Raw genomic sequence first — 72,089 nt, 5'->3', positions numbered from 1 at the left:
ATATGTTGCTGATGTTGCGCCAATGGGAGAAATTAGTCATCAAGAAGGGGCTATTATATCATAAGGCAGTGTCACGGACAACGTCTGATATAACTTGGCAGGTGGTCGTGCCCGGAGCCTACCTAGGCAAACTGGCGCATGAAGCCCACGAAAAAGGGGCTCACTTTGGTGTGCAAAAGACTTTGCAATGGTTGCAACAGATAGTTTACCACCTGCACTTACACGCCGCTGTGGAGGAAGTTTGCCAAACCTGCCGCCCATGCGAGCTTGCTAAACCACCCGCACAACGAGCCCCGTTGCAAACAATCGTAACATCAGCTCCCTTTGAGCTCCTCACGATGGACTATCTGACCATAGGCCCCGCATACCAGGGGTATGAACATTGTCTCCTTATGGTGGATCATTTCACCAAATTCGCCGTGGTCACCCCCACCCGAGACCAAACTGCAGAACGGCCACCTATGCGATTTGCAAAAACTTCATCCAAGTGTACGGCTGCCCGCAATCAATACATTCGGATCAGGGAGCGTGCTTCCTAGGAAGAGACATGGAAGAATTGCATCATCTCTACGGTATCGATAAGTCTCGGACTACACCATATCACCCGCAGGGGAACGGAGCCTGCGAACGATTTAATCGGACACTAATTCAAATGCTGCGTACCCTGGAAAGCGACCGAAAGGCCCGCTGGCCTGAGTATGTCCCTGAACTGGTGTGGGTTTACAACAACCGAGTGCACCGGGTGACCGGATATATCCCCTATTCGCTGCTGTTTGGACGAGAAGGCAAAGGGATCACAGAAGTGGAGTTAAACCCGGAAGAACCTCAACCCTGGACTGGAGTATCCTCTTGGGACCGGAGCCACCGGCACCGACTACAAACCCTCCACCGAATCGTCCATACAAAGCTCCAGGACCTAGAACACCAGGGGTGAGCGCTACCGCCACCTATTGACTTTCAAACTGGGGATCAGGTACTCGTGCTAGATCAATGCCCCCAAAACTAGTTAGACCCACGGGGAGAGGAAAACCCATACCAAGTGTTGCACCGAATAAGCCCCGATGGGCCTGTGTATGAAATACAATCCGAAGGAAGCGGCGCGCTTGTCACTCATGTTGTACACCGTAACATGCTACGTCCATGTGTGTCCACTGATCCCCTGCGATCAGAGCCGTTACCTCAGGTCCAAGACCCCCCCATCAGCGGTCTGGGACCTGGATGATGAGGACTCCCCAGCCGCACCCATGGGCCATCCAAGTAGTGATATCACAGTGGACCCAGCCACCCCACCAGAATCAACCAACCTACCACCATCCACCACCCCAGAGAACTCCACCACAACCGAACTTAGACGCTCCGAGCGGTCAACAGCTGGCAAACCCCCTGAACGCTACGGACAGGACCAGTTCGTATGGCGCCAAGAACTGTCGTCTCAAAAGACTAACTTGAGTCTACTAAAGCCCTCGCCCGAGGACTGGCGAGCATACAGGGTGGGGGAGTGTGGGAGAGAGGGTCCCAACGAGTGTCCGGGTCGGAACCAAAGGGACCGTCACCTAGGTTCTGGGGGAAACTGTTCCTGGGGGACAGAGTTCAGGGATGGACCAGTAAGACTGACAGATGGGCTGGGGGAGAAGCCGGTATAAAAGGGGCGGGGAATGAGTCACAGTGAGTCAGCAGAATGGGACAGAAGCAGCAGGAGACCGTGGGAGCGACTCAGAGCCAGAGCGACTCATCGGAGCCAGGAAGGAGGCCTGAGACAGGAGAGATACTCCCCCTGGACATCAGTGGGATGGCGCCGAGACGACCATCCGAGAACCGCTGCCCCGCGTCGACCAGCGGCCGCTGCTGCCTTACTCCAGCCCACGGCTGTGGCCTGCCCGCGGTCACCAGCAGCCGCTGCCACCTTCCTCCAGGCCGCTGCTGCGGCCTGCCCATGGTCACTCGTGGCCGTTGCTGCCTCACCCCTGCCCGCAGCTGCCCCGCTTCTACCCGTGGCCGCGGCTAGTTCTGTGCCGTCGGCGGCCACCACTGTCCCGCTCCAGTCCGCGGCAAGGGCCGGGCCGTTGCTTGCCGTGGGTCCTCCGTTGCAGTCGCTGGCTGCGCAGGTGGCCTGCCAGCCGCCACCCCGCATCGCTGCTGCTTGCCCCTATCCGGGGGCTGCGGCCCATCTGTCCAAGGACTCCTCCAGGGCCTGTTGTGCCCCTGCTTCACCAGAGCGTTGGGACGCTCGAAGACTACGACAGATCTTCAGCGGCTGGGCCCAGCGGCTGCTATGCCGAAGAACCATCGTCCGGGATGCCGAGGGACGTCGAGCCGGTTAAGTGACACTATATAGTTAAGGACCCGTAGTCGACCATACCGCGGCCCTATAGTGACCGGCTTTGCCGGACTTAGTCGTGTTCTTAGATTTCCGTGTTGGCTTCTATTGTGTCCCTGCGAGGACAATTCCTGTTATTTTGGTCGGTTGCTTAGACTATCCCTGCGGATAGTTACCGATAAACCTATAAAAGTTGTTACCAAAAACACAAAACCATCTCGCGTCTCGACACTGCATCCTGCGTACCTGCTTTTACAACACATTCGCCAGGTTCTGCTAAGGTGAAGAACTAACCATCTCTTTGCCAAATATGAATTATGCATCTTCGAACAGTCCTCTCTTCAGTTTCTTGGATACATCGTTTCTGAGACCGGTCTGAAGATGGATCCTAAGAAGGTATCCACCGTCCTGAAGAGTCCTCATCCAGACGGTCTTAAGGCTATCCAGCGGTTACTCAGATTTGTGAATTATCACTAATTTCTTCAGCATTTTTCATCCCAGACTGCTCTTATTTCTGTCCTGACTTGCAAAGGGGCTAACCCTAAGGAATGGATTCCAGAAGCAGAAGACGCCTTTGTATCCCTCAAGCAGGCATTATCCTGTGCTGTGTTAACAGGTTGCGGATGAAGTGATAGACAGAAGGCAGAGCAAAGGCTAACAAATTTACCAATTTAATTAAACAAGGTATTAACTCCTCGCAGGGAGATAAATGGTTAAAGAGCAAATAGTGAGAACAAGTGTAAAACAATAGCAGTCCCGTTATTAAACTTAGCGTGTCCTTTAGACTCCTCCAGCGCAGATGATCCCGCAGGGGTTGCAACACCGGCAACGGCCGGGAAGATGTCCACAGAGGGGGTCCTTTGAATGACAATCCATCTTCTGGCGGCAGCGGTCGGTCTCCGGTACCTTCAGCTGAGCCCCTAGACCATAAACTGATGCGGCCGAAGCAAGCAAGGCCGCAGCACTGTCAAGGTCCAACGTGGACTGGCGAGTAAAAACTGGCAAGGAAGGCCGCAAGTGTCAGCCCGGTACTCAGCTTTCTCTATTCGGCAGGTGCGCTGTACTCACGGTCATGGAGCGTACGGCACCTCGCTCTCTGGCAGTCGCTCTATCAAGGTCCCGCTGGTGACAGCGGGAATGGGCAGACACAGCCCTTCGTGGTGTTGGTGCTCAAGGGATGGAGCACACTGCTGAGCCTGCTGAGCGCTGCTTGTCTGCGCCAAAAACTTCCTGCTGCCGCGCACACTTTTTCTTTTCCACGCCCCCTGCTTCCAGGTCAACTGGTTCTGTCCAGTTCACTATTCTTTCCCCCAAACAACCTGGGACGCGGCCTCGACAGTTCCGGACCCGGCGCAGTACAGGTCCTCCTCCTTACAGCTGCATCGCCCAAACCATAAAAAGCAATTCCTCCTGGAGGTGGATGCATCTTCCACAGGGCCTGGAGCCGACCTAACTCAGTAGACTTCATCCGGTCACATGGTGTACTGCTGAGCTCTTCTCTGCACCAGAACGCAATTACTTAATTGGCCATAGAGAACTACTCTTGATCAAGCTGGCTTTGGAGGAATGGCGATACTTGCTGGAAGGAGCGTTGCACCCTGTGGTAATACACACTGACCACAAAAATCTTGCTTATCTGCAGTACGCACAGCAGCTTAACCCTCGTGAAGCCAGGTTGTCTTTGTTCTTCACTCGCTTCAACTTCACTCTCCATTTTCGTCCGACTGATAAAGAGGTTAAGGCGGATGCGCTCTCCAGGTTTTTCCAGGCCTTTGACCAAGAGGAAGAGCTTAAACAAAATCATCAAGCCCTCCAAAATAATCATGATTGCTCCGATGGACTTATCTCGTCTTCCCTCCAGTAAGACTTACGTGGCTGAACTTGACAGGAAGCGGGTTCTTCTCTGGGGTCATTCATCTAAGGGGCAGGCCATGCCAATGTAAGGGGGTGAAGTGCAAGAAGAGCCATGAGAGGGCTGCCCTCTCTGCTCCAAGCCTCAAACAGTTAAACAGGACAGCAGGTTCCCCGAGAAGAGAGCAGAGAGAGACAGAGGAGGGGCTGAGCACAGGGGGCCAGGAGAGGAGAGCAGAGAGAGACAGAGGAGGGGCTGAGCACAGGGGGCCAGGAGAGGAGAGCAGAGAGAGACAGAGGAGGGGCTGAGCACAGGGGGCCAGGAGAGGAGAGCAGAGAGAGACAGAGGAGGGGCTGAGCACAGGGGGCCAGGAGAGGAGAGCAGAGAGAGACAGAGGAGGGGCTGAGCACAGGGGGCCAGGAGAGGAGAGCAGAGAGAGACAGAGGAGGGGCTGAGCACAGGGGGCCAGGAGAGGAGAGCAGAGAGAGACAGAGGAGGGGCTGAGCACAGGGGGCCAGGAGAGGAGAGCAGAGAGAGACAGAGGAGGGGCTGAGCACAGGGGGCCAGGAGAGGAGAGCAGAGAGAGACAGAGGAGGGGCTGAGCACAGGGGGCCAGGAGAGGAGAGCAGAGAGAGACAGAGGAGGGGCTGAGCACAGGGGGCCAGGAGAGGAGAGCAGAGAGAGACAGACGAGGGGCTGAGCACAGGGGGCCAGGAGAGGAGAGCAGAGAGAGACAGAGGAGGGGCTGAGCACAGGGGGCCAGGAGAGGAGAGCAGAGAGAGACAGAGGAGGGGCTGAGCACAGGGGGCCAGGAGAGGAGAGCAGAGAGAGACAGAGGAGGGGCTGAGCACAGGGGGCCAGGAGAGGAGAGCAGAGAGAGACAGAGGAGGGGCTGAGCACAGGGGGCCAGGAGAGGAGAGCAGAGAGAGACAGAGGAGGGGCTGAGCACAGGGGGCCAGGAGAGGAGAGCAGAGAGAGACAGAGGAGGGGCTGAGCACAGGGAGCCAGGAGAGGAGAGCAGAGAGAGACAGAGGAGGGGCTGAGCACAGGGGGCCAGGAGAGGAGAGCAGAGAGAGACAGAGGAGGGGCTGAGCACAGGGGGCCAGGAGAGGAGAGCAGAGAGAGACAGACGAGGGGCTGAGCACAGGGGGCCAGGAGAGGAGAGCAGAGAGAGACAGAGGAGGGGCTGAGCACAGGGGGCCAGGAGAGGAGAGCAGAGAGAGACAGAGGAGGGGCTGAGCACAGGGGGCCAGGAGAGGAGAGCAGAGAGAGACAGAGGAGGGGCTGAGCACAGGGGGCCAGGAGAGGAGAGCAGAGAGAGACAGAGGAGGGGCTGAGCACAGGGGGCCAGGAGAGGAGAGCAGAGAGAGACAGAGGAGGGGCTGAGCACAGGGGGCCAGGAGAGGAGAGCAGAGAGAGACAGACGAGGGGCTGAGCACAGGGGGCCAGGAGAGGAGAGCAGAGAGAGACAGAGGAGGGGCTGAGCACAGGGGGCCAGGAGAGGAGAGCAGAGAGAGACAGAGGAGGGGCTGAGCACAGGGGGCCAGGAGAGGAGAGCAGAGAGAGACAGAGGAGGGGCTGAGCACAGGGGGCCAGGAGAGGAGAGCAGAGAGAGACAGAGGAGGGGCTGAGCACAGGGGGCCAGGAGAGGAGAGCAGAGAGAGACAGAGGAGGGGCTGAGCACAGGGGGCCAGGAGAGGAGAGCAGAGAGAGACAGAGGAGGGGCTGAGCACAGGGGGCCAGGAGAGGAGAGCAGAGAGAGACAGAGGAGGGGCTGAGCACAGGGGGCCAGGAGAGGAGAGCAGAGAGAGACAGAGGAGGGGCTGAGCACAGGGGGCCAGGAGAGGAGAGCAGAGAGAGACAGAGGAGGGGCTGAGCACAGGGGGCCAGGAGAGGAGAGCAGAGAGAGACAGAGGAGGGGCTGAGCACAGGGGGCCAGGAGAGGAGAGCAGAGAGCGGGAATCTTCCCTGGCTTTTCAGTCAGTGAAGCCTGGGGAGCTGAAGGGAAAGGAAGCTGATAGAGACTGCAGAGGAGACAGAGCACCTGTCACAGAGAGAGTCCGGGGTATCGTTGCAAAGGGACAGCAGAACGTTAGTATATGAGCCTTCTTACTGTGAGACAGTGGAGCTGTGTCCTGACCCCGTGGACAGACTGAGACCTGTAGAGAAGCAGAGACCGTATCCTGTGACTACTAACAGTTGGAGTCTGCAGTGACAGATAAGTTGTGTCCTGATCCCCCTGTGAAGTCTGTGTGTGCAGAGCAAGGGCTGTATGCTGTGAATCTTCTCAGAGAGACTGTGAGAGTGGCAAGACGCTTCCTTGCAGACAGGCTGTATTCAGTGGCTGAGACGCTTCCCTGTGACCAAGGAACAGACTGTACTGTGACACGGACCTGCCAAGAGAGAGACTGGCACAGGCAGATCCCTTGACCCTGGTAAGAGAACGCCGCTGCCGCGGCAGAGGGAGAGATATTGCATACAGGGGGATACCGCCATCATCATACCCCTTGAGCCTCCATGTTAACCCCCCATACGCCAGTTGGACTATACCTAGGATCCCAGAGACGGATGACATCAAGCGCCCCTTGTGCCTGGGTGCCTACATGGGAGAAGAGTGATTTCTACTATCAAGTTCTCCAGGAACTGTTAAGTTGCCACCCCATAAGAGAATAACTGTCTATTGTTGTGCACTTCTGTTATCTCTTATGTCTCTGATAATATCTGTTACAGCATTTTCACTGTTATGTCATATGTTTTATCTGTTTTACTCCCTGTAAATAAACCTCCCTTTTAATGTGGGTCTGTCTGTTCCGAGGTGACATATACTCCTCCTGCACGTTATTACACGGACAGAAGACAATTCTGATTATCTGTCGAGACTATGAGTGGCCGACTCTGCGCAAAGATATTGCAAATTTGATCTCTGCTTGTCCCTTGTGTGCCCAAAATAAGACTCGCAAACAGCTTCTGACCGGTCGGTTGCTTCCCTTGCCTATGCCATCTGCCAGCATATCTCCATGGATTTCATCACTGATCGTTTCTCCAAGATGGCTCACTTCAATCCACTATCTGGCTTTCCAACTGCCAGTACTGGCAAAATAATTTATTCTTCAGATTTTTCACCTTCATGGTATTCCTCTTCACACAGTCTCTGATAGAGGTGTTCAGTTTACCTCTCGCTTCTGGAAGGCCACCTGTAAGCTGCTGGATGGTACTTTGGATTTCTCATCTTCTTACCATCCTCAGTCCAATGGCCAAGTGGAACGAGTCAATCAGATCCTAACTAATTTTCTCTGGCACTTTGTCAATGCTCACGACAATGACTGGGCTGAGCTCCTACCTTGAGCTGAATTCTCTTATAATAACCATGTGAGCGAGTCTTCCGAAAAATCTCCGTCTTTTGTGGTCTATCGTCAACACCCCAAAGTGCCGTTTCCTGTGGCTGTCACCTCCGATATTCCTGCTGCCAATTCCCTCATCTGGAATTTTTCTGAAATCTAGGAGGACACCAAAGCGTCCTTAGTGAAATCCTCCAAGCGGATGAAAAGACATGCAGAGAAGAGACATCTGGATTCGCCTTTGTTTCATCCTGGAGATAAAGTCTGGTTGTCATCTAAGTATATCTCTCTCATAATATCGTCCTATAAATTTGGTCCTCACATCAGCAGCCTCTTTGAGGTGTTGAAACGAATTAATTCAGTAGCCTACAAACTCAAACTCTCAGCCTACTTGTGAATCCCCAGTTCCTTCCATGTGTCTCCTCCCAAACTTGTTGTCCTTAGTTCTTTCTTCAAGGTTCCTGGCACCACTCCAACTCCTGTCAGCACTGAAGACATTTTTGAGGTTGAGAACATTTTGGCCACCAAGAGAGTAAGAGGAAAGAATCATAGAATCATAGAATCATAGAATCGTAGAGTTGGAAGGGACCTCCTGGGCCATCTGGTCCAACCCCCTGCTCAAAGCAGGATTCCCTAAATCATCCCAGTCAGATGTCTGTCCAGCCTCTGTTTGAAGACTTCCATTGAAGGAGAACTCACCACTTCTCGTGGCAGCCTGTTCCACTCATTGATCACTCTGTCAAAAAGTTTTTTCTAATATCTAATCTGTGTCTCCTCTCATTCAGTTTCATCCCATTGCTTCTAGTCTTTCCTTGTGCAAATGAGAATAAAGTTGATCCTTCTACAATGTGACAGCCCTTTAGATATTTGTAGACAGCTATTAAGTCTCCTCTCAGTCTTCTCTTTTGCAAACTAAACATTCCCAAATCCTGCAACCTTTCCTCATAAGACAGGGTTTGCAGACCGGTCACCATTCTGGTCACTCTTTTCTGAACTTGCTCCAGTTTGTTGATGTCTTTTTTAAAATGTGGCGCCCAAAACTGGACACAGTATTCCAGATGAGGTCTGACCAAAGAGGAGTAGAGGGCAATAATGACTTCACGTGATCTAGACTGTATGCTTCTGTTAATACATCCTAGAATTGCATTTGCCTTTTTTGCTGCTGCATCACACTGTTGACTCATATTCAGTCTGTGATCTATTAGTATACCCAAGTCTTTTTCACATGTGCTGTCACTTAGCCCTATTCCTCCCATTCTGTATATGCTTTTTTCCTTTTTATTGCCCAGATGTAGTACTTTGCATTTTTCCCTGTTAAAAACCATACTGTTAGTTGCTGCCCACTTCTCCAGTTTATTTAAATCTTTTTGAATCCTCTCTCTCTCTTCTCTAGAATTAGCTATCCCTCCTAGCTTTGTGTCATCAGTGTCATCAGCAAATTTAATCAGTTTACCCTCAATTCCTTCATCTAAATCATTGATAAAGATGTTGAACAATACAGGGCCCAGGACAGAGTCCTGTGGTACCCCACTTGAAACATTCTTCCAACTGGATGTGCAGCCATTTACGACCACTCTTTGGGTCCGATCACTAAGCCAGTTATGAATCCACCTAACAGTTGCCTTGTCCATTCCATACTTAGTCATTTTTTCAATAAGGATTGTATGAGAGACTTTGTCAAATGCTTTGCTAAAGTCAAGATATACTATATCTACAGCATTTCCTTGATCCACCCAATCAGTGATTCCGTCATAGAAGGAAATTAAGTTAGTCTGACATGACTTATTAGTTACAAACCCATGCTGACTCTGTTTAATCACTTCATTCTTATCCAGGTATTGACATACATGTTGTTTAATAATTTGTTCAAAGATCTTTCCTGGTGTAGAAGTCAGACTCACCGGCCTATAGTTGCCTGGGTCCACCTTCTTCCCCTTTTTGAAGATAGGAACATTTGCTCTTCTCCAGTCTTCTGGGACTTCTCCTGTTCTCCAAGAATTTTCAAAGATTATGGAGAGGGGTTCAAAAATTTCTTCTGCTATCTCCTTCAGTACTCTGGGGTGTAATTCATCTGGACCTGGAGACTTGAATTCATTTAGGTTAGCTAAGTATTTCCTCACTATCTTTCTTGTGGCTTGGAAGGGGTTTGGACATGAGGAGAGGTCCTGGCAGCCCAAGGAGAACATCCATGCCCCTCTCCTTTTTGTGAAATTCTGACAGGCTTAAAAAAGAGTGGGTGTAAGGGTAGGGGGTACTGTAGAGCCTGCGTCTCTGCCTGCAGTCCCTCAGACACTGCTGACATCAATAGGGAGAAGATGGATCCAGAAGGAAAACCAAGGATTTTGCTCTTAAGACAGGTTTTACATTTATGGAAGAAGCAAAAAACCTGACCCGCGGGTAGTGAGGGTCACTTTATGAGAAGGACAAGGGTCACTGTCTCCATTGGAAGCTGGTGGTAGGATTACATTAATGTAAAGAATGGAGTATCCAGCAGTGATCGGTGAATCTGCTGAAATCTGAATTTGACAGATCAACTCCGCTCCAATGCAGCCAAGAAATTCAATTCATATAGAAGTTTTTCCATGCAAATCAAATGTTCCTTATTAAGCTCCTCTGTCTCTCCAGATCCCAGAGCATAATAATCATGGAGTGAGAAAAGAATCCATCAGAAAGTAGTCTGCAGCCAGAACGCCATCACGCAGAGGGTCCTCAGCCATGGCGTGCGTGGGGTCAGTTACTCTAACGTTGTGCTCTTCCTCCTGTGGATCCAGCTGTTAAGATTCTACAACTTCCAACATGTTTTAATGGGTTGTGAAGACTAGAGCAGCTGGGACGTGAAGGAACCAGGAGTCACTGGATGGAGACTATTGTCCTAGAAAGTGACCATTATCAAGTCCAACACATGACTCAGCCGATAGATTAGACATCACATGAGATAATGTAGGAACACAACTATTTCCGCTAATCTATTATTATACATTCCAGGCTGAGGCGGTGTCCTCCGCTAACATTCACCTGCTACAGTTCATATCGGAAAAGTTGTAAGTTTCTGTTATGTTACACAACCCCTGGCAAAAATTCTGGAATCACTGGCCTTGGAGGATGTTCATTCAGTTGTTTAATTTTGTAGAAAAAAAGCCAATCACAGACATGGCACAAAACTAAAGTCATTTCAAATGGCAACTTTCTGGCTTTAAGAAACACTAAAAGAAATCAAGAATAGTGTTGAGCATTCCGATACCGCAAGTATCGGGTATCGGCCGATATTAGCGGTATCGGAATTCCGATACTGACTTCCGATACTTTTGTCATATCGGATATCGGAATCGGAAGTTCCCATCATGCTATGAGCCTGCTTGCTTTGATTAAGCCAATGGGAATCCTCCGAAGTGTGGGCACATCCTGTTAGGCATGTAGGCATGTTAACTATAGGCATGGCTGTGATTGGCTGCCGAAATGATGTCATGATGCACTATAAAAGCCACCGCAGCCGCCATTTCTGGTCACTCTGCTGTGAATTCAGTTAGGGACAGGCTGCTGTAGAAGACTGTGAGGGACAGTTAGAAATAGCGATTCCACCAAACATCGAGTGCTTTACCCAGGCTACATAAACCACCACTGTAGCCTTCTTTGCCCTAGCAGCAGTGTTCACAGCTGTCTGCAAGGGCTGTGTGAGTGCAGCTCACGCTGTGGAGTGGGTCCTGCAGCCACGTCAGGCTGTAGGCCACCCAGTGTGATCACTGCTGCCTCATACATCTTTTATTTTTTGAGCTGCATTTTTTACATAATTTCAATCTAGTGTGCTTCCATCCGTATCCATATACGTTGGTTGCAAACACTAGTAGTAGACAGCGGAGCCTTTCTGCAGCCTTTCAGTGCTAGTGTCCACTTTGCTGCACTGTTCACGGCTGTCTGAGAGGTCTCTGACTGTGTGTGAGTGCAGCTCACGCTGAGTAGTGTGTCCTGCAGCTACGTCTGGCTGTAGGACGCTCAGCGTGCGTCACTGCCTCACACATATTTTTATTTGAGTGCAGCTCATTTTTTCTTCTATTAGTGTGCATCCATCCGTCTCCATCTACGGTGGTTGCAAACACTATAAAGGAGTACACAGCGGAGCCTTTCTGCAGCCTGTCAGTGCTAGTGCCCACTTAGCTGCACTGTTCACGGCTGTCTGAGAGGTCTCTGACTGTGTGTGAGTGCAGCTCACGCTGAGTAGTGTGTCCTGCAGCTACGTCTGGCTGTAGGACGCTCAGCGTGCGTCACTGCCTCACACATATTTTTATTTGAGTGCAGCTCATTTTTTCTTCTATTAGTGTGCATCCATCCGTCTCCATCTACGGTGGTTGCAAACACTATATAGGAGTACACAGCGGAGCCTTTCTGCAGCCTGTCAGTGCCAGTGCCCACTTAGCTGCACTGTTGACGGCTGTCTGAGAGGTCTCTGACTGTGTGTGAGTGCAGCTCACGCTGAGTAGAGTGTCCTGCAGCTACGTCTGGTTGTAGGACGCTCAACGTGCGTCACTGCCTCACACATATTTGTCTTTGAGTGCAGCTCATTTTTTCTTCTCCTATTAGTGTGCATCCATCCGTATCCATCAACATTGGTTGGTTGCAAACACTATATAGGAGTAGATAGAGGAGCCTTTTTTTCTGGCTTGTGCCCTGCCGGCGCAGCCAGATTAGTATTACCCAATTTTTTTGGAGCCTCATCTTTTGCATTGTAGGTTACCTGCCTGCATTGTAATAGCTCCAAAAAGTTGGTGATACTATCAGTTTCAATTCTTTGTTCACATACTTTGAGTTTGTTTCCAACAAAGAAACCACAAAAAAAGTTCACCAAACACTACATTTGGAACTTGTGTAGGCCACATCAGCTCCTATTAAAGTGTAGTCCACACACACACACTTCATAAAATTAGTGTTTCTTGTACCTGTAACCAGCTGTTCAGGAATAAGCACACTAAGGCCCCCCTTTGTACTTTTCTGCCTATCTTAAGCAGTCTTGCAAGATGAAGAAGGCAGGGAGTAAGGCGCGTGGGCGTGGGCGTGGGCGTGGAGTTTCAGCAGGGAGAGGACGTGGGGATTCTGCAGGGAGAGGACGTGGGGATTCTACAGGTAGAGGACGTGGGGATTCTGGGCCTGCTGCGGGCACCAGTGGATCAGCATCCCCCAGTTTTAGCAGGCAACAGTCCTTTATGCGCAGCTTTGTAGGACCTCAACGTACCCCACTGCTGCGGGAGGAACAAATTGAAGCCGTTGTCGGATGGATGGCAGCTAACGCATCGACTTCAATTACTTCCGCATCCTCTCAGGGTCAGAGCACCGAAGAGCAACCATCTGTCTCTTCACCACCTGCCAAAGTGCCCAGGCAGTCAGAGAGACATGGACAGGAGCCATCACAGTCTCTACTTCTGTTCTCGGAATCTGTTGGCTTGGAAAGAGGGGGCCAGCCAAGCAGCATTCCTGAATGTGAAGAAGAGGGAGTATGCAGTGATGCGCAACTTCTTTGTCCCTCTGAATCTGAAGAGGCGAGTGGGCCAGTGCCTATGGTCAGCACACCTCAGTACGCATCAGATGATGACGAGACTCAGTTGCCACTTTCTGGTGCGTACGGTGCTGGCGAGACAACCCCGGAGAAGCAGCTGTTTGAAGAGGGGAGGGAAGATGATGAGGTCCTTGACCCATCATGGCGTGAGGAACAGGAAGGTGGTGGGAGCAGCTCGGAGGAAGAGATTCCCCTACCGGCCAAAACAGGAGGCAGAGGGAGGGGGAAGACTTGGTTGCCTGTACCCTCCACTTCGGCACCCGTTAGGAGCATTCCTCATTCCAAAGGCAAACCGGGCGCTCACAAGAGTTGCAGTGCGTGGTCCTTTTTTGACACAGTTGCAGATGACATTTGCTTTGTCAAATGCAAGCTGTGTCATCAGAGAGTCAAAAGAGGGAGAAATGTCAGCAACCTCAATACCACAAATATGTGGAAACATGTGCGCACCAAGCACGAGTTGGAGTTGCAGAGACACCCTGAAGACGTAGGCCAACGTACAGCACCACCTACCACCTCTTCAGTTCGTGTTGGGGCCTCTTCCTCCAGCTCACACACTGCTGGTTCGGCTTCCTCACAGGATCGCCAAGGAAGAACCTCTGCCACTGTTGTCCGGAGACCCTGTCAGATTACACCCATAGCAGCACGTTCCCATCCATCACAGCCATCGGTAGCACAGGCATGGGATAAAAGGCGCCCTTACTCGGAAAACCATCCCCGAGCACAGTCTCTGAATGCTGGCATTGCCAAACTTCTGGCAGTTGAAATGCTGTCATTCAGGCTGGTGGACACTGACACCTTCCGGGACTTAATGGCATTGGCAGTCCCCCAATACAACGTGCCCAGCCGCTTTTATTTCAGCAGGCGAGCCGTCCCTGCCCTGCAGAAACATGTTGAGGGCAAAATAAAACATGCGCTACTAAACGCCGTTAGTAGCAAGGTCCACCTGACCACCGATGCGTGGACCAGTAACCATGGACAGGGACGATACCTTTCCCTCACTGCCCACTGGGTCAATGTTGTGGAGCCGGGTACGGATCTGGAGAGTGGCGCTGTACGTGTTCTTCCAACGCCACGGATTGCAGGACTCCAGTCTGTACACATAGACTCCTCCTCCTACTCAAGTTCCTCAGAAACAGCAGAGCAGGAGCCTGTTACGACCGATATGAGCACAGCCGTGGCCAAACGTCAACAGGCTGTACTCAAATTAATTTCTTTGGGGAATCGAAGCCACACAGCGCAGGAGCTCTGGAATGCTATCAAGCTGGAGAGCGATGTGTGGTTTGGGCCAGCGAATCTCCAGCCGGGCTTGGTAGTGTGTGACAATGGCCGAAATCTGGTGGCAGCTCTTGGCCTAGGCAACCTCACACACATCCCATGTCTGGCACATGTTCTTAACTTGGTCGTGCAGAGCTTTCTGAGGGACTATCCGGATCTTGATGCACTGTTGCACAAGGTCCGCATAGAGTGCGCTCACTTGCGACGTTCCAGCACGGCAAGATCGCGCCTCGCTGCTCTGCAGCGACGATTTGGCCTTCCGGAACATCGCATCATATGTGACCTACCCAGCGTCGGACTAGAACACCTTGGGCCCACCAGAGAAAATCATTCTTGGGGCCCACTATGTAGCTGCATAGAGTTAAATACCAGACCACCAATTATGCGGTAAAACACGCTAATATCCGGGTATAATATAAGGTTGTACATGTCTTAATTATGTAGCAGGAGTTGGGGTAGCCCCCTCATAGAATATAAAGCAGCCCCCTCACATAGTATAATGCAGCCATCTCATAGAATATAATACTGCCCCCCTCATAGGGTATAATACTGCCCCCCTCATAGGGAATAATGCACCCCCTCATAGGGTATAATGCACCCCCTCATAGGGTATAATGCACCCCCTCATAGGGTATAATACTGCCCCCCTCATAGGGTATAATACTGCCCCCCTCATAGGGTATAATACTGCCCCCCTCATAGGGAATAATACTGCCCCCCTCATAGGGAATAATACTGCCCCCCTCATAGGGAATAATGCTGCCCCCTCATAGGGTATAATGCTGCCCCCCTCATAGGGAATAATGCACCCCCTCATAGGGTATAATGCACCCCCTCATAGGGTATAATACTGCCCCCCTCATAGGGTATAATACTGCCCCCCTCATAGGGAATAATGCACCCCTCATAGGGAATAATGCACCCCCTCATAGGGAATAATGCACCCCCTCATAGGGTATAATACTGCCCTCCTCATAGGGTATAATACTGCCCCCTCATAGGGTATAATACTGCCCCCCTCATAGGGAATAATGCACCCCCTCATAGGGTATAATACTGCCCCCCTCATAGGGTATAATACTGCCCTCCTCATAGGGTATAATACTGCCCCCCTCATAGGGTATAATACTGCCCCCCTCATAGGGAATAATGCACCCCCTCATAGGGTATAATACTGCCCCCCTCATAGGGTATAATACTGCCCCCCTCATAGGGTATAATACTGCCCCCCTCATAGGGTATAATACTGCCCCCCTCATAGGGAATAATGCTGCCCCCTCATAGGGTATAATACTGCCCCCCTCATAGGGTATAATACTGCCCCCCTCATAGGGTATAATACTGCCCTTCTCATAGGGTATAATGCTGCCTCCTCATAGGGTATAATGCTGCCCCCTCATAGGGTATAATGCTGCCCCCTCATAGGGTATAATGCTGCCCCCTCATAGGGTATAATGCTGCCCCCTCATAGGGTATAATGCTATATAGATATATAGATATAGAGTTAGATAGATATAGATAGAAAGATAGATGTAGAAATAGATAGATATAGAGATAGATAGTAGATAATGGATAGAAAGTAGATAATGGATAGATATAGATAGAAAGATTCAAGGAGATAGATATAAAGATAGATATAGAAAGAAATATAGATAGATAGATCGATAGATAGATAGATATAGAGATAGATAGCTATAGATAGAAAGATATAGAGATAGATAGATATATAGATAGAGATAGATAATAGATAGAGATATACAGATATAATAATAATAATAATAATAATATAGACATATATAGATAGATATAGAGATAAATATATATAGATAGATGGCTATAAATAAAAATAGATATAGAGATATATATAGAGATAGATATAGAGATAATAGATATAGAGATAGATAGATAGATAGATAGATATAGAGATAGATATAGAGACAAATAGATATAGAAAGATAGATATAGAGATATGTATAGAGATAGATAGATATAGAGTTAGAAAGATAGATAGATAGAGATAGATATAGATAATAGAGATAATAGATATATATAATAGATAGATATAGAGATAGATATAGAGATAGATGGATAGATCAATAGATAGATAGATAAAGAGAGAGAGATGGAGATAGAGATAGAGATAGATAATGAGATATAGAGATAGATATAGAGATATAGTGTTAGATAGAAAGATAGATATAGAGATAGATAGATATAGAGATAGATAGATATAGAGATAGATAGATATAGAGATAATATATAGATATAGAGATAATATATAGATAGCTATAGAGAGAGAGATATAGAGATATAGAGAGAAACAGATATAGATATAGAGATAGATAGGTAGATAGATATAGAGATAATAGATAGATATAGAGATAGATAGATATAGATATAAAGATAGAGACAGAGAGAGCGGTAGATAGAGAGAGAGAGATATAGAGAGAGATAGATACAGAGATCGATAAATAGATAGAGAGATAGATATAGATATAGATAATAGATAGAGATAGATAGATAAAGATAGATAATAAATATAGAGATAACAGATAGATATAGAGATAGAGTAAGATAGAAAGATATAGAGATAGGTAGATATAGATAATAGAGATAGCTAGATAGATAGACATAATAGATAGATATAGATAGATATAGAGATAGATAGAAAGATAGAGATAGATGTAGAGATAGAAAGATAGATATAGAGATAGAGCGATAGATAGATAGAGATATATATAATAGATAGAGATAAATAGATAGATAGATAAAGATAGATAGATATAGAGATAGATATAGAGATAGAAAGATAGATAGATATACAGAGAGATAGATAGAGATAGAGATAAATAGATAGATAGATATAGAGAGAGATATAGAGAGAAATAGATATAGATATAGAGATAATAGATAGATATAGAGAGAGATAGATACAGAGAAAAGATATAGAGATAAATAGATAGAGAAAGATAGATATATAGATATAGAGATAGAAAGATAGATAGATATACAGAGAGATAGATATAGAGATAGATAGCTATAGAGATAGATATAGAGAGAAATAGATATAGATATAGAGATAGATATAGAGATAGATATATAGATATAGAGATAGATATAGATATAGAGATAGAGCGATAGATAGCGAGAGATATAGATATAGAGATAGATAGATAGATAGATAGATAGATAGATAGATAGATAGATACAGAGAAAAGATATAGAGATAGATAACGGATAAATAGATAGATAGGTATAGAGATAGATAGATATAGATATTAGATAGAGAGATATATATAGATAAAGATAGATAGATATAGATGGTAGCTAGATAGATAATAAATATAGAGATAATAGATATAGAGATAGATAGATATAGAGATGAGATATATATATAGATAGATATAGAGATAGATATAGAGATATATATAGAAAGATATAGAGATAGATGTAGAGATAGAAAGATAGATATAAAGATAGAGCGATAGATAGAGATAGATATAGAAATAGATAGATATAGATAATAGATAGAAAGATAGATAAAAGAGAGATAGAGAGAGAGATATATAGAGATATAGAGATAGATAGAGAGAGACAGATAGAGAGAGCGAGAGAGATATAAAAACAAAACAAAACACAATACTCACCTCTCCTCCTCGCTCCCACGCTGATCCCGGCTTCAGTGTCAGGAGCTGCCCCCTCTGCCAGACACACAGCGGGTGTGTGATGTAGTGACGTCATCGTGCACTGGCTGTGAGTCAGGAGCAGAGGGGACTGAGGGCGGCGCCGGCCCTGATGCAGAGCGGCTCACTGGGCTGGGGGCGGGGCCTCTGGGGGTGTGGGGGGCGGGGCCTCTGGGGGTGGAGAACCGAAATGAGATTCACTGCTTCGCAGTGAATATTCATTTCTCTTTAGCAGCGGGGACAGGGGCTCCTGCCTCCTGACACCCGGTGCTGCTCCGCTGGCAGGGGCCCCCATAGCAGCTGCATGGTGTGCGACACACCACTGGCTGGGGGCCCCTGGAGCAGCGGGGGCCCTAGGCAACTGCTGGCCCTGTATGCCAGCAGGTGCCAGAGCCCACCAGATGCCAGGGCCCACCGGAGAATCCTCCGGTTCCCCGGTGGGCCAGTCCGACGCTGGACCTACCCACCCGGTGGAATTCAACGTTACATATGTTGGAGCGGTTGTGTGAGCAGCAGGCAGCAGTCATGGAGTACCAGCTGCATCAGGCGCAAACAAGTCGCACTGTGCGCCGGTCACACTTCAGCACCACTGAGTGGGCCTCTATGAAGGACATCTGCCTCGTTTTGCGTGCCTTCGATGAATCCACGCGGATGGCGAGTGCAGATGATGCACTAGTCAGCATGACTGTCCCCCTTATCTGCCTGCTTCAACAAACACTGCAAGCACTAAGGGATGAGGTTTCGGAAGAGGTGGAGGATGAGGAGTCCCAAATGCCATCTGCTTCTGGACAGTCTGCGCTACGTGTTTCCTCACAAAGGCCTAGGCAGGGGACACTTTGTGAGGAGGATGAGGAGGAGTCGATGGAGGAGGAAGACATCTCTCCAGAGAAGGGAGGTACACAAACCTCTACTCAGTATGTACAGTGAGGGTGGGGTGATGCAGAGCAGGCCGAGGTCACGCCTCAAACAGGGGACAGCGGTTCTTTGGCAGTTGGGAGTCTGCAGCACATGGTTGATTTCATGCTGCAGTGCCTGAGAAACGACCGCCGCATCGCCCACATTCTCGTCTCGGCTGATTATTGGGTGTACACCCTCCTAGATCCTCGCTACCGGGACAGCGTACAAAGGCTCATACCAACGTTGAACCGGGAGCGTAAAATGCGGGAGTACCAAGACACACTGGTGCAGTCCATCATGTTCTCCATTCCACCCGACAGCATTGTTGCTAGTGCTTTACAAAGCAGCTCTGTGCGTCGAGGCAGTGGAGGAAGCTCTGCACAGAGGGAGCAGAGGCAGCGCCGCAGCACAAGGCAAGACCACTATGGCCCAAATGTGGCAAAGTTTTGTGTGTCCACCACAATTGTCTACACCATCAGCGACGCCTCGAGTCAGCAGGAGGCAACGCTTCCGTCAGATGGTGTCAGACTACATGTCTTGCCCTGTCGCTGTACTCCCAGATGGCTCTTCCCCCTTCAAGTTTTGGGTCTCTAAGCTGGATACATGGCCAGAGCTTAGCCAGTATGCATTGGAGGTGCTGGCTTGCCCTGCTGCCAGTGTATTATCGGAACGTGTCTTTAGTGCCGCAGGTGGTGTACTAACAGACCGTCGCACGCGACTATCTTCCGATAATGTTGACCGGCTGACTTTTCTGAAAATGAACAAGGCCTGGATCTCAAAAGACTTTGCCATTCCTCTTACAGACTAAATTAGTGGTTGGCAACTGTATCCAGGTCTGCTGGTGTGTTCATTTTTCTACCACCTGAACTATAATCCCTGTGCTTCAACACAGCCAGTTGTCGCTCAGATGTGTCGTCTGCACAGAGAAACACACTAGCTCCTGTGTTAGTGGGGTTCAGTAATGCCAGCTGATCCCCTGCTGTGTGGACGGCAAAGTCACCAGCTCCATCAACATTCAAACCACTACTGATTTTTAACCGTGCCCAACTTAGGTCTCTAGCTCCACTGTCTCTACTATTTCCCCTGACCTCCAACCCCGCCAGCTACATCTCTGAAGTGGCGTCAGCACAATCTACACTTGTTCCTGTGTTCCTGTGGCTCAGTCCCATCAGTTTATCCCCTGATGTGTGTCCGGCAAGGTCTCCTACTCTGTCCACATTCCCATAACCAGTAGTGGGAATGAGGACAGAGCTGGCGAACTTGCCGGACAAACATCAGGGGATCAACTGACGGGACTGAGCACCAGTAACACAGGAACAAGTGTAGATTGTGCTGACGCCACTTCAGAGATGTAGCTGGCGGGGTTGGAGGCCAGGGTAAATAGTAGAGACAGTGGAGCCAGAGGCCTAAGTGGAGCATGGTTAGAATCAGTAGTAGTCCACAACCTCCATAAAAACCGCTGCCCATTGGCCTCTGCATGCGGCATGCGTAATCCTGGGCTCCAACAGTGTCAGTTGGTGTTCAGAAGTGTCGTCTCCACAGAGCCAAACACATTCGTTCGAGTGTTAGTGGGTTTCAGCACTGCCAGCTGTTCCCCTGCTGTGGAGATGGCAAGTCTCCTGCTGCCTTCACCTGCCAAAATCCAGTAGGCCCCAGCCTGCTCCTCGCCTAATCCTGGGCTCCAACAGCGTCAGTTGGTGTTCAGAAGTGTCGTCTCCACAGAGCCAAACACATTCGTTCAAGTGTTAGTGGGGTTCAGCACTGCCAGCTGTTCCCCTGCTGTGGAGATGGCAAGTCTCCTGCTGCCTTCACCTGCCAAAATCCAGTAGGCCCCAGCCTGCTCCTCGCCTAATCCTGGGCTCCAACAGCGTCAGTTGGTGTTCAGAAGTGTCGTCTCCACAGAGCCAAACACATTCGTTCAAGTGTTAGTGGGGTTCAGCACTGCCAGCTGTTCCCCTGCTGTGGAGATGGCAAGTCTCCTGCTGCCTTCACCTGCCAAAATCCAGTAGGCCCCAGCCTGCTCCTCGCCTAATCCTGGGCTCCAACAGCGTCAGTTGGTGTTCAGAAGTGTCGTCTCCACAGAGCCAGACACATTCGTTCGAGTGTTAGTGGGTTTCAGCACTGCCAGCTGTTCCCCTGCTGTGGAGATGGCAAGTCTCCTGCTGCCTTCACCTGCCAAAATCCAGTAGGCCCCAGCCTGCTCCACGCCTAATCCTGGGCTCCAACAGCGTCAGTTGGTGCTCAGAAGTGTCGTCTCCACAGAGCCAGACACATTTGTTCGAGTGTTAGTGGGTTTCAGCACTGCCAGCTGTTCCCCTGCTGTGGAGATGGCAAGTCTCCTGCTGCCTTCACCTGCCAAAATCCAGTAGGCCCCAGCCTGCTCCACGCCTAATCCTGGGCTCCAACAGCGTCAGTTGGTGTTCAGAAGTGTCGTCTCCACAGAGCCAAACACATTCGTTCAAGTGTTAGTGGGGTTCAGCACTGCCAGCTGTTCCCCTGCTGTGGAGATGGCAAGTCTCCTGCTGCCTTCACCTGCCAAAATCCAGTAGGCCCCAGCCTGCTCCTCGCCTAATCCTGGGCTCCAACAGCGTCAGTTGGTGTTCAGAAGTGTCGTCTCCACAGAGCCAAACACATTCGTTCAAGTGTTAGTGGGGTTCAGCACTGCCAGCTGTTCCCCTGCTGTGGAGATGGCAAGTCTGCTGCCTTCACCTGCCAAAATCCAGTAGGCCACAGCCTGCTCCTCGCCTAATCCTGGGCTCCAACAGCGTCAGTTGGTGTTCAGAAGTGTCGTCTCCACAGAGCCAGACACATTCGTTCGAGTGTTAGTGGGTTTCAGCACTGCCAGCTGTTCCCCTGCTGTGGAGATGGCAAGTCTCCTGCTGCCTTCACCTGCCAAAATCCAGTAGGCCCCAGCCTGCTCCACGCCTAATCCTGGGCTCCAACAGCGTCAGTTGGTGTTCAGAAGTGTCGTCTCCACAGAGCCAGACACATTCGTTCGAGTGTTAGTGGGTTTCAGCACTGCCAGCTGTTCCCCTGCTGTGGAGATGGCAAGTCTCCTGCTGCCTTCACCTGCCAAAATCCAGTAGGCCCCAGCCTGCTCCACGCCTAATCCTGGGCTCCAACAGCGTCAGTTGGTGTTCAGAAGTGTCGTCTCCACAGAGCCAAACACATTCGTTCAAGTGTTAGTGGGGTTCAGCACTGCCAGCTGTTCCCCTGCTGTGGAGATGGCAAGTCTCCTGCTGCCTTCACCTGCCAAAATCCAGTAGGCCCCAGCCTGCTCCTCGCCTAATCCTGGGCTCCAACAGCGTCAGTTGGTGTTCAGAAGTGTCGTCTCCACAGAGCCAAACACATTCGTTCAAGTGTTAGTGGGGTTCAGCACTGCCAGCTGTTCCCCTGCTGTGGAGATGGCAAGTCTCCTGCTGCCTTCACCTGCCAAAATCCAGTAGGCCCCAGCCTGCTCCACGCCTAATCCTGGGCTCCAACAGCGTCAGTTGGTGTTCAGAAGTGTCGTCTCCACAGAGCCAGACACATTCGTTCGAGTGTTAGTGGGTTTCAGCACTGCCAGCTGTTCCCCTGCTGTGGAGATGGCAAGTCTCCTGCTGCCTTCACCTGCCAAAATCCAGTAGGCCCCAGCCTGCTCCTCGCCTAATCCTGGGCTCCAACAGCGTCAGTTGGTGTTCAGAAGTGTCGTCTCCACAGAGCCAAACATATTCGTTCAAGTGTTAGTGGGGTTCAGCAATGCCAGCTGTTCCCCTGCTGTGGAGATGGCAGTCTCTCCTGCTGTCTCCGCATTCCAAAGACAGTAGGCCTCTGCCTACACCCTCCTATTTCCTGGGCTTCAACTCAGCCAGTTGTAGCTCGGAAGTGCCGTCCACATGGAAAGAGATACTTGCTCCCGTGTCTCAGTGGGGTTCAGTAACGTCAGCTGATCCCCTGCTGTGTGGATGGCAGTCTCTCCTGCTGTCACCTCATTCAAAATACAGTAGGCCTCTGCCGACACCCTCCTATTTCCTGGGCTTCAACACAGCCAGTTGTAGTTCGGAAGTGCCGTCCACACGGAAAGAGATACTTGCTCCCGTGTCTCAGTGGGGTTCAGTAACGTCAGCTGATCCCCTGCTGTGTGGATGGCAGTCTCTCCTGCTGTCACCTCATTCAAAATACAGTAGGCCTCTGCCTACACCCTCCTATTTCCTGGGCTTCAACACAGCCAGTTGTAGTTCGGAAGTGCCGTCCACACGGAAAGAGATACTTGCTCCCGTGTCTCAGTGGGGTTCAGTTACGTCAGCTGATCCCCTGCTGTGTGGATGGCAGTCTCTCCTGCTGTCACCTCATTCAAAATACAGTAGGCCTCTGCCTACACCCTCCAATTTCCTGGGCTTCAACACAGCCAGTTGTAGCTCGGAAGTGCCGTCCACACGGAAAGAGATACTTGCTCCCGTGTCTCAGTGGGGTTCAGTAACGTCAGCTGATCCCCTGCTGTGTGGATGGCAGTCTCTCCTGCTGTCACCTCATTCAAAATACAGTAGGCCTCTGCCTACACCCTCCAATTTCCTGGGCTTCAACACAGCCAGTTGTAGTTCGGAAGTGCCGTCCACACGGAAAGAGATACTTGCTCCCGTGTCTCAGTGGGGTTCAGTAACGTCAGCTGATCCCCTGCTGTGTGGAGATGGCAGTCTCTCCTGCTGTCACCTCATTCAAAATACAGTAGGCCTCTGCCTACACCCTCCAATTTCCTGGGCTTCAACACAGCCAGTTGTAGTTCGGAAGTGCCGTCCACACGGAAAGAGATACTTGCTCCCGTGTCTCAGTGGGGTTCAGTAACGTCAGCTGATCCCCTGCTGTGTGGATGGCAGTCTCTCCTGCTGTCACCTCATTCAAAATACAGTAGGCCTCTGCCTACACCCTCCAATTTCCTGGGCTTCAACACAGCCAGTTGTAGTTCGGAAGTGCCGTCCACACGGAAAGAGATACTTGCTCCCGTGTCTCAGTGGGGTTCAGTAACGTCAGCTGATCCCCTGCTGTGTGGATGGCAGTCTCTCCTGCTGTCACCTCATTCAAAATACAGTAGGCCTCTGCATACACCCTCCTATTTCCTGGGCTTCAACACAACCAGTTGTAGTTCGGAAGTGCCGTCCACACGGAAAGAGATACTTGCTCCCGTGTCTCAGTGGGGTTCAGTTACGTCAGCTGATCCCCTGCTGTGTGGATGGCAGTCTCTCCTGCTGTCACCTCATTCAAAATACAGTAGGCCTCTGCCTACACCCTCCAATTTCCTGGGCTTCAACACAGCCAGTTGTAGTTCGGAAGTGCCGTCCACACGGAAAGAGATACTTGCTCCCGTGTCTCAGTGGGGTTCAGTTACGTCAGCTGATCCCCTGCTGTGTGGATGGCAGTCTCTCCTGCTGTCACCTCATTCAAAATACAGTAGGCCTCTGCCTACACCCTCCAATTTCCTGGGCTTCAACACAGCCAGTTGTAGTTCGGAAGTGCCGTCCACACGGAAAGAGATACTTGCTCCCGTGTCTCAGTGGGGTTCAGTAATGTCAGCTGATCCCCTGCTGTGTGGATGGCAGTCTCTCCTGCTGTCACCTCATTCAAAATACAGTAGGCCTCTGCCTACACCCTCCAATTTCCTGGGCTTCAACACAGCCAGTTGTAGTTCGGAAGTGCCGTCCACACGGAAAGAGATACTTGCTCCCGTGTCTCAGTGGGGTTCAGTAACGTCAGCTGATCCCCTGCTGTGTGGAGATGGCAGTCTCTCCTGCTGTCACCTCATTCAAAATACAGTAGGCCTCTGCCTACACCCTCCTATTTCCTGGGCTTCAACACAGCCAGTTGTAGTTCGGAAGTGCCGTCCACACGGAAAGAGATACTTGCTCCCGTGTCTCAGTGGGGTTCAGTTACGTCAGCTGATCCCCTGCTGTGTGGATGGCAGTCTCTCCTGCTGTCACCTCATTCAAAATACAGTAGGCCTCTGCCTACACCCTCCTATTTCCTGGGCTTCAACACAGCCAGTTGTAGTTCGGAAGTGCCGTCCACACGGAAAGAGATACTTGCTCCCGTGTCTCAGTGGGGTTCAGCAACGTCAGCTGATCCCCTGCTGTGTGGATGGCAGTCTCTCCTGCTGTCACCTCATTCAAAATACAGTAGGCCTCTGCCTACACCCTCCTATTTCCTGGGCTTCAACACAGCCAGTTGTAGTTCGGAAGTGCCGTCCACACGGAAAGAGATACTTGCTCCCGTGTCTCAGTGGGGTTCAGCAACGTCAGCTGATCCCCTGCTGTGTGGATGGCAGTCTCTCCTGCTGTCACCTCATTCAAAATACAGTAGGCCTCTGCCTACACCCTCCAATTTCCTGGGCTTCAACACAGCCAGTTGTAGTTCGGAAGTGCCGTCCACACGAAAGAGACACTTGCTCCCGTGTCTCAGTGGGGTTCAGTAACGTCAGCTGATCCCCTGCTGTGTAGATGGCAAAGTCTCCTGCTGCCTACACAGTCGTACCACTACTGATTTTTAACCGTGCTCCAATTAGGCCTGTGGCTCCACTGTCTCTCGTATTTCCCCTGTCCTCCAACCCTGCCAGTTACAGCTCCGAAGTGGCGTCTGCACAATCCACACTTGTTCCTGTGTTACAGGTGTTCAGTCCGGTCAGTTAATCCCCTGATGTGTGTCCGGCAATGTCGCCTGCTCTGTCCACATTCCCATTATGGGAATGTGGACAGAGCAGGCGACATTGCCGGACACACATCAGGGGATTAACTGACCGGACTGAACACCTGTAACACAGGAACAAGTGTGGATTGTGCAGACGCCACTTCAGAGCTGTAACTGGCGGGGTTGGAGGACAGGGGAAATACGAAAATCAGTGAAGCCACAGGCCTAAGTGGAGCTTGGTTAAAATTAGTAGTCTACAACCGATCTTAAAATTTCTTCAATGCAGCCTCAGCCTGCTCCGTGCTTGTCCCTGGGCTTCAACACAGCCAGTTGTTGCTCGGAAGTGCCGTCTTCACAGAGTAAAACACTAGCTCCTGTGTTTGTGGGGTTCAGTAACGTCAGCTGTTCCCCTGCTGTTTTGATGGCAATCTGTCCTGCTGCCTCCCAATTGACAGCACATCAGGCCTCAGCCTGCTAAGTGCTTGTCCTGGGCTCCAACATCGCCAGTTGCTGCTCATAACTGACTTTGGCACGGGTACTCCCTCCTGCCCAGCTTGGTTCCAGCCCTGCCTGCTGTTTCCGGGAAGTGTCAATGTCAGTTTGCCACCCCAAGTTGCCATGTCGTGTTGCGGTTGGGTTAGCCGAGGCTAGGGTGCCAGCAGTTTAGGTGCTTCCTATGTGGACTGCGGGTTCTGGTAAGAAAGGCTTGTTCCATAGTGCCAGTAGGACAAGCACCCCCTGTAGGACTGTGTGATTCGGTAACTGCGGCCAGCTTGCGGCATGCCAACTTTGCTTTTCAGGGGTAACTTCTGATACCCCTCCGGGTTCCAGCACCGTCAGCTGGTTCTCGTCAGAGCCTTTGGCCTAGGTGCCTCCATCTCGGTATCCGAGTTCCGGCAACGTCTGCTGGTCCTTGGTAGTGCTTTGTAGCACAGGTACCTCCTGCTTAGTAACCGGGTTCCAGCACCGTCAGCTGGTCCTCGGTTGTGCCATTGGCTCTTATTCCTTCTGCTGCCCCTCCGGGTGCCAGCACTGTCAGCTGGTCCTCGCTATTTCCATTTGCTCTTGCAGCTTATGCTACCCCTCCGGGTTCCAGCACCGTCAGCTGGTTCTCGTCAGAGCCTTTGGCCTAGGTGCCTCCATCTCGGTATCCGAGTTCCGGCAACGTCTGCTGGTCCTTGGTAGTGCTTTGTAGCACAGGTACCTCCTGCTTAGTAACCGGGTTCCAGCACCGTCAGCTGGTCCTCGGTTGTGCCATTGGCTCTTATTCCTTCTGCTGCCCCTCCGGGTGCCAGCACTGTCAGCTGGTCCTCGCTATTTACATTTGCTCTTGCAGCTTATGCTACCCCTCCGGGTTCAAGCACCGTCAGCTGGTTCTCGTCAGAGCCTTTGGCCTAGGTGCCTCCATCTCGGTATCCGAGTTCCGGCAACGTCTGCTGGTCCTTGGTAGTGCTTTGTAGCACAGGTACCTCCTGCTTAGTAACCGGGTTCCAGCACTGTCAGCTGGTCCTCGGTAGCGCCATTGGCTCTTGTTCCTTCTGCTGCCCCTCCGGGTGCCAGTACCGTCAGCTGGTTCAAGAGGACAAAGAACAGGAAGACAACCACCAAGATGCAGAACAACAAGAGAGAGAAGACAAAGAAGCATAAAAAAAACAAAGCAGAAGAACATTAAGCATAAGACTAATACTCTGAGCAAATGATATTATCTTATTTATAAGCAGAAGAAGACTAAGCAGTGTATGGGGGTGAGTCCGTTCCTCCTCGTGGATCCCCTGGAAAAGGACTGCTGCTGCAGGCCAAACTGAACGCGGACAAATCCTGTTGTAAATCTTTTGTGACAGGCAGAACGGAAGGTGTAAACTTCTAACTTTTCTAGATAACAACTACAGGAATGCCTGACACAAACAAGAATATGATGAAGAAGAATAGGAAGAAGATGAAGAAGTTGAATATGTAGAATAATAATTGTTGAATAAGAAGAATATGAAGAATGTAAGAAAAGGAAGAAGAAGAAGAAGAATGTAAAAAAAGGAAGTAGAAGAATTTAAAAAAGGAAGAAGAAGAAGAATGTAAAAAAAGGAATAAGAAGAAGAATGTAAAAAAAGGAAGAAGAAGAAGAATGTAAAAAAGGAAGTAGAAGAATGTAAAAAAAGGAAGAAGAAGAAGAAGAATGTAAAAAAAGGAATAAGAAGAAGAAGAAGAAGAAGGTAAAAAAGGGAAGAAGAATAAGAAAGAAGAAGAAAGAAGAAGAAGACATACATGTCTGGCAAAATATAAATGAGGCTAACATAGTCAATATCTTTGTAACTCCTAACGTCTTTAAAAAAAAAGTTTAATTCATGCTATTCCTTTTGATTGGGCTAAAACTCTATGGCTTTAATGTCTCCTCCACCTCCCACAATACATTCTACATTATTCTTAGTTGTTTTTCTTCATGTAGAATTAACCTACAAGGAAAGAAAGGGTTTTTTTTAATTCCGATATTTTGGCCCCATTGACTTGCATTGGTTCCCGGTATCGGAATCGGCGATACCGATATTTTTTTTTAAGATCGGCCGATCCATTCCGATCCGATATTTTCAAGTATCGGCTGGTATCGCTCAACTCTAATCAAGAACATAAAATGAGGTAGTCAGTAATGGTTACTTTTTAAACCAAGAATAGGGGAAAAATTATGGAATCACTCAATTCTGAGGGAAATAATTATGGAATCACCCTGTAAATTTTCATTCCCAAAACTAACACCTGCATCAAATTAGATCTGCTCATTAGTCTGCATCTAAAAAGGAGTGAGCACACCTTGGAGAGCTGTTGCACCAAGTGGACTGACTTGAATCATGGCTCCAACACAAGAGATGTCAATTGAAATAAAGGAGAGGACCAAATACAAACAACATAGTAAGGTTGTTAAAGGCAAACATACTGGTAGCCCAAGGATGAGGATGCAGATTAGTATCTGCTGAGAGATGACGTTATAACTATGACAATGGTCGGTTGTCAGAAGAGAAGAGTTTTCTGCAGAAACAGGTCGAGCTGCATTCTGAGCTCTGAGGGACTGGTTGATGCTGCTGTGGATGTGAAGAGGACGCTGGAGTGAGGAGACATCAGTCCCTGGGGGATCCGTTCTCATTAAGGAGCTTTATCTGGGAAAATACTGACAAATTGCATCGTAACGAATCCGCCTGGCCATGAGTGACATCCGCTATCTCGCCGGCCTCCTGCTGCTCTCTGGTAAGTGTCTCCTGCGCTCAACTAAGCGACGACTGCGCCTTACAAAATCCGATCGCTGACGTGATTTCGTTCTCTAGCGGTGTGAGGATGGCGGAACTGATCGCAAAACAGTGAATCTCTGATCACATCCGATCAACCGGGATCAGATATTATTTACAGGACAGAAATACCTGAGCGCAATTTCTAGGTCCTCTCTGGGCGTCCCGGGGCCGTACCGTCAATATCATCCCTGGAAAATGGCGCCGGATTGTTATTACATTGTGCTAATGACGTATTCGGTGATGATCCGGTGTAAGACTTCTCAGGACCCAGAATATAGAATGCCGACACTTCGTGTTGTGTAACGATTCCGTGCTCTGATTACATGTGAAGCGTCAAGACGGCGCTCTTGTTTTTTTGTGAGTGCAGAGAATCCGCGACTTATGTTCCCACGATTATTTGGGGAGGTTTTTTTTGCTACAATTTTCAATGAGTAAAAAACGCAGCGTCTGAGTTCCAGCAAAGTGACGGATATGTCTGTAATTCCTCCACTGCTTTCTTTCTTTGTGATGGGTGTACTGACTTACTGGGGCAGTTTTGAACTTTGCAACAAGTCAATTTGCAATAAATTTGTTTTTTTGTTGATTTGTTTTTTAATTTGCAAATTTTGTATATTGATTTGAATGAGATGGGAAAATTCACACACCTATATATATACAGTGGGGCAAAAAAGTATTTAGTCAGTCAGCAATAGTGCAAGTTCCACCACTTAAAAAGATGAGAGGCGTCTGTAATTTACATCATAGGTAGACCTCAACTATGGGAGACAAACTGAGAAAAAAAAATCCAGAAAATCACATTGTCTGTTTTTTTTTCATTTTATTTGCATATTATGGTGGAAAATAAGTATTTGGTCAGAAACAAGCAATCAAGATTTCTGGCTCTCACAGACCTGTAACTTCTTCTTTAAGAGTCTCCTCTTTCCTCCACTCATTACCTGTAGTAATGGCACCTGTTTAAACTTGTTATCAGTATAAAAAGACACCTGTGCACACCCTCAAACAGTCTGACTCCAAACTCCACTATGGTGAAGACCAAAGAGCTGTCAAAGGACACCAGAAACAAAATTGTAGCCCTGCACCAGGCTGGGAAGACTGAATCTGCAATAGCCAACCAGCTTGGAGTGAAGAAATCAACTGTGGGAGCAATAATTAGAAAATGGAAGACATACAAGACCACTGATAATCTCCCTCGATCTGGTGCTCCACGCAAAATCCCACCCCGTGGGGTCAGAATGATCACAAGAACGGTGAGCAAAAATCCCAGAACCACGCGGGGGGACCTAGTGAATGAACTGCAGAGAGCTGGGACCAATGTAACAAGGCCTACCATAAGTAACACACTACGCCACCATGGACTCAGATCCTGCAGTGCCAGACGTGTCCCACTGCTTAAGCCTGTACATGTCCGGGCCCATCTGAAGTTTGCTAGAGAGCATTTGGATGATCCAGAGGAGTTTTGGGAGAATGTCCTATGGTCTGATGAAACCAAACTGGAACTGTTTGGTAGAAACACAACTTGTCGTGTTTGGAGGAAAAAGAATACTGAGTTGCATCCATCAAACACCATACCTACTGTAAAGCATGGTGGTGGAAACATCATGCTTTTGGGGCTGTTTCTCTGCAAAGGGGCCAAGACGACTGATCCGGGTACATGAAAGAATGAATGGGGCCATGTATCGTGAGATTTTGAGTGAAAACCTCCTTCCATCAGCAAGGGCATTGAAGATGAAACGTGGCTGGGTCTTTCAACATGACAATGATCCAAAGCACACCGCCAGGGCAACGAAGGAGTGGCTTCGTAAGAAGCACTTCAAGGTCCTGGAGTGGCCTAGCCAGTCTCCAGATCTCAACCCTATAGAAAACCTTTGGAGGGAGTTGAAAGTCCGTGTTGCCAAGCGAAAAGCCAAAAACATCACTGCTCTAGAGGAGATCTGCATGGAGGAATGGGCCAACAGACCAACAACAGTGTGTGGCAACCTTGTGAAGACTTACAGAAAACGTTTGACCTCTGTCATTGCCAACAAAGGATATATCACAAAGTATTGAGATGAAATTTTGTTTCTGACCAAATACTTATTTTCCACCATAATATGCAAATAAAATGAAAAAAAAACAGACAATGTGATTTTCTGGATTTTTTTTCTCAGTTTGTCTCCCATAGTTGAGGTCTACCTATGATGTAAATTACAGACGCCTCTCATCTTTTTAAGTGGTGGAACTTGCACTATTGCTGACTGACTAAATACTTTTTTGCCCCACTGTATATAACACAGTTAATCCACAGCAGACATCAATAAAGTTTAATCAAAGTAACAAAAAGTTTCTAAAAAAATTCATTAAAACATGAGAGCGGGAGAGCAGATGAGATATAGATAGCACTTGGCACTTTATCTTGTTATGAGAATTTTTCTAATAATAATCGTAACATGTTTGCACTTTGTAATCTATATCTGGCAATTCCACTGTGTGATTGTACAAATTTAGTCATTGTGTTAATCTCATGATCATTTGAGAACTCATAAAAACTTCTGTTTTCAGTACTTTTTCCGGTAAAAATAAGATTTTTAGAAAAATATTTCATTTTGTGAATAATTAATGAATTTAACTTAAAAAAAAATTCTTCTTTGTGTCACTTCAAATTATTTTTTTGCTCTTGATAATGAGATACTTTTGCAAAAAAATAGGTCGTAAGTATTATTATGAAAAGTAATAAGTGCAGCGCATGATTTACGGGGATTTGTGATAAAGGACCTTGTGTGTAAAAATTAACTGGATGAACATCCTCCAAGGCTGGTGATTACATAATTTTTGCCAGGGGTTGTATAATTCATGTGATGAAACCAAAACCCAAGTACCCTAATAACACATGGGTGCTCTCTATAATGTGCCAGATATGTGGAATGTCTGCCCAGGGGAGAGAAAGAGAAGAAGAGAATAATGGAAAGGAGGTGAGGGTAGAGGTGACAAAGGAAAAGGAGAAGGGAAGGGAAGAGAGGTGAGGATAGTAAAGGAGGAATGAGAGAAGGAAAGGCAAGGGGAAGAGAAAAATGGAGTGAGGAGGTGAGGAAAGAAGGGGCGAGAAGAGAGTTGTGAAGTGGAAAGGAGATTGGAGGGTAGATCAATTGAAAAGAAAGGTGGGAAGAGGAAGAGGAGAAGAGGAGAAGTTGAAAAAAGGCATGAGATCAATGGAGAGGAGAGAAGGAAGGGTAAGAGAAGAGGGGGATGAGAGAAAACGATAGTAGAGATGAGGAGGTGTGGGAAAGGGAGAGAAGAGGAAGGAACGGAAGAGGAGAGAGGACAGAAGAGCAGGGGAGAGGAGAAGAGATGAGAGAAGAGAAGAGATGAGAGAAGGCACAAAGGGAAAGAAGAAGAGAGGAGAGCACGGGGAGGAAAAGAAAAGAGAGAAGACACAAAGGGAGGAGGGATGAATGAAGGCAAATAAGTGAGAAGAGATCAGAGGAGAGAAACAAAAGAAGTGTCCAGGAGCGCTGGTGACTATCGGTGAAAATGGGATTTTCTGTTATTTGTGGTTGATTTCTATTCTGAGCCGTATTTACTGCACACAAGATGGTGAAGGCTGAGGGTGGGATTGTAGTAAAGTTCTAGCCTCCAGGATCTTGGATCATGGAGCGCAGTCAGGGCGCGTTCACACGCAGCATATTATAAGGGTAAAAGGAATGAGATTTCTAAAATCTTATTCACACAGGAGTTTTCTTCATCTTGCATTTTTAACCTGTCCGGTGAAAAAAAAACTCGCAGCATTTCAGTTCTTTCAGCATTTTTACTGCAGTTTTTCCCCATTGAGATCTCATTGTCAGAGCACCAAAAAAAGCGTCTGCTCTCCGCTGCAGCTTTCTGGCCACAACGTGGGTTTTTCACATAGAATAAAAATGCATCACAAAAGCGGTGTGTGAACAAGTCGTACAGCGACACCTTTACACTGGAGGGAATATCTCTCCTCAGACGTCACATATAATATAACGGGGGACGGGCGCTCGTGTTCGGGGCATCGTGAAGACGTCACTGCGCCATTTACCAACTCTGAGCTCCGGTCAGAAGATTTTACGACAGTTTCTGGCAAAAACAAAACTGCTTGAAATATCACAAAGTTTTAGCACAGCTTTAATTTGCATTTTTCTGTCTTTCTTGATATTATTCTGGAAAGTGACAAAGTTTAGCAAAAAAGGGGGTATAAAAAAAAAACACCCCGGAAAAATTAGCAAGCGTCCCCAATACAATGTCTCCATATGAAACTTGCAGGGCGCATCTTTGGGTGTGACCAGAGGCGGGGGAGCAGGTGAGCGGTCGTGAGTGGAGTCCGGGGTCAGCTGTTACGGGCAGGTGATTGGTAAAAGCCCACAAGGTTAGTATCTGCTGAGAGATGACGTCACTACTATGACAATGGTCGCCACCTCTGATGTCCGGTCACATGCTCTTATCGCGGTTGAAGAGAAGAGTTTTCTGCAGGAACAGGTCGGGCCGCATTCTGAGCTGTGAGGGACTGGGTGATGCTCCTGGTGATTTGAAGAGGACGCCGGAGTGAAGAGACATCAGTCCCTGGGGGATCCGTTCTCATTCAGGAGTTTTATCTGGGAAAACACCAACAAATTGCATCGTAACAAATCCGCGTGGCCATGAGTGACATCCGCTATCTCACCGGCCTCCTGCTGCTCTCCGGTAAGTGTCTCCTGCACTCAGCTAAGCGACGACTGCAGCTTACAAAATCTGATCACTGACGTGATTTAGTTCTCTAGCGGTGTGAGGATGGCGGATCTGATCGGAAAACAGTGAATTTCTGATCGCATCCGATCAACCGGGATCAGATATTATTTACAGGACAAAAATACCTGAGCGAAATTTCTAGGTCCTCTCTGGGTGTCCCGGGGCCGTACCGTCAATATCATCCCTGGAAAATGGCGCCGGATTGTTCTTACATTGTGCTAATGATGTATTCGGTGATGATCCGGTGTAAGACTTCTCAGGACCCAGAATATAGAATGCCGACACTTCGTGTTGTGTAACGATTCCGTGCTCTGATTACATGTGAAGCGTCAAGACGGCGCTCTTGTTTTTTTCTGAGTGCAGAGAATCCGGGACTTATGTTCCCGCGATTATTTGGGGAGGTTTTTTTGCTACAATTTTCAATGAGAAAAAAACGCAGCGTCTGAGTTCCAGCAAAGTGACGGATATGTCTGTAATTCCTCCACTGCTTTCTTTCTTTGTGATGGGTGTACTGACTTACTGGGGCAGTTTTGAACTTTGCAACAAGTCAATTTCTCTCGCAATAAATTTTGTTTTTGCTTTTTTTTTTTCATTTACAAATTTTCTATATTGATTTGAGATAGGAAAATCCACAGATAAAAACCACATTTAATCCGCACCAGACATCAATGAAGTTTAATCAAAGTAACAAAAAGTTTCTTAAAAAACAAAAAAAGTCCCGCACATGTGCACATGGATGACATCGGTGTAACACGCACCGGCGCCTGAGAAACGGTAGAGTAAGCAACGGCTCTCATCATTCTCCGCTGCTCTGCTGGCGATCATCACGATCAGAGGAGAATGATGAGGCTTTTGATGTTGCAGGTTTTCTGCACCTATTACGCAAAAAAGGGAATTTGCATTTTTCAAAAACTTGCAGCGTAAAATACATCGTGAGTCTGGGCTCTGATACATTGTATCAGGTGGGAAATCCGGACAATCGGGAAAGTGTAACAACCGTGGCGCTCGCAGCGCCTGATTCCTCATAGTTCTATCACGGCAGGGTAGGAGTGTGGTCGCCCCTCTGAGGGGTCTCGTCCTCGGTGTAGATATTGTACATGTTTCATTGTCCCGTATTCTTCTCGCGTTCTCCGCCCACAGACATTAACTCCAGAAACCATCAGACGCTGACTCTCCTCTGTTAACCCTTGGAGTCTTATTCTCCTTTCTCAATTCTCCGTGACGAATACCTGAAGTGAAAACATTTCCCAACACGTCCAAAAATAGCAGAACAAATTGTTAAATCCCCTCGGGCTGCAGGTTGTGGGGCGTGCGGTGCAAACATCCACTGATCTCACAGGGAGAAGAATCCCTCCCACTCCCCCATCATGATTAGAGATGAGCAAATTTGCTTGGAAAATGATCGCCGCACATAAATTCGGCACATTCGGATTTGTGATCGGAAACACAAGCAAAATTTTATAAAATCGGAAACCTTCAGTAAAGTACGGCAAAATATTTGCGCTGCCACAAAAGTATTTTCTGCACTTTTGCAGCTAGATCGTGTCCAGTGCGGCTGATGAATTTACTTTCCAGCACTTTTTTTTCTTGCCCATTACTGAGGTCCACAGACAAAGCCGGCAGGGCGCATGTCCTACAACTGTGTTGTGCTCTGCTTCTGTTGTGCTGCATACACGAGTTGTTAAATGTGAAGCAGCGTGCTGTATCCCACCTTGTCATTTAGTGCTGTGGTGACATTGTTCTGTGATTTGTGCCTGAAAACATTTTTTTTTTTTTTTTGGGGGGGGGCAGCTGCTACCGTGATTCACCATGCCATGTCTCACCTTGTTATTTAGTATCGGTGAAATTCCACAGTGTGTGTATAGCTCATGCACATTAAAAAAAAATATATAATTTTTTCTGTTGCTAAACATGATACAGCACGCCGTATCCCACGTTGCAATAATGTGGCAGTGAAATTGTTGTGTGTCACAGCTGTTGCATCCAAAAAAAATTTGTTTTTACAAATGTGATACATCAGGCTAAATCTGTAGCAGTAGGCCTCCGACACCGTCAGGCCTCCACTCCCTTGGACTCAACTACCCATGTTACTATCCTTAGATTTTTCTGACCATGGTAGTCTACAAAACTGATATTTGTGACACCTGAGTGTGGCTCAGCATGAAAGCAGGTAGCAGTTGGTCAAAGTGTGACCAGCTTAGAGATGCCCTTAATCTGGTTGACTGGGACAATGTCCTCATAAATAAGTGTGGCGCCCCTGAGGCTTCAGTCGCCACAGAGGTACTGCACCTTCTCCTAAAGTGTGGTGCCCCACCGCCTAGGTAAGTTGGGAACTCCTTTCCGCACTCCAACACCTGCATCACACACACAGGATAGTTCAGCAGGACCACATTGCAGCTTTAGGCTGAGGGTGTAGCAGAGCACCTTTCGTGGAACCTTGCTTTGTAACACGAGATGTGCTGGGAGGTGGGTGGAGTTAGTATAAAAAGAAGGGGAAAGACAGAATTACAGGTCAGTCTGGGGTGAGTACCAGAGGAGTGAGGTCAGTTGAGTTCAGTTCAGTTTGAGTTGAGTTTAGAAAGAGTGCTGCAGCTGCCTCAGTGATCTGAGCCAGCTGGCACGGGAAAGAGAAGAGAAGAAAGACGTAGAACTGCAACCTAAGCTTCCATAAGAGAGATGAGGAACAGCGCGGAACGAAGGAGTTGGAGAACAGAGAGGAGTTGTGGGTTGGAAGAGGAACCCTGCCTATAGGTTCTCAGCGCAAGGCCGGGGCCCGGTCCCCGAGGTTGTATGGACACTTGTGGCTCTGCAGCAGACACCGGTTGAGTAGTTGGCTGTAAATGCACTACTCCCATCTAAGACTTGGGACACAACAGCAACACGGATAGAGAGCCGGGATCCAGGAGGTCCCTGACCAGGCTACAGCTGTCTGTCATACAAGTAGAGTTGTTAGGAACATCTGACAGGAGGAACTTCAGAGAACCACAGTACTGGAGGTCTTCACACTAAAAGGCGCAATAGAGGAGTCATTCAGGAAAGGCACATGTTGGCGAAGTGTTGGAGAAGAGAACCCTGACTTGCCCGGGAGGTTGATTGAGTCTCTACCCCGTAGGACACAGCGCAGAGGCAGGCACCAGTGGGTACCATGAACTGTGAGTAAAGCTTTGAAACTCCAAACCCCGGTGTCCTCCATTCATTCGCCGCTAGCATCTTCAGCACCGCTACATCTGGGTACAGCGTCGGACTGGAACACCTTGGGCCCACCAGAGAAAATCATTCTTGGGGCCCACTATGTAGCTGCATAGAGTTAAATGCCAGACCACCAATTATGCGGTAAAACACGCTAATATCCGGGTATAATATAAGGTTGTACATGTCTTAATTATGTAGCAGGAGTTGGGGTAGCCCCCTCATAGAATATAAAGCAGCCCCCTCACATAGTATAATGCAGCCATCTCATAGAATATAATGCAGCCATCTCATAGAATATAATACTGCCCCCTCATAGGGTATAATACTGCCCCCCTCATAGGGAATAATGCACCCCCTCATAGGGTATAATGCTGCCTCCTCATAGGGTATAATGCTGCCCCCCTCATAGGGTATAATACTGCCCCCCTCATAGGGAATAATGCTGCCCCCCTCATAGGGTATAATACTGCCCCCCTCATAGGGAATAATGCTGCCCCCTCATAGGGTATAATACTGCCCCCCTCATAGGGAATAATACTGCCCCCCTCATAGGGAATAATGCACCCCCTCATAGGGTATAATGCTGCCTCCTCATAGGGTATAATGCTGCCCCCCTCATAGGGAATAATGCACCCCCTCATAGGGTATAATGCTGCCTCCTCATAGGGTATAATACTGCCCCCCTCATAGGGAATAATGCACCCCCTCATAGGGTATAATGCTGCCTCCTCATAGGGTATAATGCTGCCCCCCTCATAGGGTATAATACTGCCCCCCTCATAGGGAATAATGCTGCCCCCCTCATAGGGTATAATACTGCCCCCCTCATAGGGAATAATGCTGCCCCCTCATAGGGTATAATACTGCCCCCCTCATAGGGTATAATACTGCCCCCCTCATAGGGAATAATGCACCCCCTCATAGGGTATAATGCTGCCTCCTCATAGGGTATAATGCTGCCCCCCTCATAGGGTATAATACTGCCCCCCTCATAGGGTATAATACTGCCCCCCTCATAGGGTATAATACTGCCCCCCTCATAGGGAATAATGCTGCCCCCTCATAGGGTATAATACTGCCCCCCTCATAGGGTATAATACTGCCCCCTCATAGGGTATAATGCTGCCTCCTCATAGGGTATAATACTGCCCCCCTCATAGGGAATAATGCACCCCCTCATAGGGTATAATGCTGCCTCCTCATAGGGTATAATACTGCCCCCCTCATAGGGAATAATGCTGCCCCCTCATAGGGTATAATACTGCCCCCCTCATAGGGTATAATACTGCCCCCTCATAGGGTATAATGCTGCCTCCTCATAGGGTATAATACTGCCCCCTCATAGGGAATAATGCACCCCCTCATAGGGTATAATGCTGCCTCCTCATAGGGTATAATACTGCCCCCCTCATAGGGAATAATACTGCCCCCCTCATAGGGTATAATGCTATATAGATATATAGATATAGAGTTAGATAGATATAGATAGAAAGATAGATGTAGAAATAGATAGATATAGAGATAGATAGTAGATAATGGATAGAAAGTAGATAATGGATAGATATAGATAGAAAGATTCATAGAGATAGAGATAGATATAAAGATAGATATAGAAAGAAATATAGATAGATAGATCGATAGGTAGATAGATAATGGATAGATAGAAAATAGATAATGGATAGATAGATAGATAGCTATAGATAGAAAGATATAGAGATAGATAGATATATAGATAGAGATAGATAATAGATAGAGATATACAGATATAATAATAATAATAATAATAATATAGACATATATAGATAGATATAGAGATAAATATATAAAGATAGATGGCTATAAATAAAAATAGATATAGAGATATATAGAGAGATAGATATAGAGATAATAGATAGAGATAGATAGATATAGAGACAGATAGATATAGAAAGATAGATATAGAGATAATAGCTAGATATAGAGATATGTATAGAGATAGATAGATATAGAGTTAGAAAGATAGAAATAGATAGATAGATATAGATAATAGAGATAATAGATATATATAATAGATAGATATAGAGATAGATGGATAGATCAATAGATAGATAGATAAAGAGAGAGAGAGAGAGATATAGATTGATAGATATAGAGATAGATATAGAGATATAGTGTTAGATAGAAAGATAGATATAGAGATAGATAGATATGGATATAGAGATAACAGATATAGTGATAGATAGATATAGAGATAGATAGATATAGAGATAATATATAGATAGCTATAGAGAGAGAGATATAGAGATAGATATAGAGAGAAACAGATATATATATAGAGATAGATATAGAGACAGATAGGTAGATAGATATAGAGATAATAGATATAGAGATAGATAGATATAGATATAAAGATAGATAGAGATAGATATAGAGATAGATAAATAGATAGAGAGATAGATATAGATCTAGATAATAGATAGAGATAGATAAAGATAGATAATAAATATAGAGATAACAGATAGATATAGAGATAGAGTAAGATAGAAAGATATAGAGATAGGTATATATAGATAATAGAGATAGCTAGATAGATAGACATAATAGATAGATATAGATAGAAAGATAGATATAGAGATAGATGTAGAGATAGAAAGATAGATATAGAGATAGAGCGATAGATAGAGATAGATATAGATAATAGAGATAAATAGATAGATAGATAGATATAATAGAAATATAGAAACATAATAGATAGATATAGATAGATAGAAAGATAGATATAGAGATAGATGTAGAGATAGAGCGATAGATAGAGATAGATATAGATAATAGATAGAGATAGATAGATAGATAGAGATAGATAGATATAGAGATAGAAAGATAGATAGATATACAGAGAGATATAGAGATAGAGATAAATAGATAGATATAGAGAGATATAGAGAGAAATAGATATAGAGATAATATATATATAGATATATAGATATAGAGAGATAGATACAGAGAAAAGATATAGAGATAAATAGATAAAGATAGATAGATATATAGATATAGAGATAGAAAGATAGATATAGAGAGAGAGCGACAGATATACAGAGAGATAGATATAGAGATAGATATAGAGATATATAGATAGATATAGAGATAGATATAGAGATAGATAGAGATAGATATATAGATATAGATATAAAGATAGATATAGAGATAGATATAGAGATAGAGCGATAGATAGCGAGAGATATAGATATAGAGATAGATAACAGATAGATAAATAGATAGATAGGTATAGAGATAGATATATATATTAGATAGAGATATATATAGATAAAGATAGATAGATATAGATGGTAGCTAGATAGATAATAAATATAGAGATAATAGATATAGAGATAGATAGATATAGAGATGAGATATATATATATAGATAGATATAGAGATAGATAGATATAGAGATAGATGTAGAGATAGAAAGATAGACATAAAGATAGAGTGATAGAGATAGATAATAGATAGATATAGATAATAGATAGAGATAGATAGATATAGATAATGAGATAGAAAGATAGATATAAGAGAGATAGAGAGATATATAGAGAAATAGAGATAGATAGATAGAGAGAGACAGATAGAGAGAGCGAGAGAGATATAAAAACAAAACAAAACACAATACTCACCTCTCCTCCTCGCTCCCACGCTGATCCCGGCCTCAGTGTCAGGAGCTGCCCCCTCTGCCAGACACACAGCGGGTGTGTGATGTAGTGACGTCATCGCCCACTGGCTGTGAGCCAGGAGCAGAGAGGACTGAGGGCAGCGCCTTACAGCTGTAGTCTGCAGAGCGGCTCACTGGGCTGGGGGCGGGGCCTCTGGGGGTGTGGGGGGCGGGGCCTCTGGGGGTGGAGACCTGAAATGATATGCTTCGCAGTGAATATTCATTTCTCTTTAGCAGGGGGACAGGGGCTCCTGCCTCCTGACACCCGGTGCTGCTCCGCTGGCAGGGGCCCCCATAGCAGCTGCATGGTGTGCGACACACCACTGGCTGGGGGCCCCTGGAGCAGCGGGGGCCCTAGGCAACTGCTGGCCCTGTATGCCAGCAGGTGCCAGGGCCCACCAGATGCCAGGGCCCACCGGAGAATCCTCCGGTTCCCCGGTGGGCCAGTCCGACGCTGTCTGGGTATCAACATCCACCCTATTCTGTGCCCCTACTCATCCATAGCACCTACACTGCCCTGGGACTACAGCTCCACCTGTGGGGAGCTACACCATCTTTGCTGCACCACACCATCAGTCCCAGTGGATCTGCATGCAACGTTGGCTTACCATCTTACTTGCCAAACACCACGGGTGGCGTCACGAACTATTCATATAAACTATATTACAACCATCGCCGCCATTGATATTGGGCGCCCAGGGCCACGGACCGGGTCACCGCTGCTGTGACACGCACATCCCCGACACCGGCCCGGCCCCGAGTACCCCGCTGCCCTGGGTGAGCCTGGGAGGGCGACCCATAAGAATACAGATAATAAATGGGAAATGTGTAAGAACATCCTTAATAGGCGCTGTAAGCGGTTATAACTTGTGGGAATAAAAGGACAAGAAATAGGAAAAACCCAATGTGGCCAAACAAAGGAGTAAGAGGGGCAATTACCAGTAAAAAGAAATTATTTACACTACTAAAGCAGGACGGCCCCGCTGAAGACCTAAAAAAACTACAGGGAGAAAAATTATTTATCTAAAAAACTAATTAAAGCTGCCAAAAAGGAGACAGAGAAGCACAAAGGAGAGTAACACTAATCCCAAGCTGTTCTTCACCTATATCAGTAGTAACAGAATCATACGTGACAGTGAAGGAGCCTTAGGCTGTGTGCACACGCTGCGGATTTTGCTGCGGACCCGCAGCAGTTTTTGCTGCAGTGTACAGTACCATGATTCCCTATGGGAATCAAAAACCGCAATGCAGACGGTGCGGAAATTTCCGCGCGGATTATCTGCGGTTTTCTTTTGACCTGCGGTTTCACCTGCGGATTTTACAAAATCTGCGCGGATGAATCCGCAGCGTGTGCACACAGCCTTATAAAACTGTGAGGAAAGAATGCAGGGCCGGACTGGGACTAAAATTCAGCCCTGGCATTTGAAGTTACACAGGCCCACTAGTCACATGGTGACTATATAATATCTTTGTACAGTTGTAGTTTACAAGAAGTGAGAGGAGATTAACACGACTTATATAACATGTAGTCACAGCTGTGCCCAGTATTTCAGCTCAGTCCTATTTATTGCTTTTAGGTACAGTACTCCTCCCAAATCTCTGTCCCCTTTTGTATGCATGATTACAGAATTTCTGGCAGAACTGCTCTCTATTGGGCAACCAGACCCCCTGGTCATAGCCGCCCCTATCATACCTCCCAACTTTTGAAGAAGGGAAAGACGGACAAAGATTGCGGCGCGCTGCTGCAAATTTTGGCCACGCCCAGCCACACCCATTTCACAACTAGTCACACCCATGTGCACACCTAATCACACCCATTTAGCACTGCTGATCACACTGACTGGTACTGAGGGCACAGTGGCTGGCATTATGGGCACACTGACTGGCACTAAGGAAGAGAGAAAACAGAGAGAGAGAAAAAAGAAAACGGAGAGAGCGAGAAAGAAAGGAGAAAGAAAGAACAGAGAGAGACAAAGAAAGAACAGAGAGAGACAGAGAAAGAACAGAGAGAGAAAGAAAGAGGGGAAAGAAAGAAAGAACAGAGAGAGACAGAGAAAGAACAGAGAGAGAAAGAAAGAAGTAAAGAAAAGAAAGAAAGAACAGAGAGAAAGAGAGGAAAGAAAAAGAAAGAGGGAAAGAAAGAACAGAGAGAAAGAAAGAACAGAGAGAGAAAGAAAAAGAGAGAAAGAAATAAAGAAAGATTCTACAAAGATACTATAGCAGCCCGGCTCCCATTGTAGTGCCCACCTGAGCCTCACGGTGCAGGACCTATCATGATCCGCTCACATGGCCGGCATCCCCGATTCCAAGGCGATCCTGCTGTCTGCGCTGTCGGAGGAGGACACGGTGATGGATCTGAAGCATTCCTAGTTCCGTCACAATCTCCTCAAGAAATTATCTCATTTTCGGTCAGCTTCCAGCACATCACTTCAGGTGGAACGTCATGTGTGTGTTTTAAAATGCTCCTCGGGGCTCCGCCGTGTACTCCTGTGTCCGTGGGAAAAGCACGCTTTGTATGCTTTGAACACACTTGGCTCCGCTCCGTACATCCCGTACACATATGGCTCCACTCCATACACACACGGCTCCACTCTGTCCACCTCGTACACGCGCGGCTCCTCTCCGTACACCTCGCACACGCGCGGCTCCTCTCCGTACACCTCGCACACGCGCGGCTCCTCTCCGTACACCTCGCACACGCGCGGCTCCGCTCCGTACACCTCGCACACGCGCGGCTCCGCTCCGTACACCTCGCACACCCGCGGCTCCGCTCCGTACACCTCGCACACCCGCGGCTCCTCTCCGTACACCTCGCACACACGCGGCTCCGCTCCGTACACCTCGCACACACTAGGCTCCGCTCCGTACACCTCGCACACGCGCGGCTCCGCTCCGTACACCTCGCACACGCGCGGCTCCGCTCCGTACACCTCGCACACGCGCGGCTCCGCTCCGTACACCTCGCACACGCGCGGCTCCTCTCCGTACACCTCGCACACGCGCGGCTCCGCTCCGTACACCTCGCACACGCGCGGCTCCGCTCCGTACACCTCATACACACGCGGCTCCGCTCCGTACACCTCATACACACGCGGCTCCGCTCCGTACACCTCGTACACCCACGGCTCCGCTCCGTACACCTCATACACACACAGCTCTGCTACATCCACACTGTAAATCCTGACCCCACACATACTTACCTCAAACAGCACCATGACAACAGCAAAGCAGAGTCTTGCAGACGGTAGAGGCAAGGCTGAGCGCACAGGACCTGTGATGAGGTCACAGGAGGGGCGGAGTCAGGGGTGACATGTTCGGGGGTCTGGACAAAGGCTCCTGATCATGTGACCCCCCTGACTCCTCCCCTCCTGTGACCTCATCACAGGTCCTGCGAACAGAGCCAGCAGGCAAGCGAGTGCGACGCTGTGAGTGGCTGGGGGGGAGGAGGTCTAATGCTAGGGCGAGGATGGGGGAGGGGGCGTGGCGGCTTATCTCCCTGCAGTGCGGGAGGAACTTGGAAACTATCACCGCCGTGCCCGCAGAGGGCCGGCGGCAGGAGAAACAGTGGCCGCAGCAGCTGGCAAGCGGCCAGATGATTGGGCGCTGCCGCCCGCGGCCCACGTGACAGCGGCCCAGCGGGAAAATGCCCGGTTGGTTATATTGCCAATCCGGGCCTGAAAGAATGGTTGTAGATGACGAGGAAAAAGCGAATATATTACACATAGTATTGAGCAATACCATCCGATATCGTGAAATATTGGATCGGACCGATCGATACCCCAAAAATATCAGGTATCGCCAATTCCGATACCGGAAACCCATGCAAGTCAATGGGGCACAAATATCGGAATGAAAATAAACCCTTTCTTTCCTTGCACATCCAGTTCGAGAAGGGGGAAGAGTGTGGGTGGTGCGTGGGCGGAGACAGTGCGGGCCTGCCGGGGGTCTGTGTGGGCCTGCCGGGGGTTGTGCGTGCAGGCATCGTCCGATGGGACTAAAAGTCCCATCGGGCTATGCCTGCTACAATGACAGTGATTGACACATTAGCCAATGATGGGACAGTAGTAGTCCCATCATCTGTTGAATGTGTAAAAAAAAAAAAAAAAAAAAAAAAAAAAATACTACATGCATACAGTTGTGGCCAAAAGTATTGACACCCCTGCAATTCTGTCAGATAATACTCAGTTTCTTCCTGAAAATGATTGCAAACACAAATTCTTTGGTATTATTATCTTCATTTAATTTGTCTTAAACACAAAAGAGAATGAAGCAAAACTTTGATCATTTCACACAAAACTCCAAAAATGGGCCAGACAAAAGTATTGGCACCCTCAGCCTAATACTTGGTTGCACAACCTTTAGCCAAAATAACTGCGACCAACCGCTTCCGGTAACCATCAATGAGTTTCTTACAATGCTCTGCTGGAATTTTAGACCATTCTTCTTTGGCAAACTGCTCCAGGTCCCTGATATTTGAAGGGTGCCTTCTCCAAACTGCCATTTTTGGATCTCTCCACAGGTGTTCTATGGGATTCAGGTCTGGACTCATTGCTGGCCACCTTAGAAGTCTCCAGTGCTTTCTCTCCAACCATTTTCTAGTGCTTTTTGAAGTGTGTTTTGGGTTATTGTCCTGCTGGAAGACCCATGACCTCTGAGGGAGACCAAGCTTTCTCACACTGGGCCCTACATTATGCTGCAGAATTTGTTGGTAGTCTTCAGACTTCATAATGCCATGCACACGGTCAAGCAGTCCAGTGCCAGAGGCAGCAAAGCAACCCCAAAACATCAGGGAACCTCCGCCATGTTTGACTGTAGGGACCGTGTTCTTTTCTTTGAATGCCTCTTTTTTCTCCTGTAAACTCTTTGTTGATGTTTTTGCCCTAAAAGCTCTACATATGTCTCATCTGACCAGAGAACATTCTTCCAAAACGTTTTAGGCTTTTTCAGGTAAGTTTTGGCAAACTCCAGCCTGGCTTTTTTATGTCTCGGGGTAAGAAGTGGGGTCTTCCTGGGTCTCCTACCATACAGCCCCTTTTCATTCAGACGCCGACGGATAGTACGGGTTGACACTGTTGTACCCTCGGACTGCAGGGCAGCTTGAACTTGTTTGGATGTTAGTCGAGGTTCTTTATCCAACATCCGCACAATCTTGCGTTGAAATCTCTTGTCAATTTTTCTTTTCCGTCCACATCTAGGGAGGTTAGCCACAGTGCCATGGGCTTTACACTTCTTGATGACACTGCGCACGGTAGACACAGGAACATTCAGGTCTTTTGGAGATGGACTTTTAGCCTTGAGATTGCTCATGCTTCCTCACAATTTGGTTTCTCAAGTCCTCAGACAGTTCTTTGGTCTTCTTTCTTTTCTCCATGCTCAATGTGGTACACACAAGGACACAGGACAGAGGTTGAGTCAACTTTAGTCCATGTCAACTGGCTGCAAGTGTGATTTAGTTATTGCCAACACCTGTTAGGTGCCACAGGTAAGTTACAGGTGCTGTTAATTACACAAATTAGAGAAGCATCACATGATTTTTCCAACAGTGCCAATACTTTTGTCCACCCTCTTTTTTATGTTTGGTGTGGAATTATATCCAATTTGGCTTTAGGACAATTCTTTTTGTGTTTTTTCCATTTAAGACAAATTAAATGAAGATAATAATAACAAAGAATTTGTGTTTGCAATCATTTTCAGGAAGAAAGAGAGTATTATCTGACAGAATTGCAGGGGTGTCAATACTTTTGGCCACAACTGTATGTAGTATGTATGTTGTATGAATATAGTATGTATGTATTATGTATGTTGTGGTTTTTTTTTTTTTTTTTTTTACATTCAACACATTAGCCGGATGATGGGACTACCACTGTCCCATCATTGGCTAATGTGTCAATCACTGTCATTGTAGCAGGCATAGCCCGATGGGACTTGTAGTCCCTTCGGACGATGCCTGCAGGCCCGCACAGACCCCCGGCAGGCCCGCACAGACCCCCGGCAGGCCCGAACAGACCCCCGGCAGGCCCGCACAGACCGCGCATCATGATGACATCATTTCAGCATCCAATCACAGCCATGCCATTAGATAACATGGCTAACACAATTGGCTCATTGCATTATGGGAACTTCCGATTCCGGTATTCAATATTGTAAAAATATCGGAACTCGGTATCGGAACTCCGATACAGCGAATATCGGCCGATACCCGATATTTGCAGTATCGGAATGCTCAACACTAATTACACACCTTCTTCTCCACGGTATTCACGGAGGAAAATGGAATACTGAGAGACAAAGAAAACCCGATATTAAGGGTCACCAATCTAACCCAAGAAGAGGTGCGAAACCGGCTAAGTAAGATTACAATAGATAAATCTCCGGGTCCGGATGGCATACACCCACGAGTACTAAGAGAACTAAGTAATGTAATAGACAAGCCATTATTTCTTATATTTAGGGACTCTATAGCCACGGGGTCTGTTCCACAGGACTGGCGCAAAGCAAATGTGGTACCAATATTCAAAAAGGCTCTAAAAGTGAACCTGGAAATTATAGGCCAGTAAGTCTAACCTCTATTGTTGGTGAGATATGTGAAGGGTTTCTGAGGGATGTTATTCTGGATTATCTCAATGAGAATAACTGTGTAACTCCACATCATCATGGGTTTATGAGGAATCGCTCCGGTCACACCAATCTAATCAGCTTTTATGAAGAAGTAAGCTATAGACTGAACCAAGGTGAGTCATTGGACGTGGTATATCTGGATTTTACCAAAGCGTTTGATACCGTGCCGCACAAGAGGTTGGTACACAGAATGAGAATGCCGGGTCTGGGGGAAAATGTGTGTAAATGGGTAAGTAACTGGCTGAGTGATAGAAAGCAGAGGGTGGTTATAAAAGGTATATTCTCTAACTGGGCCGCTGTGACCAGTGGGGACCACAGGGGTCGGTGCTGGGACCTCTTCTCTTCAACATATTTATTAACGATCTGGTAGAAGGTTTACACAGTAAAATATCGATATTTGCAGACGATACAAAACTATGTAAAGCCATCAATACAAGAGAAGATAGTATTCTGCTACAGATGGATCTGCATAAGTTGGGAACTTGGGCCGAAAGGTGGCAAATGCGGTTTAACAATGATAAATGTAAGGTTATACACATGGGAAGAAGGAATCAATATCACCATTACACACTGAACGGGAAACCACTAGGTAAATCTGACATGGAGAAGGGCTTGGGGATCCAAGTTAATGACAAACTTACCTGGAGCAACCAGTGCCAGGCAGCGGCTGCCAAGGCGAAGAGGATCATGGGGTGCATTAAAGAGGTCTGGATACACATGATGAGAGCATTATACTGCCTCTGTACAAATCCCTGGTTACACCACACATGAAGAACTGTGTACAGATTTGGGCACCGGTGCTCAGGAAGGATGTAATGGAACTAGAGCGAGTACAAACGAGGGCAACAAAATTAATAAAGGGGGTGGGGGAACTACAATACCCAGAGAGACTAGAAAAATTAGGATTATTTAGTCTAGAAAAAAGAGGACTGAGGGGTGGTCTAATAACCATGTATAAGTATATAAGGGGACAATACAAATATCTCTCCGAGGATCTGTTTATACCAAGGAAGGTGACGGTCACAAGGGGGCATTCTCTGCGTCTGGAGGAGAGAAGGTTTCTCCACCAACATAGAAGAGGATTCTTTACTATTAGGGCAGTGAGAATCTGGAATTCCCTGCCTGAGGAGGTGGTGATGGCAAACTCAGTCGAGGGGTTCAAGAGAGGCCTGGATGTCTTCCTGGAGTGTAACAATATTGTATCTTACAGTGATTAGGTTCTTTAGAAGGACGTAGATCTGGGGATTTATTCTGACGGAATATAGGCTGAGCTGGATGGACACATGGCTTTTTTTCGGCCTTGCTAACTATGTTACTATGAGGTGTTGCATGTGGTATCAGGGCTCCCAGCACAGCAGGCCTACACCAATCCACCAATCACCTCATCTTACGGTGACGTTCAATTGAAATCTGTAAATGCTGTCCCAGACCCCGATACCTCGTGCCTGACTGATTGCTGCAGTCCCGTGCTACAGTTTGTACTGTGGGTGAATTGAGGTCACTTTCCTGATGTCTGTGCCTCATTTGATGTGTTTTTTCAGCTTTTGGGCTGGTTCCAGGTGTTGTGCATGTTTGTTTTGCTTCCCATTGACTTGAATAGCGCTCAGTTTTGTTTGGCGAATATTCAACTAATCGGCGAATATTGCAAATTCGGCGATCGTAATCCGGACCGAACATTGAAATATTCTCTCATCTCTAATACTGAGCTCTCTGGCCACAGGGGTCACCCTTGTTTGTAGAGCTGACCTCCCAAGACAATATGGAGGCGGCATGGTGATGAGACAAGTGGGAGACCCGTCCAATCTTGGTTGCTTCACTTTGAGGGGCTTAGACACATTTCACCCCTACCTTGGGCGAAGACCTAAACTTAGGTGGTCAAGGGTTGACTAGTGATGTCACCTCATGTGGGTGAATATACGACTGGCAGGTACAGAGCACTCTGTCTGATACATAAATGGTTGATGTCATCAAATTAGATAAATTAAGGATAACATTTCCTGTTTTCCAGTCTACACCTCTCCAGCAATCTCCAACCCCACCACAGATGCCCAATCAGCGTGCGGAAGTCCAGTGATCAACGATCGGATCGTTGGTGGCACAGATGCCACTGATGGAGCATGGCCATGGCAGATCAGCCTGCGGTACGAAGGTTCCCACATCTGCGGAGGGTCACTGATCTCCAACCAGTGGGTGCTCACTGCCGCACATTGCTTTGGATCGTAAGTTGCTTCCTGCTCTACCCTGTAGTGGTTAGCATGGTTGCCCGCAGTTGGGTTGTGGGATTTGATAACATGTCCTATAGTAGGACTACAGTAAAATATGGCAAAAGGGTTGGAGGGGGAGGGTAGAATAAATGATAACCATCTCTGTAGTGACACAAGCAAGGAATGACCTCTGTGACAGGGTCACTGGCACAGTGTACGAGGAGAGATATGTGGCCATGTGTGAGGGGTTGACAAGCTTAGCTGCTTCCTCAGGTAGACACAGGAACACTTTGGTGGTGAAGCACCGGCAGGTTTATTGGAGTCAGCATACATCAAGGCAGGGTTCACGAAACAAAGCAGCGCCTCTCTGGCTTAATGGAAAAACAAAACAAATAAAGTGTCACAGAGTCCTTTCCTTTGCAGGTCTCAACCTGCAGGCACCAGGCAATGTCCTCCGCTCCTCCTTGGAGCTACGAGGGAGTACTTCCTCTCTCAAGACACCACACACCACCTGTCTCACATGTCCAGGTATTTAACCAGGACCATGTGATGATTACATGATTGTGACATCACCGCAGGTCCTGCTAGTACCCCTGCCGGTGTGGCTGCAGGAAGAGATATGATACTGAGCACTCTCCCGCCCACTCTGAGTGCTCACATAAAACCCGCCCATGTATGCAGCTTAGTTTAACCCTCCCAACACATGATGAAGTCATCACTTTCAGTCAAAGGCACCAAAGATATTTCCGTTCCTGCTGTATAACATTATGGAGGGTGTTGTTGCTCCTCATCATTGTGGTGTTCGGTTTCTCTTTGTAGGTCTACAAATCCCTCCTATTACACAGTTGTTCTAGGTGATTACCAGCTGCAGATCTCCAATGCTCATCAAATTACGTCCAGTGTAGAAAGTATCATCGTGAACTCCCTGTATAGCGGCAGTGCCACCCCGGGGGACATCGCCCTACTACAACTCTCCAGTCCCATTACCTATACTGACTACATCCTGCCGGTGTGTGTCCCACCAGGGTACATGAGCTTCTCCGATGGCACCAACTGCTGGGTAACTGGATGGGGCAATACGGGAAATGATGGTAAGAACTCAGGAGACACGTGAGACTATAACCTAATCTGTATGATGCTTCCCAAGAGTACCACACTGCATCCCCATCATGTATCAGGGTATCTAAACAATCTCCTGGGTCATGAGGCTTTTCTTTGAGATACAGAAAGTCTTACGCTTCAATGATTGACCATTAAAGGGGTTGTCCAGTGAAAACAAGTTGTTACCTGTTCACCGAATTGGTGATAATCTGCTGTTTGGTGGATGTCTTACCGCTGACACCCACACCGATTGGCAGAATAAGGAAGTTATATGCTTGCTATAAAATAAAGTGGCAGGTTGGACGCCTGAACATCGTTCCACCCATTCTTCATGAGGCTGAGGAAAACACTGAGCACGTCGCTTAGCAGGCCCATAGAGAATGAATTGAGTGGTGGTCACACGCGCACTGCTGCCCCATTCTAAAAGGTCTTAACTTTTCTGATCTGTACAGATGAAAATGGTCGGAGAGGTGACAACTTGTTTTCATCAGACAACACTTCAAATGGAGCATCAGCACAATATTACTGATCATACCAAGCACAGGAGCTTGGTGCATCAAGGCGCAGCCAAAAGTTCAGTGCACCTTCCTAACTACTTGTTTTACATCTCTCCACCATTTTCTGACTCAGTAAAGTCAGAGCTGTCAATCAAGATAGAGATGGCGGGAAAACAAGTGGGTGGGAAGGAGCAATGAATTTTTGATTGTACCACGATGCACCGAGCGCCTGTGCTTGGAATGAATACTCATTCTGTGCTGACGGTCCATTTTTAATTAGCTTTGAGTCACTACTAGTGATTTTGACTAACCACTTTTCACCAAAAGCAACGTGTCTCTGGTTTTGCCCAAATTCCTAGTCGTGATTCACATCTCATTAATGAGTCTGCCGTTGACTTCCAGGGCAGCTTCCCCCACTAGGTGCCAACGGAGACAGTTCTCTTCCTTCTCAAGGTGAAATAATTATTTCTCCTATCATGTGTCTGACTCTCCTAGAGAACCACAGATTCTCCATCACTTACCGGAGTCTCCGTCAAGAGTCCCATAGACCCACACGACTTTACGTCTTCACCACTTCACTCACCAATTAAAACAGAGTGGTCTCTCTTTTAAGGCTTTTGGTCTTTGTTTCCATGTTTTGCACTCCGTGACCTGGACCTTCGCTCTTCTTCCTGCAGTGACTCTTCCGTATCCTCAGACTCTGCAGCAGGTCATGGTGCCTCTGATCAATAACACTGCCTGTGATGCCATGTACCACATCAACTCCGGCATTGATGCCAGCATACAGATTGTTCCAAGTGACCAAATCTGTGCCGGCTACCAGGCCGGACAGAAAGACTCCTGCCAGGTGGGTGACATTCTTTTCTTATAAATTCTTATTTTTTGTATTTATTCTCCCTTTATTTAATACTTCCCTCATGGTCTGATTGTGAAACTGTTGTGAATGACCCTTTCTTTCACCTATACTCAAAAGAACTTGTGGTTGTTTTTTTGTTTGTTTGTTTTTTTCTGTGTAACCTCAGCACTAACATGACCATGAACAGGAGCTTCTCACAAAATTAGAATATCATCAGAAAGTGAATTTATTTCAGTTCTTCAACTCAAAAAGTGACTCTCCTATATTCTATAGAGTCATTACACACAGAGTGATCTATTTCACGGGTTTCTTTCTGTTAATGTTGATGATTATGGCTTACAGCCAATGAAAACCCAAAAGTCATTATCTCAGGAAATTAGAATACTTTATAACACCAGCCTGAAAAATGATTGTAAAATCTGAAATGTTGTCCTCCTGAAATGTATGTTCAGTAAATGCACTTGTGGCGCCCCTGAGGCTCAGTCGCCACAGAGGTACTGCACCTTCTCCTAAGGTGTAGTGCCCCACCTTCCGGGTAAGGTGGGAACTCCTTTCCAGACTCCAACACCTGCACCCTACACAACAGGGTAGTTCTGCACAACCACAAGTGGCTTTGTACTTAGAGAGTAGCAGAGCACCTTTGGTGGTTCCCTGCTTGGAACACTGTGCGTGCTGGGAGGTGGGTGGAGTTAAGAAACATAAAAGAGTGGGAAAGTGTAGGATGACAGGTCAGTCGAGTAGGAGGTCACTTGGAGAGGAGTGAGGATCCCTGGAAAAAGGGATGGAGGAAGGAGTGCTGCAGCTCCCTCAGTGACCTGAGCCAGCTGGCACGGGAAAGGAAAGAAAGTGGAAAGACTTAGAACTGAACCCTAAGCTTCCATAAGAAAGAGAGATCAGTACGGAACGAAGGAGTAGAGAGGATGTGGGTTGGAAGAGGAGCCCTGCCTATAGGTTCTCAGCGCAAGGCCGGGGCCCGGTCCCCAAGGTTGTATGGACACTTATGGTTCTGCAGCAGACACCGGTGGAGTAGTTGGCTGTAAATGAACTACTCCCATCTAAGACTTGGGGCACAGCAGCAATTGGATAGAGAGCCGGGACTCAGGAGAAGGGAGTCCCCGAAGCAGGCTACAGCTGTCTGCCGTAAAAGTAGAGTTCTTGGGAACATCAGTCAGGAGGAACTCCAGTGTAACTCAGTACTAGGAGATCTTCACACTTTAAGGCGCTATAGAGGAGTCGATCAGAAAGGTACATGTTGGCGGAGTGCTGGAGAGGAGAGCCCTAACTTGCCCGGGGGGTTGATTAAGTCTCTGACCCGGAGGACACGGTACGGAAGCGGGCACTACAGACTGTGAGTAAAGCTTTGGAACTACATGCCCGGGTTTCCTGCGTCCTCCTGCCTGGCACTGCTACATCCCCTGCGCCGAACACTACACCATCCGAGTGTCATCACATCTACACTGCCCTGGGGCTACAGCTTTACCTGTGGGGAGCTACACCATCTAGGCTGCAACACACCACCAGCCCCAGAGGATCTGCATGCAGCGTCGGCCTGATATCTCACTTGCCAAACAACACAGGTGGCGTCACAAACTATTCATCTAATTACATACCACCATTACATCCCCGCCATTACTTGGGCGCCCAGGGCCAAGGACCGGGTCACTGCTGCTGTGACACATCCCGCTGACACCAGCCCAGTACCAAGTACCCCATAGCCCTGGGAGAGCGACCCACACTCAGTACTTGATCGGGCTCCTTTTGCATCAATTTCTGCATCAATGCGGAGTGGCATGGAGGTGATCAGCCTGTGGCACTGCTGAGGGGTTATGGAAGCCCAGGTTGCTTTGATAGCAGCCTTCAGCTCGTCTGCATTGTTGGGTCTGGTGTCTCTCATCTTCCTCTTGACAATACTCCATAGATTCTCTATGGGGTTAAGGTCAGGCGACTTTGCGGCCAATCAAGCCCAGTGATACTGTTGTTTTTACACCAGGTATTGATACTTTTGGCAGTGTGGACAGGGGTCATGTCGAGTGTGTCAGTGACTGCCTTCTGGACATCTGTCAGGTCAGCAGTCTTCCCCATGATTGTGGAGCTACTGAAACAGACTAAGAGACCTTTATAAACACTTAGGAGCCTTTACAGGTTTCTTTTGTTAATTATTCTAATTTACTGAGATAATGACTTTTGGGTTTTCATTGGCTGTAAGCCATAATCAACATTACCAGAAATAAACACGTCAAATAGATCACTCTGTGTGTAATGACTCTATAGAATACAGGAGAGTCACTTTTTGTATTGAAAATTAACTTTTTGATGATATTCTAATTCTGTGAGATGCACCTGTATCTAGATAACAATTGCAGCACAGGGAATTAATGTAGTATTTCTGGAATTTCATTCTTTTTTCCAGGGTGACTCCGGGGGACCCCTTGTCTGTGAAGTGAATGGGGTTTGGTATCAAGCTGGCATCGTAAGTTGGGGAGAAGATTGTGCCTTGGCTAACCGTCCGGGAGTCTACACCTATGTCCCGGATTACTACAACTGGATCTACTCATCTGGAGCCACTCGCTTCATCTCCTCATCCTCCACGTTTACTACATCGGCGTTAGTATTGATCACCTGTCTAGTACTGCACACGTGATGATCGGTGGTCGGCTCAGTGGACCTAGTGGGATTATAGTCATAATGGCTTGAGTTTCAGAATGCTCTTGGTGGGATTATTGGAATATGTGGCTACCAGGACAAAGCTTTTGAAATGATCTTGATCATGTGGCCTCTGATGACCTTTTCTAAGAAGCCGCCATTTATTTCTGGATAGTAGAATGACCAACACATCACTACCTGTTCCTTGAATGTTTGATGTCCGCCGTGTTTCTGTCTCAGGAGAAATGTCCATTTGCTGCAGCAATTTCTATCCTCTGTACCCTTTGGACCTGTTCCACCATATAGCAGCAGTGGTTGGTGTTCTCTGCAATGCATGTGAGGACACTTTGTTGTGATTTGTTTTATGATAAATAAATTTGCTCTTTTTAAACTTGTAAAAGATGTGACCACATTATCTCTGCTCCAATCCTAGTACTTCATGACATAGTCACAGATGTCTGATAGGTCTCACTTCTGTGTCCGCATCTACTGTATATCTATGAAGTGATTCTTAAAAACTCCTTCCAGGCTGCAAACGTTGGGTTTTCGCCACCAAATCCAAAGGGTAAACGTATAAAGATGCACATCTCCTCCCAATAACTTCCAAGATGGCCAAACAAGCAAACTAGGATAATTTCCCATGGTGAAAATAAACAGTCAAAAAGGGCTCCACCACTTCTCCATTGGTGATTTGTTTCGATGTTGCTGCCAGCACCTTCATTACCAGGTAATCCTTGTTCTGGAGAAGGATGGGATTGAACATAATGTCTAATATGGAATACTCCTCTTTGTATGCACCTCCAGACTTGTTGATTCATTGTTTCCTTTTTTTGTCCCACTTATCTACTTAAAAAAACCTTTGAGCTGGGAGCAAATATGAAACCCAATACACACGGTTCATAATATGGTCATTAGGCATGTTGAGTTGAAGCTTGACCAAACGGTTTGCTTGTTTGGGTGCATTGGTGGCTTTGTTTGGATTCACAGTCAATAGTTCAATCCAATATCTGTTTTAGAAGATAAGTTGGGCTTCCCCACATCCTCTTGGATTAATGTCCTGCATGAATTCATGAAAACCAAGACTTCATGTAGGACAGGTAGAGGCCTTACAAGAAATTTCCAGTGATGACCTATTCGTCAAACTCTTTACAACTTCTCCAGTTTTGGGTTTTCAGTAAATCACGTGTGTAGTGAAAAGCGTCGGGTCTGCCACTTCCATGGAGCCTACAGGATCACCAGATACTCAATACTAACCAAAAAGATAAACAATGAGACACTCGCTGTACAACTATTCAAACATCCCACCCACACTTATGTCTGAGCCTTGTCACTTTATTAATATTGAAGGTCTTTCTGTTTCACAGAAACTACAGGAAAAGAATGAAGGGAACTGGTCTGACCGGTCCCTATTATCTTTGTAGGCAAGACAAAGGTTCTATAGAAACCTACATGAGTACGGTCCTAATGTACATGACGAGATCCACAATGGGATGGACCATGTGATCGAGACACTGGAAACTCCAAGGATGAATCTCATGGTGAAGATGTGTTGCACCACAGGGTGGGAAACTCACTTCTTATAATCTACAGCCTGGCCACAAATATGAGAATGTGACATGGGTGAAGAATGCAAATGCATTAAGGTTTTCACAAACCTAAAACCGATCATACACATTAGGAAAACAATGGCTGAAAGTGGCGCGACCTGATGACTGTCTAACATGTATCGGGGTGGTCTCGCATCTCCTACATATCTGTCAAGGGAAAGTCATGTTAGAAGGATGGTTTATGTATAAGCTCAACAATGCTCAATCGTGTGGGGGCCTGATGAATGTGGAAAGGACAAAGGTGTGTGAAAGAGACGGATTGGTTAAGAAGAAGGGTCTGGAGAAAAATAAAGGTTTTGAGTAGAAGGGTCTGCAGGACAATAAAGGGGTCTGGAGGGGACAGGAATGTCTGAAGGAGGTCAGAAAAACGGGTGGAACAAATATTTGGTGGGAGCTGAAGTGTCTTAAGGAACAGGAGTTTGAAGGAGGTCAAAGGCCTCTGAAAGGGTGAGAAGAGTATGTAGGATTGACAGGTCTAAATTTGAGCAAAGGATATTAAAAGAACTTGTAGGGGAGTCATAGCAGACAGGCGATTTGAGGGCTTTGGCAGGAGCATAAGGTATCTAGAAGAAGACTGAGAAACGTGGAGATGTCTGCTATGAACATGGGAGTATGGAGAAGATAATTTGAAGATCAGAGATTTCTGAAGCTGAGATTTTCCCCTATAAGAAATGATTCCTTCCTACATGCACAGCCCCATGCCGCCATCGCTTTCTCTGATTTATGTGGAATGAGATTGTAATCACACGGAGCTTCAGCGGACAGCTCTGTGGGAGACCTTAATATCCTTTGTTGGGCACACGGGCAGCCATGGACCTCAGAGTTGGCTATGTTCGTGGCTTTGAATCCCACCATTGCTGCTTGCACATGTCCATCTATCATAAGTCCCTCTGACTCATCGGGTAGAGGCATTTATGGGGTTAAAGTGTACAGGTTTTCCAGCAGATATTGTAAAGATACATATTGTATGGCGGTGTCAGGTGTCCGTCACTTTGTGGGGCCAAGATTCTCATATGGGCTGAAACTTGAAGCTTTTCTCAGATGTTCAAAACCTTTATCCTAAGAAAGGAGGAAGAAGAAGGAGAAAGTCAGAGACTGGAGAAGTTTCAGCCCTGTGATGGACGTTCTCCGAAATCCTGGAGTCCTTGCGGTGATTGTTATGCTGGGTGCTGGTATGTAGACATCTGCCTCTCTCCATACCTCTCTGTGTACAAACTCTCTGACCCTCCAGAAACTCGATAGGGTGTAGGAGGAGGCCGCACCGGACCCCTCTGTGCCTACAGATTAGATCTCTACAGATCTGGAGGGAGTTGTCACTGAGGCCATCGACTAATCTGGTCGTGCGCAATCTGCGCAGAGAATTCCTTCGTCCATGATAAGTCTCCTGTATTTCAAGCCATAGGTAACTTTCAGGCACCAAATTCTGAACCAATAAACCCATTACCAACAAACTTCTTAATTTAGCTGTTTTTTATAAAAAAAAAAAAACAAACAAAAAAAAAAAACATTAATCTGTATTTAAAGTACGAAGCAAAAATCAAGTAATTTTCACTCCGGACACTGGGGCGATTTTAGACTTTGTTTCGGGAAATAAAATATGCTTATAAAAATGTGCAAATAAAAGCATAAATTGGCACAAATGAAACCCAGGCTTAAAAAAATAAAAATGAGAAAAAAATATTAATTTCTTTGTCTTCTGTAGATGTTTCTTGCTCTTCTATAAACATTTTTTGGTCGTTTGTGGACATTTCTGGGCATTTTGTGGACATGTCACGGTGTTCTGTGGAAATTTCTGAGTCATCTGTAGAATTTTTTTTGGCTATCTGTGGACATTTCTTGGCCACCTGTAGATATTTTTTGGTCTTCTGTGAACATTTATGGCTCATCTATGGGCATTCCTTTTTCTTCTCTGGTCATCTGTAGACGTTTCTTTGTCTACCGCCGAAATTTTCATTCTGTGTGATACTTTGCATTCTGTAGACATTTCTTGAATTTCGCTGGACATTTCTTGTCTTTCATGGATGTTTTATGCTTTCTGTGTACAATTCTTGGTCTTTAGATGTTCTTCTGTAAACAAATTTTGGTCTTTCTTGGATAATTTTGAGTCTTCTCTAGACATCTCTTGTTTTCTCTAGATATGCTTTAGTCTTCTTTTGGATGTTTCTGAATAATTGTGGACATTTCTTGGTCTCCAGTGGATGTTTCTAGATCTCTTCATGTTTATGGGTCATCTGTGGATGTTTCTTGGTTATCCTCCAGACATTTCTTAGATATCTGTGGATGTTTATGGCTCTTCTTTGGATATTCTTTTGACATCTGCTGACATTTCTGTGACAAAGTGTCAGCTTATGCTGAGTCGTTCTTCTTAGAAGGAGTGGACCCTCTGGGCCGTGGCACCCACCCACCTAGGGCGAGCTGACCTAATGAGAACCACCCCCTATACAGGGAGTGTCAGGGGCAAGACCAAGGGGGTGAGCCACCATGGCTGCTGGACCAGACGGCCGGCTCAGGGAGACAAGACAAGGCAAGACGAGTCATTAATTCAAAGGAACATCATTAAGGAAGACTTCAGGTACAACAGGTGCAAAACGTGAACACACAGAACATAAAGCAGGGTGCGTGCAAGAGCACGCTGAGGCCCAAGACTTGTGGAACTCTTCAGGGTGCAACAGCAAACGTGAACACACAGTTCATGAAACAGGGTACGTGCAATGGCACGCCGAGGTCCAGGCATGGAACGTGCAGATGGTACACGGACATCGGACTCCGGACAACAGTCCACGATCAACCAGGGCATCAGGGTCTGTAGCTCAGAGGGTGATCGGCAGGATCCGGACATCCAGAAGTTAGCCAGGGTTCCATGCAAGGAAACAAGAGAGTTAGTGACATGGTGCATGTCAACAGACACGCCAGGATCAGGTTCACAGGACAGAGACCTGCGCATGCCGAGGGGCATGCCAGGGACGGGTCAGGTTCACAGGATGGTGGCCTGCGCATGCCAAGGGGCATGCCAGGGAGAGGCACAGAGTACGGTGGCATCGGAATCCAAATGCTGGCATCGACCGACAGGGTCCAGGTATCTGGCTACGGACATCAGGCCGCAGTCATCTAGGTCCGGACCTCTGGCAGTGGTCGGCAGGTAATGGAATCCGGCAGGCAAACTAGGGTACAGAAAGGAGCAAAAGGAGACAAAGGCTTTGTGCAAGAGTAGCACGAAAAGGCACAGTGCGAGAACCAGCGTGAGTGCAAGGGAGCACAGAGACCACGGCGGGGAGCACCGGCAGGTGGTACTGACGATGGCAGTTGCAAGCAGGCACGACTAGAGGCAGCTCCGCTGCGGGGCCACGCAGCCAGACCACTATAGCACTGGACGGGGCACGGCTGGGGCACACAGGCGAGCACGGCTAGAGGCGGCACAGCTGAGGCACACCAGGTAGGCACAGGCGACCAGGCACGTGCATGGAGCCACAAGGCAGGGCTAGGCAAAGGGTACAGGACAGAGCCACATGCGAGACAGCATGGTAAAGCCTAGTACGAAATGTGCAAGGCGCACGAAACATCAGGGACAATACAAAGAACTAGGCAGAGACCTGCGCATGCAAAGAGCATGCCAGGGACAGTCTAGCAGCGGAGCGTAGGCTGAAGCCCAGAGCCGGGCCAAGGAAGGACCTTGGGCTAGACAGAGCACAGAGCGAGGCCTGCACGTGTAGAGACACGCCAGGGACAGGCGAGGCAGAGTCCTGCGCGTGCAGAGAGGCACGCCAGGGACAGGCGAGGCAGCGTCCTGCGCGTGCAGAGAGGCACGCCATGGACAGGCAAGGCAGAGTCCTGCGCGTGCAGAGAGGCACGCCAGGGACAGGCGAGGCAGAGTCCTGCGCGTGCAGAGAGGCACGCCAGGGACAGGCGAGGCAGAGTCCTGCGCGTGCAGAGAGGCACGCCAGGGACAGGCTCAGAGCGGAGGCCTGCACGTGTAGAGACACGCCAGGGACAGAGACAGAGGCAGGGTACCTGAAGCCACAAAGCAGAGAGAGACCTGACACAAGGACAGAAACACGGAACAGAAGCAGAGCAAACAAGGACTACAAAGCAAAGCAGAGCAGGGACAGAACATGGCAAGAAGGACAAACACTAGACAAGACACGAGACCAGAGACGGAATACGAGCACGGAGCGTGTGCAGAGATGCACGACAGAGCAGAGTGCAAGGGCACAGGATAGAGGGAGCGCCCCACAGACCAAGCAGCCATGCAGGGACACCACACAATACTCAGGCCCAGGGGAGGTCTGATATAGGGCATAGCACCTCCTCTTTCAGGTCAGGACCAGGGGAGCACTTCCGGGTTCAGATCCACAGGATAACAGAGCGTAGTCACATGATCGGAGATCCAGGCATGACGAGAAGACTGCAGATCCTGTGCTGAAACCTAGACAGGTCACATGATCAGAGTTCTAGACATGACAAGATGATTACCAAACCAGACAGTGCAGGATCCTATGAAAGGTCACATGATCAGCATTTCAGGCATGACGAGATGATTGCAGAACCAGACAGTGCAGGATCCAGGCAGGGACACATGACCAGGGATTCTAGACATGACGAGAAGATCACAGAAGGCAGAGCAGAAACGCAGGCATCCTGCAGCTCAGACATGAGGTGAGTGTGCACACTGCTCTAGGGAACAAGCAGGATAGCAGACAAGATATGCACATCGCTCCAGGAGTTCTTAAGACAAAACAGACATGGCAGACATGGCGGACATGACAATTTCCTCATCATCAGTGGACGTCTCTTGGGCTTTGGTAGACATTTTGTTGCTCATCTGTGGATATTTGTAGCTCTTCTGTGAACATTTCTGACTCATCTTTTAACAATTCCTAGTCCTCTCTAAATGTTTTGAGTCTTTTGAAGTCTTATGAGGACATTCCTTTTCTTCACTGGACATTTCTTGGTCTTCTGTGGACATTTTAGAGTCATTTTGTTAACAACATTTTTCATTTTCTACAGACCTTTCTAGGTTTTATGTCAATGTTTCTGGGTCCTTCATGGACACTTCTTGGTCATTTGTAAACCTATTTGAGTCATTTATAGACATTACTTCATCTTCTGTGGCATTTCTTCCTGGTTTGCGGACATTTCTTGGACTTCTATGGATGTTTTTGAGTCTTCTGTTGACATATTGTGTTAGAGGTGGACATTTTTTTGTTGTGGACATTTCTTGATCTTGTGTGGATGTCTCTGAGTCATTTTTGGACTTTTATTGATCTTCTCTTGATGTTTCTAGGTCATGTGTGGATTTTGTTTGCCTTTCGTGGATGTTTCTGACTATTGTCAACATTTCTTTGTCTTTTTAAGTTTATGGGTCATTTGTGGTCAGCTTGTCTTCCTCTTGGCATTTCTTGGTATTGTGTGGATCCTTCTGGGTCAGATGTGGAAATTTATTTGTCTTTTGAGAACATTTCTAGGCCTTTTGTATCATTGGGTCATCTGTGGACATTTCTTGGTCTTCCTTGGACATTTCTTGGTCTATTGTTGATATTTTTGGCTCTTCTGTGGACTTTTCTTGGTTAGTTCTTGTAATAAACAACCCATTTAAGTTTCCTGAACTGCGGAAATATTCCTGGTTGCTGCTAATGATGGTTGTGGTTGCAATGTTGCGGCAGGTTTCGTGGAGATTAAAGGTAACAGCAATACCTTCTGAATTATTTTGGTGGGTCAATGTAAGGAAAGGAGAATAGTTTTATAAGGGAGAATGGGGATGATAGTGATTGTGAATATGGGTCGCCCTCGCACGCCCAGGGCAGCGGGGTTACTCGGTACCGGGCCGGTGTCGAGGCGGGAATGTGTCACAGCAGCGGTGACCCGGTCCGTGGCCCTGGGCGCCCAATATCAATGGCGGTGATGTTAATGGTGTTAAAGTTTATTAGGTAGTTTGTGACGCCACCCGTGGTGTTTGGCAAGTAAGGTGGTAAGCCAACGCTGCATGCAGATCCGCTGGGACTGATGGTTTGGTGCAGCAGAGATGGTATAGCTCCCCACAGGTGGAGCTGTAGTCCCAGGGCAGTGTAGGTGCAATGGATGAGGAGAGGCGCAGAATGGTATGGAGGCTGGTGCCCAGGTGTAGTGGTGCGGGAATAACTGGAGGACACGCGAGTATGCGGTTCCAAAGCTTTACTCACTGTTTGCAGTTCACACAACTGCCTGCCTCCGTAATGTGTTCTCCAGGTCAGGGCTCCAGCCAACCTCCAGGCAGGATAGGATTCTCCCTTCCCCACTCTGCCAACATGTACCTTACTGAACGACGCCTCCAATGCGCCTTTAGGTGCGAAGCACTCCAGTACTTAGTTACCCTGGAATGCCTCTCTCTAGGTGTTCCTAGTCTTTACTTGTATGACAGACAGCTGTAGCCTGCTTCGGGGACTCCACTCTACGTCCCGGCTCTCTATCCGTGTTGCTGTTGTGTCCCAAGTCTATGATGGGAGCAAGGCTTTAGCGGCTCACTACTCCTCCAGTGTCTGTTGCAGGACATAAAGATCCAATCAACCTCGGGGACCGGGCCCCTGCCTTTGCGCTCTCTGGACTGGAAGGGTTATCTCTCTTTCTCAACCTGCTTCCCACCGTCCTTCTATTCTTCTTCGTTCCGATCTGTTCTATCTCTCTTATGGAATCTGTAGTCTTCAGTCTACAGCTCTTTCTCTTCCTCTCCTAGGGAGCTCGTTCCACTAAGACCAGTCCTCAGCCTCTCCTGACTGACTGCCTTCCTCCGCCTTAAGCTCCTCTCAGGCTGACCTGCTGTCAGCCTGCTCTCTCTCTCATACCCCCATCTGACTGACTTGAAATCCTACACCTTCCCTCTCTTTTATATCTAACTCCACCCGCCTCCCCAGCACCTCTCGTGTTACGAAGCCAGGGACCCCAAAAGGCACCCTATGACCTTTCCAGCATAAAGCATGGATGGGTCCCTGCTGAACTACCCTGTTGTGTGGGATGCAGGTGTGGAGCGTGGTCAGGAGTTCCCACCTTACCTGGATGGTGGGGCACTACACCTTAGGAGAAGGTGCAGCACCTCTGTGGCGACTGAAGCCTCAGGGGCGCCACAAATACAGAGGGTGAAGTAATCTAGGAGATGCTTAAATAGAGGTCCCCTGATACTCCTCAGAGGATACCCTAACCCAACATAGAAACTGTCCCGTAATATTATAACCATTTATATTAGGATGTGATGTGACCATTTTCTGATAATATTTAATATTTCTAAATCAAAACTATAGGAATTTTCCAGCATTAGTAAGATAGTTCTGCATTTTCTGTGTAACAGCGCCCCTCTTCTTCTTAGGTCAACTGAGCTATAGAAATAATCTTGAATCAAGATGACTTGTAATACCAGACCTAACCTGTTAATCAGAGTGGCGCTGCTTTCAAATCTTGGACAATAACCCCTCATTTTTCTCCACTTTTGTCTTCACCTTTTTCCAGTTAGTCCCACACTGTCCCTCACTCCTACGGCTGAAGTTGACCATTCTGTGTGCGGTTCCCCTGTGGTCAGTACCAAGATAGTTGGAGGGACAGATGCTGTGGATGGAGAATGGCCCTGGCAAGTTAGCGTTCAATATAAAGGAAGTCATGTTTGTGGGGGGTCCCTTATCTCCCATCACTGGGTACTGACTGCTGCTCACTGCTTTGAAAAGTAAGTGCATCCCATGAATGTGACAGTTTCCGCTCTGATTCTACTTACATAAACAGCAATGTTGTTACTGGTACTCCAAATTTGCTTCATTCTCAAGGGCCAATTTGAAAAGTGGGTTGCTCTCAAGTTAGTCCTATGCTTTCCTCATGGGCGGGCTTACCTGGTTAGTCCTATACTTTCCTCATGGGCGGGCTCACCTGGTTAGTCCTATACTTTCCTCATGGGCCGGCTCACCTGCACAAGCTTCTCCCTCTCCTCAATATCCAGAAACATTGCAGAAATAGCATTTCTTGTACCAGGGATGGAGGGATCACCTCAGCTTGGTTACATCCTTTCCTTCTATATCAGTGTCTCAAAAAAAAAAAAATACCGTATCTTTCGGATTATAAGATGCACTTTTTCCCCCCAAAGTTGGGGGGAAAATGGGGGTGCGTCTTATAATGCTGATATAGCTTATTGGTGCGCCGCTGCGGGTGTCCGGTGGCGGTGCTGCGCTGTGTCCCGGTGGAGGTGCCGACATTTTGTGAAAGGTCAGAGCCCCCAGCAGTTCCATGGTTTCCTCCTGTGCGGTGGGCTCCGGGAAAATGGCCGCCGGAGGCCGGCGCATGCGCAGATGGAGATCTCGGGAGATGAGATCTCAGAGCTGAAATCTCATCTCCCGAGATCTTGGTGCCGAGATCTCCGTCTGCACATGCGACGCCCCCCAGCGGCCATTTTCCCGGAGTCCATCGCACAGGAGGAAACCATGGAACTATTGGGGGCTCTGGCCCTTCACAAAATGTCGACAGAGTACCCCGCAGCACCGCCACAGGGACAAAGCCTAGCTCTGCCACCGGGACACAGCGCAGCACCACCACCGGGGCACAGCGTTGCACCACCACTGGACACCAACAGCGGCATGCCGCACATCAGAACACTCCCTCATCCCAGCCTGCGACCTGCAGCAATGCTTCACTCTTGCCTCCTCCAGCAGCGACCCTGAGACCCCGCTTCACCGCAGCCACCACCATCGGCAAGCAATAAGACACATGGATTATAAGAAGCACCATCATTTTATTAAAAAAAGTTTTTTCCTATGTTTCTCCTCAAAATTTGGGGTGCGTCTTATAATCCGGAGCGTCTTATAATCCAAAAAACACAGTCGTTCCTCTCAGTTGATGCTATAAGTTCCTCAAGGGCAGGGCTAACCTGTACAAACTCCTCCCTCTCCTCAATATCTAGAAGCATAGCAGATAGCATCTCTTATACTAGAGATAGGAGGGAATCATCCCAGATTGGTCATACACTTTCCTATAGGAAATTACACGCATACAGCTCCTCCTTCTATTTGAAGTATCTCTCCTACTTGGGATGGGATGTTTATACCAAACTGGGCACATCCTTTCATCCTGGTTTTCTGCATTCCCTTCTCAGCTTAACATGAGAAAAAAAAAGATTTTTTATTGGACCTATACTTTCCTGATAGGCAGGGCCAAGCTCTACATCCTCCTCCCTCTGGTCAATATCTAGCAACATAACTGATACATAGCATCTTTTCTGCAAAACATGGGATAAAGTCTTCACAAATTAGTCACGCACTTTAGTCATGGGTGGGTCTGTGCAAGATCCTACCTCTTCTTAATATCCAGAAACACCGCAGAGAAAGCATCTCTTCTACTAGAAATAAGGGCTTCATTCAGACCTGTTCTCCTGTACAAGCTTCTCAGTGACCCATGAGAAATGCTGGTTTCTCTCGGTTAGTCTTATACATTCCTTATGGGAGGGGTAAATCGGTATAAAATATTACCTCTGAGACTAAAGACCGATAAAGGTCAGAATCACGTTAACCGTGTTAATTTGTGCCATCTTTTTCTGCCACTATTTAAATTTTTATTAAAATAATTTTTGGTAACAAATTATTCTATTTCAATTATTTTTTTGAAAAGAGGATAATAGACTCTTGCTTTTAATACTAAAGACATGATATAAACCACACTTACTATATAACCCCTCCCACCTGTAGATAAACCACACCTATTATATATAACCCCTCCCACCTGTAGATAAACCACACCTATTATATATAACCCCTCCCACCTGTAGATAAACCACACCTACTATGTATAACCCCTCCCACCTGCATATAAACCACACCTACTATGTATAACCCCTCCCACCTGCATATAAACCACATCTACTATGTATAGCCCCTCCCACCTGCATATAAACCACACCTCTTTTTATAATGCAATCCAAATTTTCTAAACTTTGTGAAGTTCCTGTTTTCCCCACGAGTTGTCACTTTCTGTATGGCCATTATCTCGTTCCCAGCTCCGTTTCGCCGGTGGATTATGATGTTTTCTTGGGCTTATATCGCCTTTCGGCTAAGGCTCCGCCTCACACTGTGATCTCTGAAGTCAGAACTCTGATCCGTAACGCTGAATTTGTGGGAGTCGGGAGCCGAGGGGACATCGCCCTGCTGCAGCTCTCCAGTACGGTCACCTACACCAAGTACATCCAGCCCATCTGCCTGCCCACTGCCTCTGTCACCTTCCCCTGTGGCATGGAGTGCTGGGTCACTGGCTGGGGCCACACGTCTTTCTATGGTGAGTCCATCTGTCTGTTATATTCAGTATTATTGGTGCATTTTTAAGTGGATCACGGTTTCAACATTTACAAGATCTCTGCTTGCTGTCACTGACAGTTCTTGCTTTCATCTAGAAGTTGGAAGCCTTAGTTATTTCAGTGTCCACAATCCTCTTCGAGTGAAACCCAGAGTCACATCGCCACATAATGTCCTACACGGATACACTGTAAGAAGATTATCCCCTGCCAAAGCAGGACAGGTCAGGCAGGGTCAATGAATGTTTACATTCATTGACAGCAAGCAGCAAGTTATAGGACTTTTTTCTCTGCACTTCTTTTCCTCTGGAGCTTTCTTTACTCCTGATCGGCCCTTTATCGTAAGACCCTTTATCGTAATTCAAAAAGTTGTGCCGCTGTGGAAAATGTAAAGAAAACCGGTATGAGATGATCTGGAAATCTGATACCGCCACATTTTATCACACAGATAATGGATCAGATGTTGGACGATGGACGTTTGTCTTTTTCATTTGAAAAATTATCTCATTTAGAAATTTATGTCAATGACGCATCTCAGAACAGCTCGGACTGGGATAACAAATGGATGGAAAAGTAAGTGGTTCTACTGAACAATGGCCAGCGGGTCAAAGTTCAGCTAAGTCACATAACTCCATATAAGTAGATCATGTGAGAGAGGCAGAGTCTCCCAGAAGCAAATATGGTCAGAGGTTATCAATCTGTGACCAACTGGGCTAAAAATTATAGATTCATTTCAGGAAAATGTTACTCAATGTAAAATTGCAAACACTTTGAATGTCATAAATCTCCAGCACAAGATATCATCATAAGATTTGAGGAACCATCCAGATTGTTATAGAGGAAAGTGACCATCCAGATTGTTATCGAGGAGAGAGACCATCCAGCTTGTTATCGAGGAGAGGGACCATCCAGCTTGTTATCGAGGAGAGGGACCATCCAGCTTGTTATCGAGGAAAGGGACCATCCAGCTTGTTATCGAGGAGAGGGACCATCCAGCTTTTTATCGAGGAGAGGGACCATCCAGCTTGTTATCGAGGAGAGGGAACATCCAGCTTGTTATCAAGGAGAGGGACCATGCAGCTTGTTATCGAGGAAAGGGATCATTCAGCTTATTATCGAGAAGAGGGACTATCCAGCTTTTTATTGAGGAGAGGGAGCATCCAACTTGTTATCAAGGAGAGGAATCATACAGCTGGTTATTGAGGAGGGAATATCCAGCTTATTGAGAGGCACCATCCAGTTTGTTATTGATCTTATTGTCACCGCACAGTTCTTTATCACTGACGTCTGGGGGCATTAATGTCTATGAGAGGGAGAGTACACACTTGAGAAGCACTATTTGTGCTGAACCTTATATAGAGAGGTTAGAACGACATCTGGTCCATATAGACGTCTATTTCAAAGAAGGTGTGATGACGAACGAACGCCACCGCCGCCACCAATATGTGACGACAGCGCCAGCACCCTGTGCTGCCAATACGTCACGATCCCACCACTGACACGGGTATGTCAGCGGATGGAGGGATGTGATGCACTGCCGGCACACGGCTATCACAGGCACAGTGGGGGCTTATTTTAGTTATCCCGCCACTGGTACCATGTGACAAAAAATATACAGCAAGCTAATCTCGCTCTAGCAATTTACCGCAGGGGGGTTATTTTGGATGCCCCACCACTGCTAACAACCTTCCAAGAACTGCGGGGATTTATGTATCTCCCACTTTCTCAGTTCCACTTCGGAACTCGCAGCTCTCCGGCGCCCCCCTTACCCTCAGGTCAGTCAGGGAACTGCACCTAGGATAATTAGTCGCCGGATGGGCTGCTTGTTGTGCACGGGCAATTAGACTACTGCAGTGAGGGAATTATCAATGCTTTGGGCCTCAGCCCCTCATTCAGCAAAATAAGACCCCTTCCGTACTGCCAAATAGCCTAACCAACCGCACACACCACGCTGCCACCAGCTCCTGGTTTCTCCACTTAAGTTATAGACTTAATGGAGGAGTTCGAAGCCAATCCAAACAGTAGTGTAATTATCTAAAAAAGGCGCATAGTTCGTTTCTTAGAGCATGAAAACAGACTGATAAATTTTTTATCATTTATTCCCAAAATGTGGGCAGTGATTATACAGATAAAAATTGTTATAAATTGAGACAGTAAATATGTACAATGCAAATATCAAAGTAACATGGATGAAAATGAAGAATAACACTTACATTTGCTTATGATTCTTTAGGCAAGCCATGTGTGGCAAGAAGGCAGAGCCACACGTCTCCATTCATCTGGGGTTCTTGTCAGCATCAAGACTCCAGCTTAACTAACTGGTTTTCCCAAGGGAATGCCTTATAGCCTCTGCTGTGTGACATCACGGAAGGGGCAGTGTGCAGAAGTTCATCCCCCCTTTCTCCAAGTTGCCAATTTACTAAAAAAAACTTATGATAACCATATCTTAACGAGGGAAGCTCGTATCAACTCACCGAGGGTCTCATAGGTTGTAATTCATCGAATATAATAAAACAACATCAGACATGCCATACTTAGGACACTCCATTTGGGAGCAATCCATATCTCAGTTTCTGGAGGAGTTAGAACCGTGAAACTTAGAGGGTAGAACCCTGGGTTCGTTGCCTACTCAGAGATGTGATAATTATATCTCTGGCGCGTATGATTTTTGCAATACAACTTATTTTAATACTTCCCATATACTTGCATTCAACCTCATGGCCAGGACAAAGGAATCCTTTCCCTTAACTAATTAGCATTCCTTTCTGTGGAGCGGGGCCAATTGCTATAGAGGAAGTGTCCTATTACCAGTGCGGACACAGAGCTGTTAAGGAGGGGGGAAAGAGGGAAGTTGCAGGAGCTGACAGGCTACTACAGTGTGACAAGATTTTCTCCTAGAATGGAGGATTCTGGAAGCTTCCAGCAAGATCAAAGGTTACTTAACATACATATCTTACAGTACATTATGAAGGCCTTGCATATTTCAGCAGGACAATGCTAAACCATATCTTGCATCGATAATGGGAGAAGATTCCTCTCTCAAAACTCCAGCAGTTGTCTCCTCACTTCCCCAATATTTACAGACTATTGTAAGGAAGGGGACAAGGCACAGGTACAAAGGTAGAAATAGAGCAGACACAAAGGTGTACACAGCCCAGACAAAATGGTGGACAAGGCTCGGGCACAATGGTGAACAGAGTCTTGGCACAGTGGTAGACACGGCCCCGGCACAATGGCGACACAGTCCGGACCTAACAGTTCTGAGATGTGTCACTGCCATCAATTTCAAAATTAATTATTTCAAATGAAATGGAAAAATGGCTGCTCAATGTCTGATCTGTTCTTTGTTCTGTGTGATAAAATATAAGAGATTTACAGATCATTGTTTCTGGTTTTCTTTACATTTTTCAAAGAGTCCCAACTTTTTTGAAGTTGAGGTAGTAAGAAAATCCACTGCTTTCTCATTATCAGGAGATCTTCCGATTAATGGAACCCTTCAGAAGGTCATGACCCCAATCATCGACCAAAAGACATGTGATACAATGTATCATCTGTGGTCCTTAGAAAGTGAGACAACCATCATCGTCCAGGAAGACCAAATATGCTCTGGATATATTGAGGGACAAAAAGATTCCTGCCAGGTAGGTGGCATTAATGTAGATAGATATCAAAGAAAGGTTCTCACCAAGGAACCGAAACGTCGCCACGTTGGGCGAATGGTGTGCTGCCTCCAATCTTTGGACTTAGATAGATAGATGATAGATAGATAATATATAGATGATAGATAATGATCGATAATAGAAAGGTAGATGATAGATAATAGATAAGTGTATAGATATGATGGTCACCATCTTGTTTCTCTCTTCTCAGGGTGACTCCGGAGGACCTCTTGTGTGTAAAGTCCATGGTGTCTGGTACCAGGCTGGCATTGTGAGCTGGGGAGAAGGCTGTGCTGACCCATATCGCCCTGGGGTGTACACCTTGGTGCCGGCCTATGAGCAGTGGATCAGTCAGCATGTTCATGTAAACTTCACTGAGGTGACGGACATCCCTGCCCCCACCGTGCCATGCGCGGCCGGCCTGGGCCATACAGAAATTCCTGGGAATAGAGGACACATGAGTGGCTCATGTCACCGGTGGACGAGTCTGGTCCTAGTGTCTCTTCTGTGGAGATTTTTCTAATCATCGTTGGGCAGAATGTTTACAGTAGTAGTTATTAGACATTCTTTTACAGTGAAGTTTCTGCACCATGTTGTCTCCTACTTGGCTAAATCCTCTGTCCATTTTCTATCATTTTGAATCTCAGGAGGATGAATAACTTAATGTGAAGATTCATTGTGGCGCCCACAGAATATTCTGCCCAGTGTGTATGTATGTGTGCATTCTTACTTACAACGTGGTCCTAGCACTGCGGACCCACTGCCTAATCCTGGTGCTTCTATCACCTATGGACAACATATGGTCTAAGCATTTCCTCTTATGATCGTTGCCCTTTTGCTTTCACATGGGGATCCTCTGTGGTCATCACATCTATTAATCTACTGTGCTTTGTCCCTTAATTCGTCTGTTGGGGTGAGAAGGATTTGCACTTTCAATTTCACTGGCTGATCATTTTGATACCAGGAGAGATAAGAAGAGGATCTAAAGATGGGACTGAAGGGGTCAGAGGAGTCCAGAGATGGGATAAGAGTAGTGAGGAGGACAGAGGAGTAAAGGCCCCATCTCACTAAGCGATCTCGGTAGCGAGATCGCTGCTGAGTCACAACTTTTGTGACGTAACAGCGATCTCACCAGCGAGATCGCTGTGTGTGACAGCGATCAGCGAGCGGCCCCCCTGCCGGTATCGCTGATCGCTGCAAGAAATCTCTGGACATTTCTTTGGTCGCTGGTCTCCCGCTGGCCAGCACGCAACGCTGTGTGTGACAGGCGGGAGACCAGCGATCAGGTGTAAAAAATTATAAAAAAAATAAAAAATATAGTTATTCTCACCTTCCGATGTCCCGTTCAGCCATCCTGCCTCTCTCCACGCTCCGGTCCCAGTGATCCTTTGCACGAATGACCGCGAGACTTTGTTATCCCGCGAGACCGTGACATCTCGCGGTCATTCGTGCAAAGGATCACTGGGACCGGAGCGTGGAGAGAGGCCGGAAGACTGCGCGGGACATCGGATGGTGAGAATAACTATATTTTTTATTTTGATTCTATTTTTTACAGGATGGCCAGAGATGCCGGGCGCTCGGCATCGCTGTGCTGATCGCTGGTGAAGCTGTCTGTGTGACAGCTCACCAGCGATCACATAGCGACTTACTAGCGATCCTGACACCTTGATATCGGTGTCGGGATCGCTGGTAAGTCGCTTAGTGAGACGGGGCCTTTAGACGGAGAAGAGAACATAAAGGTCTGGTAGGGAAGAGACCGATGAATGTGGAGGAGAAGTCAGAGGGAACTGGTGAGACCAGAAAAGTCAGAAGAAGACCAAGAGCCAAGGATTACGGAGAAGGTAAGAGGAATCTGAAAAGTAAGTAAAATCTGGAGGGAAACAGAGTAATCTGGAAGCTGTAGAGGAGCACCGAGAAGTCTGAAGAGATAAAAGAATCTGGAGGATGGACAGATGACCCTGAGGAGATAGAAAGGTTTAGAGGGGAATGAGGAGCGTGGAGGAAGCAGAGGGGGTCTGGGTGAGGGAAAAGGAGCCAGGAGAAAGAGGGGTCTGGAGGAGACAGAGGAGTCTGAAGAGGAAAGTGGGGCCTGAAGGAAACAAGGCCCTGGAGGAGACAGAGGAGTCTGGAGTGGAAAAAGGGATCTGAAGGATCTGGAGTAGAAAAAGGGATCTGAAGGGAATT

The 72,089-nt window shown here is 47.3% G+C and overlaps 1 protein-coding gene across 1 annotated transcript; it reads left to right on the top strand.

Annotated features, from left to right (window-relative positions):
- The first annotated feature begins 33,181 nt into the window (after positions 1-33,181).
- On the top strand, positions 33,182-70,428 carry LOC141073426 (transmembrane protease serine 9-like). The gene is made up of 10 exons (XM_073560619.1): positions 33,182-33,510; positions 49,062-49,272; positions 50,077-50,348; positions 51,533-51,702; positions 54,122-54,348; positions 57,026-57,111; positions 63,435-63,645; positions 65,956-66,230; positions 69,718-69,887; positions 70,117-70,428. The coding sequence occupies exons 1-10, from the start codon at positions 33,468-33,470 to the stop codon at positions 70,426-70,428; spliced, it is 1,977 nt and encodes a 658-aa protein (XP_073416720.1). The 5' UTR covers positions 33,182-33,467.
- The last annotated feature ends 1,661 nt before the right edge of the window (positions 70,429-72,089 follow it).

Source organism: Dendrobates tinctorius, unplaced genomic scaffold (assembly GCF_039654945.1).
Source record: "Dendrobates tinctorius isolate UK_male_01 unplaced genomic scaffold, ASM3965494v1 ptg000301l, whole genome shotgun sequence".
Lineage (NCBI taxonomy): Eukaryota > Metazoa > Chordata > Amphibia > Anura > Dendrobatidae > Dendrobates > Dendrobates tinctorius.
This window is presented reverse-complemented; position numbering and strand designations above follow the sequence as displayed.

Excerpts from the sequence above, each read along its gene's own strand:
- LOC141073426 (XM_073560619.1), top strand. The coding sequence starts at position 33,468 with ATGAGTGACATCCGCTATCTCACCGGCCTCCTGCTGCTCTCCG. Across the intron at positions 57,112-63,434 it reads GAAATCCTGGAGTCCTTGCG|TTAGTCCCACACTGTCCCTC; the intron begins GTGATTGTTATG and ends ACCTTTTTCCAG. Across the intron at positions 69,888-70,116 it reads GACAAAAAGATTCCTGCCAG|GGTGACTCCGGAGGACCTCT; the intron begins GTAGGTGGCATT and ends CTCTCTTCTCAG.